The sequence below is a fragment of the Elephas maximus genome, chromosome 17, assembly GCF_024166365.1.
Source record: "Elephas maximus indicus isolate mEleMax1 chromosome 17, mEleMax1 primary haplotype, whole genome shotgun sequence".
Lineage (NCBI taxonomy): Eukaryota > Metazoa > Chordata > Mammalia > Proboscidea > Elephantidae > Elephas > Elephas maximus.
The window spans coordinates 21,447,538-21,519,626 of NC_064835.1; the positions used below are offsets into that span (position 1 = coordinate 21,447,538).

General features: G+C 37.4%; 3 pseudogenes; all 3 read left to right on the forward strand.

The window, feature by feature from the left end:
* The first annotated feature begins 2,345 nt into the window (after positions 1–2,345).
* On the forward strand, positions 2,346–3,317 carry LOC126060650 (olfactory receptor 150-like; annotated as a pseudogene).
* Positions 3,318–25,535: 22,218 nt separating this feature from the next.
* LOC126061055 (olfactory receptor 150-like) lies at positions 25,536–26,486 on the forward strand (annotated as a pseudogene).
* Positions 26,487–67,115: 40,629 nt separating this feature from the next.
* On the forward strand, positions 67,116–68,039 carry LOC126061056 (putative olfactory receptor 8G3; annotated as a pseudogene).
* Positions 68,040–72,089: the final 4,050 nt, after the last annotated feature.

Sequence of the window (72,089 nt, forward strand, 5' to 3'; positions counted from 1 at the left end):
AGTGCAAAATACACTAAGAAAACATGCCTAAGACACGCAAAGACAACATGGTCTAAATACCATGCAAGATTTTCATTCTCCAGCCCTGCTCCTCCAGAACAAAAGCCCCAAGATCATGGACCATGTCAAGTTTTGCAATGGTATGTAGCACACAGTGTTTTGGGAGTGAATGAGTCTTACATTTAGTCATGTTTTTGTTGTTGTTAGGTGCCATCGAGTTGGTTCCGACTCAGCAACCCTATGCACAACAGAACAAAACACTGCCCAGTCCTGAGCCATCCTTACAATCGTTGTTATGCTTGAGCTCATTGTTGCAGCCACTGTGTCAATCCACCTCGTTGAGGGTCTTTCTCTTTTCCGCTGACCCTGTACTCTGCCAAGCATGATGTCCTTCTCCAGACACTGATCTCTCCTGACAACATGTCCAAAGTATGTAAGACTCAGTCTCGCCATCTTTGCCTCTAGGGAGCATTCTGGCTGTACTTCTTCCAAGACAGATTTGTTTGTTCTTTTGGCAGTCCATAGTATAATTCAATATTCTTCACCAACACCACAATTCAAAGGCGTCAATTCTCCTGTCTTTCTTATTCATTGTCCAACTTTCACATGCACATGATGGAATTGAAAATACCATGGCTTGGGTCAGGCACACCTTAGTCTTCAAGGTGATATCTTTGCCCTTCAACACTTTAAAGAGGTCCTTTGTTGCAGATTTACCCAGTGTAATGCACCTTTTGATTTCTTGACTGCTGCTTCCATGAGTGTTGATTGTGGATACAAGTAAAATGAAATCCTTGACAACTTCAGTCTTTTCTCCATTTATCATGATGTTGCTCATTGGTGCAGTTGTGAGGATTTTTGTTTTCTTTATGTTGAGGTGCAATCCATACTGAAGGCTGTGGTCTTTGATCTTCATTAGTAAGTGCTTCAGGTCCTCTTCACTTTCAGCAAGCAAGGTTGTCACAGCCAACATATAACATTCTGATATAATAAAAAAGGCAAAGAGGTAGAGCTGAGTCATGCATTCAGGGTAGGAAATGGTGTTCTTCTCTGTCACAAAGTTCACCAGCATTTTCGGGATAATGACAGTGGAATAGCAGAGATCAATGAAGGACAAAGTGCTGAGGAAATAGTATATGGGCGTGTGCAGGTGAGAACTGAGTGCAACGAGTGTGATCATGCCCAGATTCTCCTCAGTATAAAATGCACTTTTCTAGAATGTGGGGCTCAATTTGAGTGGTATATTTAATGTTAGCCATTCAGTTACATTCCAGAGTCACTATTTCTATACTTTTGAGTTGTTGCCAGTAAACAAGGTTCTCTCTAAAGGGAAACCAGCCTACATGAGTGGTCAGTACATTATTTTTTACTTTAAATTAATATTTTCCTTATATTAATTGAAGTGAATGATTTCTCTGATATGACAAAAAGATAAGACAGGAGAGCAGACATGAGAAGCTAAAAGAAGAAACAGAAGGTGAAAAGGGGATGGACCCAGGTAGAGACAGATAGGCCTTCTCTCATACACAATCACTTGTTTATAATATGCTTAACTATGGGCATTATTTAACCACTATGAGACTGATATATAAAATCAATATACTAACAATTGTTGTGGAATCCCTGGATAGTGAAAAAGGTTAATGTGCCTCAGAAGCAAGTCCTGCTGACCTATTTCCAGAAAATCCGCCACTGAAAATCCTGTGGAGCACAGTTCTATTCTGACACACATGGGGTCGAAATTAGTCAAAATCATCTTGATGGTAACCAGTCTGTGTTTTCTGGTAGGATTTGTTCTGCAGAAGAGTTGAGAGAATTGCAAATAAGGCATGGAAAGTGCTTTGTTGTTGTCCCTGCTGTTAGGTGCCAATGAGTAAATTTTCAACTTGTATCAATCCCATGTGACAGAATAGAATAGGCCATATGGTCTTCTAGGCTGTAATCTTTACAGAATCAGACTTTCAGGTCTTTCGCCAGTGGAGTCACTGGGTGGGTTTGCACTGACAACCTTCTGGTTAGTAGCCCAGTGCTAAACGACTGTACCACCAGGGATCAGAACAGTCAATATTCTAAGTTACCAGAATAGTTCTTTGAATGTTCAGAGGCTGGTCAGTACTATGACTCACTCTTAGAGCACAGAAATAAAAGAAGATATAATTCCATCTGATGTTTATTTGCTTGATCCATAATACTTGAACCCCAGGGTCCTTAACTTCCAACACAAAGCAGGGACAGAAGAGAGAATTGGAGATACCTGAATAAGACTTGCGTCTTTTTCATGCTGCTTAAACAAACATCTACCTCAAATTTCTTCTTCTCTTCCCCCAGAAACTGCCCAGAGGAAAATGGCAGCAGGAAATTACTCCACAGTGACTGAGTTTATCCTCGCTGGGCTGACCGAAAAGCCAGAGCTCCAGCTGCCCCTCTTTCTTTTCTTCCTAGGAGTCTTTGTGGTCACAGTCGTGGGGAACCTGGGCATAATCACAGTGATTGGGCTCAGTCCTTACCTGTACACCCCCATGTAATATTTCCTCAGCAGTTTGTACTTCCCTGATCTCTGCTATTCCACTGTCATTACCCCCAAAATGCTGGTGAACTTTGTGACAGAGAACACCATCTCCTACCGTGAATGCATGACTCAGCTCTACCTCTTTGCGTTTTTCATTATATCAGGTTATATGTTGGCTGTGATGGCATATGATCGCTATGTTGCCATCTGTAATCCATTGCTTTACAATGTCACCATGTCTTATCAGGTCTGCTCCTGGCTGGTAGTTGAGGTATATATGATGGGCTTGATTCCTGCCACAGATCATACAGTTTGCATGCTTTTCTGCAAGGATAAAATAATCAACCATTACTTCTGTGATCTTTTTCCACTACTGGAGCTCTCCTGCTCCAGTACTTATATCAATGAAGTGGTAATTTTGTGCTTCAGTGCATTTAATATTCTTGCACCAACCTTGACCATCCTTGCCTCCTATGTCTCCATCATTGCCAGCATTCTGTGAATCTGCTCCCCTGTGGGCAGGTCCAAAGCCTTCAACACATGCAGCTCCCACATCTCAGCTGTTACAATCGTCTACGGTTCTGCAGCATTCATGTACCTGCAGCCATCAAGTGTTAGCTCCATAGACCAAGGCAAAGTGTCTTCTGTGTTTTATACCATTATTGTGCCAGTGCTGAATCCGCTGATCTACAGCCTGAGGAATAAGGATGTCAGAGTTGCTCTAAATAAAATCATTGAGAAAAGACTGTTTTGCAATGGCAAAGACCTCTAATTCTTGGAGAAGATTTAGTAAGGAAGAATTGTAGAGATAGCAACATATATACAGAAGTAGTGAGATTATTGCATTACTTATTTGGAAGAAATATCCAAAGGATAAGACTGGATTCATAGGGTCACATGGAGGACAGTGTCAATTCTAGGAAGTCCCAGATGTCACTCATAGTAACCCATATTACCGCTAATCATTTTTTTTTTTTTTGAAAAATCTACAAAGGACTTCAGGTGGGGATATTATAATTTATATACATGGGATTTAGCACTTTGTTTAAAAAAGATTTATTTATCTCAGTTCATAGAACGATCTGTTTGGGTTGTATCTTTTGATCTTCTTAACAATTTGTGTATTTGACCTTTATTACTAATAAGTGTACAAATAAACTCTTCTGGAAAAAAGTGATCTCTAAATAATTTTTAATCATTTGAAATCTACAAAATTCAACCCCTACTAGCTACTAGGTACGGAGAACTGTATTAAGGAATATGGGGCAGATGGTGAATTATAAGGCATAATTACTCCCCATAAGAGGATAACAATATGGTGGAAGAGACTGGTAGAATAATCATGGCTGAATACATTATATGTATTTTTACTTATTTCTTTATGCAACATTTATTTTACTGTGCTTTAAGTGAAAGTTTACAATTCAAGTCAGTTTTTCATACAAAAATTTATACACACATTGTTATGTGTCCTTAGTGGCTCTCTCCATAATGTGACAGCACAGTCCTTCTCTCCACCTCATATTTCCCATGTCCTTTCAACCATCTCCTGTCCCTTTCTACCTTCTCATCTCACCTCTGGACAGGAGCTGCCCACATAGTCTCATGTGTCTACTTGAGCTAAGAAGCACACTCCTCATCAGTATCATTTTATGTCTTATGCTACAGTTCAATCTTTGTCTGAAGAGTTGACTTCAGGAATGGTTTTAGTTTTGGGCTAACAGAGCCTGGGGCCCCTTTCCTCTGGGGTCCTTACATCTCAGTAGACCATTAAGTATGGCATTTTTACTGGCACTTGAGATCTGCATACTACTTTTTTCCTACTCCATCAGGTATTCTCTGTTGTGTTCCCCTGACAGGGTAGTCAGAGGTAGCCAGGCACCATCTAGTTCTTCTGATCTCAAGCTGATGGAGTCTCTAGTTAATGTGGCCCTTTCTGTCTCTTCGGCTTACATTTTCCTTGTGTCTTTGGTGTTCTTCATTCTCCTTTGCTCCAGGTGGGTTGAGACCAATTGATGCGTCTTAGATGGCCACTTGATAGCTTTTAAGACCCAAAATACCACTTACCAAAGTGGGATGCGGAATGTTTTCTTAATATACTTTGCTATGCCAGTTGACATAGATGTCCCCTGAAACCATGGTCCCCAGACCCCCACCCCAGTTACTCTGTCCCTTGAAGTGTTTGGTTGTATTCAGGAAACTTCTTAGCTTTTGGTTTAGTCCAGTTGTGCTGACTTCCCCTGTATTGTGTTTTGTCCTTCCCATCACCTAAAATAATTCTTGCCTGCTATCTAGTTTTTCTTTTTTTTATCTAGTTAGTGAATACCCCTCTCCCTCCCTTCTACCTTTGTAACAATCATAGAATGTTTTCTTCCATGTTTAAACTTTTTCTTGAGTTCTTATAATAGTGTTCTCATAGAATATTTTTCCTTTTCAACCAATTTCACTCAGCATAATGCCTTCCAGATTCATCCACGTTATGAGATGTTTCAAGGATTCATTGTTCTTTTTCATTGCTTAGTATTCCATTGTGTGAATATACCATAACTTGTTTATCCATTCATTCTTTGATGGGCACCTTGGTTGTTTCCATCTTTTTGCTGTTGTAAACAGTGCTGCAAAGAACAAGGGTGTGCATATATGTTCATGTAAAGACTGTCACTTCTCTAGGACATATTCCAAGGAGTGTGATTGCTGGATTGTATGGTAGTTCTATCTCTAGCTTTTTAAGGAAGCGCCAAATCGATTTCCAAAGTGATTGTACTATTTTACATTCCCACCAGCAGCGTATAAGCGTTCAGTCTCTCCACAACCTCTCCAATATTTATTATTCTGTGTTATTTTGCATTAATGCTAGCCTTGTTGTTTTTTTTTTGTTGGGGTGAGATGGTACCTCACTGTAGTTTTGATTTGCATTTCTTTAAAGGCTAATGATCGAGAACATTTCCTCATGTATCTGTTAGCTGCCTGAATGCCTCTTTGGTGAAGTGCCTGATCATATCTTCTGCCCATTTTTCAGTTGGGTTATGCAATATTCTTTTTTTCGCAGTTTTAGTACTGTGCTGTCACCACCATTTCCCTGTGAATCCTATATTCATTTTCAACTATTTCTATAGGTTTTTCTTTGCACCCATATTAGTGTATCACAGATGTAGAAGTGACATTCTTTGACTATGCATTGAACTCAGATGGATTACTTATTCACATGTGAAAGTTAAATTGAAAAAATTGTTTTCTAATTACTTTTGCCCTTTCTCCCCCAAAACTAAATATTTTTTCAGGAAAACAAATTTGGTAGAATTGTTTTGTAGACATTCAATAATTGTTGAGGCTTCAAGTAAAAATTTGGTAATCTTCTTACTTGTCAAAGAAGGACTGTAAAATAAAAAAATGTGACTCAGATGATATGTTGCAAAGACTTCTAATCAATAAATTGACTCCTCTTCCTTTTTCCCAAATAAGCTCCCATTGGTCTTTTAGAATAGGAACTAGAAAACTCTTTTTCATCCTCTTGAGAGGCAATAAACCAAAAACAAACAAAAATAAACCCATTACCATGGTCTTGTTCCTATTAATAACTCTCAGCAGCTTTTGTTGCCTCAGTTACCACCACCTCCTCTGGCCAGTTGCTGAGCTCCCACATCTTCTCTTGCTGGTGGTAGAGCATCTGGATATATTTCCCCATCTGTCCCTAGAATGTTTCTTCAGACTCTTAAAGACCAGATATTTCACTTTATTTTTAGAGCCACTTCTAGATAAGAGCTTTTGGTGTATTCTTTCTAATGCTTCTAAGATTCAAAGTTTCCAAAACAATTGCATTAAGGAGAAACAAGCATGGACATCTCCAAAAAACATCATGCTCTTGACTGCTCATCTCTATAAAGCTGTGCCCAGAGGCAGAGCACAGGGCTACTGGGTCTTATTGGACCAAGCATGAACATTTACATCTGGTTAATGTGTGTTTTTAAAATCATCTGCCTGGACTGGTGTGCCTAAAATTGTGCTTCCTTTATCATCAACTTACCATCAAATAGGAAATATTAGTACACTGATGTGATATCACCCCTTATGCCACCACATAAAATCACAAGTTGTAATGAGAGAGGTGAGGCTATTTCCCTTTTTGGAAACTAAAAAGAAACTTCTTTCTTGGCCTTCTATGTACTTACTAATCAGTCCTTATCTACATATCTCATGTCTTAATTCTGCAAAAAAACCTGTATGTATATGTCCATATGTATGTGATTCCACATATTTGTATATATTTCTGTGTATGTGAATTATATTCATATATGTATACTGCTTGGATATGTTTCACAAGGGCTATGTTATATGTAATTTTGATTGTATTAATCCAGGCACTGAACAAACAACACCCACTGTGAAACTTTTTTTTGCCCTGATGAGTGATAGTTTGAAATAACTGTGTATAAGAATTGTTCGTATTTAAGGGGATTTATTTATATATATATATTTTTTATTTATATATTAAAAGTTCTTAATGGTGTTAATGAGATAAAGTGTCTGAGCCATCTCTAGTTATTCTGAAGACTGGTAGACAACATGTTATTAAAATATTAGGATAGATATTAGACAGATGCCAAAATGGAAATAAAGCTCTACCACAACACAGAAGGAGAGAGAGAAAAAAATGTTTACACATTAGAAAAGTAAAAAATGCATAGGGCTTGTCAAGTACCATTACTAAACCAAAACTAAACCTGTTGCCACCTAGTCAATTTTGATTCATAGCGACCGTACAGAACAGAGTAGAACTGCCCCATAGGGTTTCCAAGGAGCAGCTGGTAGATTTGACTGCCAACCTTTTGGTTAGCAGCCAAGCTCTTAACCAGTGCACAACCACAGCTCCAAGTACCATTACAGAAGGGTACATATAATCAAAAGTTTTAATAATAAGAAAAAACATGATATATTAAGTATATTCCAACACGAAGCCCTATGGTGGACTTGGATAATGTTCTCATACTGAGTTTGTCTCTCATTCCTTCTGACACAAGTATATTTTAATGTGTAAAAGAAAACAATTCCTCATTAATAATTAGCATTTTCATGGACCATCGGTGTGTTACAGGTACAGAGTTGACTTTTACCTTCTGTATTCGTTACGATTGGAACCCTGGTGGCACAGTGGTTAAGAATCAGAGGTAAGGGAGCCTGAGAAATGCCATGATTATTCTATATGGCCATGTGCCAAACTAAGATCCAGGGCTTTGATTATTGAGGAAGAAAGTATAATGAATACAAACAATAACTAGCAGTTACAGCTACGCCTTACAAAATTTGTGTTTAGTCACAGAAAACTCTATGGTGATCTCTCAAGAGTTTAATATTTGGATTAGGCATTGTGTCTAAGAAGAATAATAGTGTGATTAAAATAAAATGCGTAATGCATAAATAAAATGTACTGATATTTTAATAGCTCTTAAGTTATGCTAGAAAGGTATAAAATATGCTGGGTGGTGTAGCTCATAGAAATCTCAACAAAGCTCATTTCTAAAGCCTTGGTTTCATTCATGTTGCTTCTCTATCCTGAAATGGCCTCTTGATTCCATCCTGCCTTTGTGAATTTTACACACCTTTCAATGAAAAAGTCAAGTGTCTATTTCTCCATGTATTTTTGACCACTCCAGGATATCATTAGGCACTTTTCTAGTTCATCACACATTCTATGGTAATAACGTCCTTTCTGGTATTGTTTACTATTAACGAATGCTTGTGGATATCTCTATGAAGATTATCAAATTCTTGAGAACAGAAAACTATGTTTTACATTATTTCAGATTTCTTGGTCTATAGTTATATAATGGTTGTTGAGTGTGCCATATAGTTGATTCTGACTCATAGTGACCCTACAAGACAGAGTAGAACTCTAGCCCCATGGAGTTCCCTAGGCTGTAAACTTTATGGAAACCGATTGAGAAGTCTTTTCTCCTTTGTAGTGGCTGGTGGATTCGAACTGCTGACCTTTCAGTTAGCAGCCTAACACTTTACCCAATTTGCCACCAAGGTTTCTTATATAATTATTGATAAGCAAAATTCTCCACAGGGTTTATGGATCATTCTGCTACTAAGTTGGTGCCTTTCTCACTCCAAATTGCAAAAAAAAAAAAAAAAAAAAAGACTTAAAAATAAACAGATTAAAGCCCCAAACCTATCAGTTATTAAAACATTTAAGGCAGGGCCAAGAGAGTGGGGTCCCCTGGTTAGAGAAATGACAACATCAAGAAACAATTTAAGACTAGGGCACAGGACAGATGAGCCAGTTATCAACCAAGATGGGGAATTCACAAAATCAAATTGAAGCTAAAAGACTGTAAAGAGGCAACCAGAGACATCAGTATGTAATCAATGACAATGTCAAAATAAAAGAGGGGGAATAAACAGCGTAGTCACAGAACTTCTATATGGAGAGGAAGTTAAGGCAATATTAAGAAATAAAAGACTGATTTAAACTTAAAAAAATAAAAAAAGATAAACTTCAAGGTAACCACAAAGGAAGCTAACAAACCTATCCATCAAAATAAAAAAGAAGAAAAACATAAAGACTCGGCAAACACAAAATTAACAATAATGAAAGAGATGAAAAGAAAATACATAAACAAAAAGAATTCAACACAGAAAATTAAGCAGGACAAAAAAACTGTCAACACCAAAGAAAAATCCATCAAAATGACAGCAGTAAACTGATACCTATCAATGATTACACTAAATATAAATACCCTAGATGCACCAGTAAGGGAACAGAGAGTGGCAGAATGTATGTATATGTTAAAAACAAAACAAAACACTGTCTCTATGCTGGCTACAGGAGACACAGTTTAGACACAAGACACAAACTAAAACTCAAAGGATCTAAAAAATATGTATGAAGCAAGCAACAACCAAAAAAGCACAGCAGTGGCAATATTAATCTCTGATAAAATGGACTTTAAAGCAAAATCTGCCATAAAGCTAAAGAAGGACACTATATAATTATTAAAGGGTTTTTACACCAGGAGGATGTGACCATAATAAATATATATGCACCCAATCACAGTGCTCCAAAATACATAAAATAAACTCTAACATCACTTACAAAAGAAATAACAGTTCCATAATAGCAGTAGGAGACTTCAACACACCGCTTTCAGTGAAGGACAGAACATCTGGAAAGAAACTCAATAAAAATACGGAAGATCTAAATGCCACAATCAACCAAATTGACCTCATAGACGTATACAGAACTGCCTACTCAACAGCAGCAATTTATACATTTTTTTTTTTTCAACTCACATGGAACATTCTCCAGGATAGACCCCATTTTAGAGGAAATAGGCAAATTTCTAGAATCACACTATCAACCTAAACTAACACAAACTGAGGCAGAAAAACTAAACAAACCTATAAGAAGGGATTAAAGAAAAAAAAAATTCCAAAACAACAAAAAAATCTTGGCCCAGACAGTTTCACTGGAGAATTCTAGCAAACTTTCAGAGAAGAGCAAACACCAAGACTACTATGTAGAGGACAGAAAAGGAAGGAAGACTCCCGAACTCATTTTCTGAAGCCAGTATAACCCTGATACCAAAGCCAGGCAAAGACACTTCAAAAAAAAAAAAAAAATTATAGAGTAATATACCTCATGAACATAAATGCAAAAACTCTCAACAAAATTCTAGAAAATAGAATTGAACAGCATATCAAAAAAAAAAAAATCATACATTATGACCAAATAGAATTCATACCAGGTATGCAGGGATTGTTCAACATTAGAAAATCAATCAACATAATCACCCACATAAATAAAACAAAAGAACCACATGATCTTATTAATTGACGCAGAAATGGCCTGTGACGAAGACCAACACCGACTCCCGATAAAAACTCTCAGCAAAATTGGAATGGAAGGGAAATTCCTCAACAAAATAAAGGACATTTGTATAAAGCCAAAGCCAATATCTCTGTAAGTGGAGAGAGACTGAAGACAGTCCCCTTGAGAATGGGAACCAGATAAGGATGGCCTTTGTCACTACTCTTATTCGATATTGTGCTGGAGGTCCTAGCTAGAGCAATAAATCAAGAAAAAGAAATAAAGGGCATCCAAATTGGTAAGGAAGAGGTAAAAATACTCCCATTTGACGATGATAGGATCTTATACACAGAAAACCCCAAGAATCTACAAGAAAGCTACTGCAACAAATAGAAGATTTGAGAAAAAAGCAGGATACAAGAGAAAAGGAAATCTCCAAAGCAATAGAGTTACAAAAGCCCCCAAGAAAGTAAAGTACTTAGGGGTAATTTCAACCAAGTACATAAAAATCCTATACAAAGTACAAAACACTACTGAAAGAAATCAAAATAAACCTACACAAGTGGAAAAACATATCATGTTCATGGATAGGAAGACCCGACATTGTGAAAATGACAGTTCTGCTCAAAGCTATCTACAGATACAATGCAATCCAGATTCCAAATTCCAATAGTACTTTTTAAGGAGATAGAGAAACAAATCACAGACTTCATATGGAAAGGGAAGAGGTCTCTGATAAGTAAACCATTACTGAAGAAGAAGAACAAAGTGGGAGACCTCACACTACCTAATTTTACAACCTGTGATGCAATGATGGTAGTCAAAACAGCTTGATACTGTTACAATAGCAGACACATAGACCAGTGGAACAGAATTGAGAACCCAGACATAAATCCATCCGTCTGTGAGCAGCTGATATTTGACATAGGGCTGATGTCTGTTACATGGGGGAAAAGACAGTCTCTTTAACAAATGGTTCTGGCATAACTGGATATACATCTACAAAAAAATGAAGCAGGACCCATACTTCACACTGTACACAAAAACTAACTCAAAATGGATCAAAGATCTAAATATAAAAACTGAAACAATAAAGATCATGGAAGAAAAAATGGAGACAAAGCTAGGGGCTCCAATACAAGGTATAAATAGTACACAAACCATAACTAAAAATGTACAAACACCAGAAGAGAAACTAGATAACTGGGAGCTTCTAAAAATCAAACACGCTTATCAAAAATAGTCACCAAAAGAGTAAAATGAAAACCTACACAGGGAATAATTTTTTGGCTATAACATATCTGACAAGGGTCTAATCTCTAAAATCTACATGATACTGCAACACCTCAACAACAAAAAGACAAATCTGACTAAAAATTGGGCAGACAATATGAACAGGCACTTCACCAAGGAAGACATTCTGGTGTATAACAGATACATGAGGAATTGCTTGCAATTGTTAGCAATTATAAAAATCCAAGTCAAAACTATATTGAAATACCAACTCACCCCAACAATATTGACACTAATCCAAAAAACATAAAATAACAAATGTTGGAAATGTTGTGGGGTGATTGGAAGTCTTATGCACTGCTGGTGCGAAAGTAAAATGGTACAGCCACTTTGGAAAACGATCTGGTACTTCCTTAAAAAGCTAAAAGCAGAAATACCAAACAATCCAGCTATACCATTCCTAGGAATACCTCCCAGAGATATAAGAGCTGTCACACAAATAGACGTATTCACACCGATGTTCACTGGAACACTATTCATAATATCAGCAATATGGAAAAACCTAAATGCCCATCAACATATGAATGGATAAAAAATTACGGTATGTACACACAAAGGAATACTATGCAAGGATAAAGAACAATGATGAATCTGTGAAACATCTCAACATAGATGAATCCGGAAGGCAATACACTGAGTGAAATAAGTCTGTCACAAAAGGACAAATATTGTATGAGACCACTATTCTAAGGACTCAAGAAAAGGCTTACACACAGAAAAAAGCATTCCTTGATGGTTAGAAGCATGGAGAGGGAAGGAGACGGGAAATCACTAACTAGATTTATTAGACATGTAAATTTTGGTAAAGTGAAGGACAATACACGATACAGGACAAGCCAGCACAACTGGACCAAAGCAAAAGGATAGAAGTTCCCTAGACACATTTAAACACTTTGAGGGACTGAGTAGCTGGGGCTTGGGCCTGGGGACAATAGTCTCATTGGACACCGAGGTCAATTGACATAACACAGTTTATAAAGAAAATGTTCTACATCCTACTTCAGTGAGTAGCATCCGGGTTCTTAAAAGCTCATGGGGACCATCTAAGATACTCTACTGGTGCCACCCAGCCTGGAGCAAGGGAGAATGAAGAAAACCAAAGACACGAAGGAAAGATTAGGCCAAAGGACTAATGAACCACAACTAACACAGCCTGCACCGGACTGAGTCTAGCAAATCTAGGGTACCACCACTGACTGCTTTGACAGGAATCACAATAAAGGATCTTGGACAGAGCTGGAGAAAGATGTAGAATAAAGTTCAAAATCACACACACACGAAAAACAGACTTACTCGTCTAACAGGGACAGGAGAAACCCTGAGAGTATGGCCCCTAGAAACCATCTTAACTGAGTACTGAAGTCACTCCTGCAGTTCACCCTTCAGCCAAAGATTACCAAAACCAAAAACTAAACTCTTTGTGATCCAGTTGATTTGGAATCATAGTGACCCTACAGGACAGAACTGCCCTATAGGGCTTCCACTGAGTGGCCAATGGATTTGAACTGCCGATTTTGGTTAACAGCCTGAGCTCTTAGCCACTGTGCCACCAGGGTTCCATCAGCCAAAGAGCAGACAGGCCCATAAAACAAACAGTAATACAGATAGCTCAACCATTCATACAAGACTCAGTGGGTCCATCAGCCAGGGATAAAGATGAGAAAGCAAAAAGGGACAGGAAAGCTGGACAAATGGGAATGGAGAACTCAAGGTGGTGAAGGGGAGAGTGTTGATAGGTCTCTGGGATCGCAACCAAGGTTACAAAACAATATGTGCATTAACCATTTGATGAGAAACTAATTTGCTCTAAAAACCTTCATGTAAAGCACAATTAAAAAAAAAAAAAGAATTTCTAAGTTCTATCACTTGAGTGATGTCCTCTAGCTATGCTTGGATGCTTGAAGCCAAAAATGGTAGGGTCTCATTCCAAAATGAACCTGTCTTCCCCACTGTTACAATTTTATGTTAAACTGATTATTTCATCATTTCTCTCTCTTTCACTAGACTAGCAATGGTAATGTTCTCACTGCATTTCCCAATACAGTAGCCACTGGTCATGTGTGGCTATTGAGCACCTGAAATTGTGCTAGTGTGACTGTGAGAGTAAATACTTAGCCTAATTTAGTTTAGTTAAATTTTAAATAGCCACAGTAGTTAGTGGTTGCCATATTGGAGGGCTCACTGTACTGGACAAATATTGTATTTAGTTTTTTTGCCATTATAACTTTAGCACCTATCACAAAGCTTTGTGCATAACAGGAAAATAAATAATTTTAATGGGGAAATGAATGATTTCATGAGTGTTTAGCCATAACATAAATTCATTTTTTTTTTTCCTAAATAAAACCCGTTGCTGTTGAGTCGATTCCAATTCATAGCGACCCTATAAGATAGAGTAGAACTGCCCCACAGGGCTTCCAAGGAGCACCTGGTGGAGTAGGACTACTGACATTTTGGTTGGCAACTGAACTCTTAAACCCTAAGCCACCAAGGTTTCCTTTCTCTAAATAGGTAACCATGTATCTCAGCTTATTATGCACAATTTTGGTTTATACCTGTTGCCTTAAAATAATGATTGATAGTGCCTGCATACTCAAAATTTGATTAACCTTTTTGTGCCTCAGTTTCCTCATTCATGAAAGAGGGTAGATAAACATGTGAGGACTAAAGCTGTAGAGTACTTCAAACATTATTGAATGTATAAAACCAACATAACCAAACTCACTACTATCAAGTAGATCTGACTCATAGTTCTTTCATGGCCCTAATCTCTAAGGAAGCAGACTGTCACATCTATCTCCCTTGGAAACTGGTGGTTTAGAACTACTGACCTTTTGGTTAGCGGTTGCTTGCTTTAGCCACTGCACCACCAGGGTAAGTGCTATGTATCTGTTTACCAAATATGTATTAAGCTCAGCTGAAGACAAATTTGTTTAAAAATATAATTTTGTATTCTAAGTGTATATTCTAACACACCGAGCCCTGGTGGCATAGGGGTTAAGAGCTCGGCTGCTAACCAAAAGTTTGGCAGTCTGAATCCGCCAGCTGTTCCTTTGAAACCATATGGGGCAGTTCTACTCTGTCCTATAGGGTCGCTATGAGTTGTCATCAACTCGACGGCAACTGGTTTTTGATATTCTAACATGCAAAATGATGTTTTGCCCATTTGTTAAATGAATGAATGCTTTAAAACTGTGGCATACTAAATGTAATCATTTTATGGGAAAGCTGAAGTTCATCTGACTATCTGGGTAAGTGTATGCAAGTTACCTTTCTGTGCCTCAGTTCCATTGTTTTTTAAATGGGCATAATATATGAAGTGAAATCATATGAAATTGCTACTTGATTCAATATAATATTATCTTCCACATTGGGCTGTGTGAGGATTAAATGTGTTACTAAATGTAACAAGTTTAGAATTGTGTGTGTGGTGCATGGTAAGTGTTCAGTATATCCTGGGTATTATAAACAAGAGTTTATGCACAAAAAGATAGTCTTCAAAACTACAGAGAGCAACACCAACAAATCCAATGAACATTTCTCTGAACCTTAAATAAATAGAAAAAGAATTAAAACTATGGTTTCAAATAGTTCAGAAATTATATTCATTTTGGAAGCTGTTGTCATAAGGACCTCCTAGAACAATGTCTGCCAGACCTTAATTTTGAGTCAATAATGTACCGACTGTCTACTATTTCAACACCAAGAGAGAATATTATACACTAGGGAGCTAATGAGAGCCTCATAGGAAAGATAATAAAATTTTAATTGCTCCTTTTTCCCAGTAGCTCATCCCTGGTGAACAGAAATCTTGGGAGACCTTCTATCTGTATGTTTTTGATGAGACCTCTTGTATATTGAAACCCTAGATAAAAACATGCCACTTTGGCAAGTGTCTCAGGTAGCACTATGAGGGAATTACACTAGGGAATCACAACTTTGATTCATAATATTTACATGAGAAACTCAGAAACTGACATTTGCGTTCTGAGCCCTGGGTAAAAGAGAACCAAGGGGTCTCTGTTTTGAACCGCCACCACCATTACTAAGAGCTGTTTCCTTCAGAGGGCACTTGATCTAAAGCATACGAGTGCCCACCTAAGCATTCCACACAGGAAAAGGTGAGTATCTGAATCCCATGTGTCCTTGAACCTTTTAATCTTCATGAAGTCTCAGCCTTCTTACAACCATACTGGAATTTCATAAAGATACCTGTCAAATGGTTACTCATTTTTTCCTGTAATGCATTCAAAGGCAGAAAACTACCTTTTTTTTTTGTATTTCAACTATTTTGCTAAGGATTCATTGATCTCTAGGTGAGTAAGAGTAGTGACGCAGGACAGGTGATTTTGTGAATCCTCCACAAATAGCAGTCACAGGGCATTCAAACAGACAGGTGGTGAAAAACGGCAGCAGAACAGAAAGCAACAGAAATTGAAAGCATGTGCCACGATCAGTTTTCAAGTGGTCTGGCCATAAAATGTACCATATTTTTACACAAATAACTTGTGCCTTTTATGTTTGCTTGCCAACCACTGTCTTTCCCTGAGGTATTTTCATAAGTGCTTCTATGTCAATTTTTAACATAATTCTGTAAAAATTTGCATAATGTAGTTTCCAAAATACCTCCAGTTGGGGAGGGTATGGGTGGCAAAAAAATGTAAAAGGTGCCTGTTATTATGTAAAAATACGATAATAGATCACAGCCCCACATCTGCAGTGAGAGTTACGAAGACTGCACAACAGATACCGGGGCTTCTCTGGTGAGGGCTGTTATTAGTGGGTCAGCCTTGTGAGGCAAAGAATACAGGAAAGACAGTCGACTGGCCAAAGAATTAGAGTCAGGGAAATGGGAGGATACTGCAGCTCTGCTCCTTTAATAGAGGTCAAATAAAGGAACTGATTTAAAAAAAGAAAATTAAAAAATTGAGATTTTATAAAGGGTAACTAGTAAGTCATAATTTGGGGGGTTAAAAGAGCCACAGCAAGTTTGGCTTGATCATGAATGGACAGTTTTATGCTGTAAACCTGTTGCCCTCAATTTGATTGTGATTTGTGGTCACCCCTTGTGTTACAGACTAGAACTGAGGTACATAGACTTTTTTGGCTCTAATCTTTATGGACACAGATTGCCAAGCATTTCTTCCATGGTACCACTCAATGGGTTTAAATCACCAGCCTTTCAGTTCATAACCAAATACAAACTGCTTGTCCTCTAAAAAAAAAAAAACATTTTTAAATTCCTCATAGGAAAGTATAGAATTGACCCAGAGCTTGGGAGTGTTGCTGTCTGCATATGGCAAACTATCTTGGAGTCAGAGGAAAGCCAATCTCAGGCTACACATTACTGGATACCTCACTTACATCTGCTGGGAGTTGGCAGTTTGAACCCACCAGCTGCCCAAGGGGAGAAAGATGCAGTAGTCTGCTCCTGTAAAGATTTACAGCCTTAGAAACCCTATGGGGCAGTTCTATGCTGTCCTGCAGCATCATTATGAGTTGGAACTGACTCGACGACAGTGTGTTTGGTTTGGTTTTAAGTAATGTTTATTTTATTTTTATATTTGCTCAATTTCCTTCTCTGATAAAAGATATAGGATGAAGTTTTAAATAGAATATATGCCTGCCTCATATAAGTAATTTATTGATAATTCATGATTAATAAAATAAAACCAAACCATTGCCATGGAGTTGATTCTGACTCTTCTTGACCCTTTAGGGCATAGCAATGTATGACAATTCCAATTTCTTCTCATCCTTGTCAGACCTTGTTACTGCCTGTCTTTTGAATTATAGTCATCCTAGTGGGTGTGAAGAGGTGTCTTGTCGTGGTTTTGATTTCCATTCTTCTATTGACATGATGTTGTGTATCCTTTCATGTGTTTACAGGCCATTTATATACTTTCTTTAGGCAAATGCCTGTTCAAGTCTCTTGCTCATATTTTTATTGTGTGTTTGTCTTTTTGTTGTTCACTTGTAAGAATTCTTAACATATTCTAGATGTTGTTGTGGTTAGGTGCCATCTAGTCCAGTCATTACTGTTCGATGCATCAAATCTATTCTTGAGGCACTCCCTAAATTCAGGTGAGATATAGTCAAGGTCATCCTTTGGCTCTCATGAACTTATTTTAATTTTCTTCAGCTTCAATTTGCACTTGCATACGAGCAATTGATGGTCTGTTCTGGAGGTGACCCCTGGCCTTTTTCTGACTGATGATATTGAGCTTCTCTATCATCTCTTTCCACAGATGTAGAGGATTTCATTGCTCTGCATTCCATCTTTTGAGGTCCATTTGTTTAGTCACCGTTTATGTTGTTGTTAAAAGGTATTTCCAGTGAATAAGTTGTTAGTCTTGTAAAATTATATCATGGGATCTCCCATGTGGTTTCTAATACCAAGGCCATATTTTCTAACTAACAACCCTTCATCTTTGTTTCCAACTTTTGCATTCCAATCACCAGTAATTATTAATGCATCTTGATTGTACGTTTGATCATTTCAGGCTTCAGAAGTTAGTTAAAAATCTTCATTTTTTTTTTTTTTATCTTTGGTATTAGTAGTTGGTTTATAAATTTGAATAATAGTGTATTAACTGGTCTTCCTTGTAAGGATAAGGATAATATCACTGACATCATTCTATTTCAGCATAGATCTTGAGATGTTCTTCTTGAAGACAAATACAACACCAGTCCTCTTCAATTTGTCATTTCCTTCAAGATGTTCTTCTTGAAGACAAATACAACACCAGTCCTCTTCAATTTGTATATGATAGTTCAATTCAAAATGGCCAATACTAGAAATCAAACTAAATATTGCATTGGGCAAATCTGCTCCAAAAGACCTCTTTAAGGTGCTAAAAAGTAAAAAATGTTACCTTGAGGCCCTGGTGGCACAGTGGTTAAGAGCTAGGCTGCTAATCATAGAGGTTGGCAGTTTGAACCCACCAGCTGCTCCGTGGATACCCTATGGGGAAGTTTTACTCTGTCCTATAGGATCAGTATGAGTTGGGATCAACTAGAAGGCAGCAGATTTTCTGGTATGAACCCAAGCCATTGTCTTTTCATTTGCCTCATACGCATGTGAAAGCTGGACAATGAATAAGGAAGACCAAAGAAGAATTGTGGTATTTGAATTACGGCTTTGTTGAAGAATATTTAATATACCATGGATTGACAGAAGAACAAACAAATCTGTCTTGCAAGAGGTACAGCCAGAATGCTCCTGAGAAGGATGAATGGCAAGACTTCATCTCAGATACTTTGGATATGTTATCATGTGGGACCAGTGCCTACAGAAGGACATTACGCTTGGTAAGGTAGAGGATCAGCAAAAAAAGAGGAAGACCCTCAGTGAGATGGAGTCACACAGTAGCTGCAACAATGGGCTCAAACATAACAACAATTGTGAGGATGGCACAGGAGAAGGCAGTGTTTTGTTTTGTCATACATAGGGTTGCTATGAATTGGAACCGACTACACTGCACATAACAACATTATTAATATATAGAAATGCAATTGAATTTTTCATGTTGATTGTTAAGCTGGAACTTTGCTGAAATTTTAAATTAGCTCCAATACGTTTTTTATGGATTTTCCATACACAAATTTATATAATCTTTTAATAGTTTTGTCTCTTCCTTTCCAACATGGTTACCTATTATTTCATTTTCTGACTAATTGCTCTTCCCTGAATCTCCACTATAATATTTAATAGAAATGGCTAGAGAGAACATTGTTCTCTTGTTCTTGATATTTGGAGGAAAGTATTCATTCTTTCAGCATTATGTATGATGTTAGCTGTGGGTTTTTGTTTTTATGAAAAAAAAGATTTTTCAGCATGGCACGTACTCATCATATTGTATCATCAACTTCTAATGTCTTACATCCAGCTGACACTTAGTATCATTTAAATTTGAGGAATCTTGTCAAAAATACATTAAGAAAAGGGAATTTTGCAGTATGTTAAGAAAAGGGAAATTTGGAGTTGCCATTTGTCCCTTCAAGGAAGAGTTGGTTCCCAAAAGAATTACAAGAAAGGTGCCTTAGTCATCTGGTGTTGCTTTAACAGAAATACCACAAGTGGATAGCTTTAATGAAGAGAAATTTATTCTCTCACTGTCTAGTGGGCTACAAGCCCAAATTCAGAGGATCAGCTCCAGGGGAAGGCTTTCTCACTCTGTCAGTTCTGGAGGAAGGTCCTTGTCATCAATCTTGCCTTGGTCTGGGAACATCTCAGCACAGGAACCTCAGATCCAAAGGACGCACTCTGCTTGTGGCACTGCTTTCTGGGTGGTATGAGGTCCCCTTGTCTCTCTGCTAGCTTCTCTCTTTTATATCTCAAAGAGATTGGCTTAAGACAGTATCTAATCTTGTAGATCTCATCAATATAACTACTGCTAATCTATTTTATTACATCTTAGTGATAGGATTTACAGCACTTAGGGAAATCACATCAGATGATAAAGTGATAGACAATCATAAAATCATACAAGGAAATCACGACCTAGCCAAGTTGATAGATATTTTGGGGGGACACAATTCAATCCATGACAAAGGGTCTAGCAAGGAGTGACAAACTAGAATGCCTTATGGATCAAGGAGGTAATAGAGATATATAAAGGGATAAGACAGAGATTAGTAGTTTGAAAAATGCACATTTTTTGAAAGGCTCTAAATTCAAATATATTTCTCAAGCACTGTGTTACCAAAAAATGCATATCTACTGGACTACTCCTTCCCAAGTTCAGCGATTTACAATCATTGATGTAGAAAGATAAGAGAGCATGGCAGCTAAACTCAGGCTGCTGAGCGACAGTGATAGTAATACATTCCTCATGGCCATGGCTTTCTAACATTCAATTTGCAGTTGCATTCTGCCTATGGTATAATAACTTTTTATACTTGAACCTTTAATAAAATTGTGTTATATTCATCAGTTATGTGTTAATGGGGCCTTAAAAAAACAAAGGATAGCAGAAGCAGTCCTATCAGTTCCAGGAAATAATGAGTAGCCAAGGTGCGAAAGAACCAACAGAGCTATTATCCAAGATAGGTGCCAGGTAACAGCAGAGAAGCAGGCTGTAGTGTGAAATGACCCAGGAGAGGATATAAGATAAGCACCCTTTCTTCAGTTTTAAGAATAATGGCCCAGGTGGAAGGGAGCATAGGAGAAACATGATGCTAATATGTGTGATTGTACTTGACTCATCTCATTTGAATGTCTTTCTTAATGGTTCCCAGGTTATTACCTGCTCTGGAAACATGTGAGTTATATTATCATACTGAATATATCTGAAAATCATTTTGAAATTTATTTATGATACAATGTGGCTAAAGAACTCAGCTAGTTACCAAAAGGTCAGTAGTTCAAATCCACCAGATGCTCCTTGGAAATAATATGGGGCAGTTCTGCTCTGTTCCTATAGAGTCATTATGAGTCAGAATTGATCTGTCAGTGAAGAGTTTGACTTCCTTTTTTTACCTGATACATGGACCCCCTGGGTGGTGCAAATGATTAAACAATTCAGCTGCTAATCAAAAGATTTGAGGTTTAAATCCACTCAGAGATGACTCAGGGTAAAGGCCTGGTGATATATTCCCAAAAAGTCACCCACTGAAAACCTTGTGGAGCACTGTTCTACTCTGACACACATTGGGTTGCCATGAGTCAGAGTAAACTTGACGGTGACTGTTTATTTATTAGTTTACGGCGTTTGAGTCAAAATTGACTCAACAGTAGTAGGTTTAGTTTTTTGGTTTTATATTGTACACACATTTTTTGTTAAAAATTCAAGCTCTGCTCCACTCAGATTTATTTAGCACATATTTTTCCTAATTTTTAAGGTTATTTTTCCTTGATTTTGGAACTTTCTATTTCTTAGCTATAAGAGTTTTTTAAACTCTTTTTGAAAACAAAATGGAGTTCTGAAATATCTAAGATGTATTAACTTGTGAAAAATGATTCAAGTGATTTAAGACTTTGCAAAAAAAAAATAACCTACAAAAGACATTATTTTAACTTCAGATGGTTTTTATACGGTAGGTATTTAATACACAAGACAGACACTAAAGTTTTACTACAGGGTGTAGAATGACAAAAAAACAAAACAAGACACTAAATCTTTAATATTGCTTGGTATGTTTGTATCTTATGTTGTACCAGCACCATCTCATGTATATGGTTTTGAAATGAAATTAACATTAATTTTCTTTGGAAATTTTATGTACTATACTTCATTACCACTATCTTAAGCATGCATTTGGCAATGTGATAGCTAACAATTTTTAAGTCTCAAGTGGCTTTGAGATGGTCTCAGGGAACATCTAGCTCAATCAGCATAACACACTTTATAAAGAAAATGTTCTACATTCTACTTTGGTGAGTAACATCTGGGATCTTAAAAGCTGGTGAGCAGCCATCTAAGATACTCCATTGGTATCACCCTTTCAGGAGCAAGGGAGAATGAAGAAAACTAAAGACACAAGTGAAAGATTGGTCCAAAGGACTAATAGACCACACCTACCAGAGCCTCCACCAGACTGAGTCCAGTTCAACTAGATGGTGCCCAGCTACCACCACTGACTTCTCTGACAGGAATCATAATAGAGAGTCCCAGACAGAGCTGGAGAAAAATATAGAACAAAATTCTAATTCACAAAAAAAGACCAGACTTGCTGGCCTGACATAGACTGGGGAAACCCAAGAGTATGGCCCCCAGACACCCTTTTAGCTCAGTAATGAAGCCACTCCTGAGGTTCCCACTCACCAAAGATTAGACAGGCCCATAAAACAAAATGAGACCTAAGGGGCACAACAGCCCAGGGGCAAGGACTAGAAGGCAAGAGGGGACAGGAAAGCTGGTAATAGAGAACCCAAGGTCTAGAAGGGAGAGTGGTGACATGTCATGGGGTGGTTAACCAATGTCATAAAACAATATCTGCACTAATTATTTAACGAAAAGCTAGTTCTGTAAACCTTCATCTAAGATACAAATTTAAAAAAGAGAGAAAAAAAATATAGTGGCTTTGAGAATTTTGTAGTCCATAAAGCAGTTTATTTTTTCAGTCCTAAAAACCTTATTATTTGATGTTAGATTTATTATACTGTTTAAGGTATGACATATCTAAGGACAACTTAGGAGTTATAAATAATGATATATTCATCATATCAATGCCTTCATTGTATCAAAGAGAAGCTCTGCAGTGATACAACTCCATAAAAGACATTTACCAATCCCTAAGACATTTTAATTGGAGAATTAACATAATTTTTTACTGTTTGCAGAAGCACATCTAATCAACTACCAACATTTTTAATGATTTCAATTCTGACTTTATTTTTCAAAACAACTCAAATAATTGTGTTCCTGAGAAGGTGACCATTTTTTCTTGGTACTATTACTAAACTCTAGACAAATCTCTTTGAAATAATAATTTTGCAGTGTTCTGATGTTATCTAAAGACTAACATTCACTCTAGAAAGATTGCCTCACACTCATGGATAAACTCTACTCCTGTAGATAAGAAGCTTTGACAACAAGAGAAAAATATATCAACAAACAAAAAAATCCTTCAAAATGTATGTATTTAAAATTTTAGAGGACTTCAGTTTTAACAATAATCCACAAAGTAGTAAAAACCGCCGTAAGCATTTGAAAATTAAAGATTGAGATTATAATAACCTTAGCCATTAGTGTTGTACTTGAATAATCTTGGAACATGAAAGCAGAGGAGTCTGTAGAAGGTACAATGTTGGCTTTATATTTACTTGTTTTCAGGTATCACTTGCACAGTGTAACTAAAAATACCTTCAGCAAACATTTATTGGCAAATTGATGATTTGGGAGAGGTAATGGTTTTTTGATTAATTACAAGTTTTGAACTCAATTATGTCCCTTTATCCATCAGCCATTCATTGAGCAATCTGAGCATGGGTAAACGACAAGTGTAAGATTCACCACTGTGGGATTCAGTCTACATGCTGGTCTAATTAGAATCACACAAGAATGTTAATTATTAATATCACAGTTTTTCCAGTTCTTACGTCCTTTTAATGTAGCATGTACTTTACACATGCTTTGCCTTTAGCCAAATGGTGTTTCCAGGAGATTTAAGTATTAGTGCAAGTCTTTTACTATTACTTTTGTTTCACATAGTTATATCAAATTTATCTGTACTATTAGGACAACACCATCCAAAACTATACTGAAAATCCACTGTCACCGAGAATAACTCACTTAAGTCTCTCAAGTTTCAGTTTTTTCATCTATGATATGGGAATAATAAGCTCATACTACATAGGGTTGCTAGGGAGAATATATTAAATAATATTTATGAAATGCCTGGACAGTTCTAATCTCATGGTAAGCCCTGAACACCACCCTATAACAAAAAACAACATCATCCTCACATAGAACCATAAAACAGTCATCACAGTATTCCATGCCAGGAACTCATCAACTTCCTTCAAAACTTACATCTCAGAGATACAGACATTATTTCTGCTTTGGTTTTTAATGCCACTGAGGGAGTGATAAAAAATCTGATTTGAAGGTGAGTGTGAAATACAACAAGACAATATGCATATGACATGCAAAGACAACATGGTCAAAATACCATGTAAGTTTTCCATCCTGTAGCCATGGTCCCCTGGAACAAAAGCTCCAAGGGTCATGGACCACACCAGGTTATACAAGAGTTAAGTAGCACACGGTATTTTGGGAATGAATGAGATTTACATTCAGTCATAGGAACTTCTGACTTCTCATTAGAAAATGTGCTTCCTTCCTGGATGTGGGGCTCAATTTGATATACTTAATGCTAGCCATTCAGTTACTTCCCAGAGCCACTATTTCTATATTTTTAAATTGTTACCAGTAGACAAGGTACTCTTTAAAGGGAAGCCAGCCTATATCAGTGATCAATACATTATTTTTATACTTTAATATTCTCCTCACATTAATTTCAGTAAATAGTTTCTCTGAAATGATAAAGAGGTAAGACAGGAGAGCAGACATGACTAGCTAGAAGAGGAAACTGAAGCTGAAATGGTGATGGATCCATATAGAGCCAGAGAGGTCTTCTCTCGTATGGTGATCACTTGTTTATACTATGCCTAACTATAGGCAAATATTTAACCACTATTTTTTTTTATGAGCCTAATATATAAAATAAGTATACGAATAATTGTTGTGGAATTTTTGGATAGTGCAAATGGTTAATGAGCCTCAGAAGTAAGTCCTGCTGATCTACTTCCAAAAAATCAGTCTTTGAAAACCTTGTGGAGCATAGATCTCCTCTGACACATACGAGGTCCATGTGAGTCAGAATCAACTTCATGGTAACAGGTACATGTTTCCTGGTAGTATTTGTTCTGCAGAAGAGTTGAGAGGATTGCAAATAAGGCATCGAAGGTGCTTTATTGTTGTAACTGTTGTTAGGTGCCACTGAGTCATTTTTCAACTCATATCGATCCCACGTGACAAAGTAGAACTAGTCCATATGGTCTTCTAGGCTGTAACCTTTACATAAGCAGATTTTCAGGTCTTTCACCAGCAGAGCTACTAGGTGGGTTTGAACTGCCAACCTTACAGTTAGGAGCCCAGTGCTAAACCATTGTACCACCTGGGTCAGAACACTCAATATTCTAAGTTATCAGAACAGACAGATCTTTGGGTGTTCAGAGACTGTTTAGTACAAAGACTCACTCTTAAAACACAGAAATAAAAACAAACAAAAAGATATAATTCTATCTGGTGTTTATTTGCATGACCCATAATCCCAGAGTATTTAACTTCCAACACAGAGACAGGAGAAGAGAATTAGAGATACCTGAACAAAAGACTTGCATTTGTTTCACACTGCATAAATAAATACCTACCTCAAATTTCTTCTTCTCTTCCTCCATAAAATTCCCAGAAGAAAATGGCAACAGGAAATTACTCCATAGTCACTGAGTTCATCCTTGTTGGGCTAACAGAAAAGCCAGAGCTCCAGCTGCCCCTCTTTCTTTTCTTCCTAGGAGTCTATGTGGTCAGTGTGGTGGGGAACCTGGGCATGATCACACTCATTGGGCTCAGTTCTCACCTGCACACTCCCGTGTACTAGTTCCTCAGCAGTTTGTCCTTCATTGATCTCTGTCAGTCCACTGTCATTACCCCCAAAATGCTGGTGAACTTCGTGACAGAGAAGAACAACATCTCCTACCCTGAATGCATGACTCAGCTCTACTTCTTCATTTTCTTTATTGTGTCAGAAGGTCATATGCTGGCTGTGATGGCTTATGATCGTTATGTTGCCATCTGTAATCCATTGCTTTACAATGTCACCGTGTCTTATCAGGTCTGCTCCCGGTTGGTAGTTGAGGTATATATGATGGGCTTGATTGGTGCCACAGCTCATACAGGTTGCATGCTAAGAGTGGTTTTCTGCAAGGCCAGAATAGTCAGCAATTACTTTTGTGATGTTTTCCCACTACTGGAGCTCTCCTGCTCCAGCACTTAAATAAATGTAGTGGTAGTTTTGTGCTTCAGTGCATTTAATGTTCTTGCACCAACATAGACCATCCTTGGCTCTTATGTCTCCATCATTGCCAGCATTATACAGATTCACTCCACTGAGAGCAGGTCCAAAGCCTTCAGCACATGCAGCTCCCACATTTTGGCTGTTGCAATCTTCTATGGTTCTGCAGCGTTCATATACCTGCAGCCATCAAATGTCAGCTCCATGGACCAAAGCAAAGTGTCGTCTCTGTTTTACACCATTATTGTGCCAATGCTGAACCCCCTGATCTACAGCCTGAGGAATAAGGATGTCAAAGTTGCTCTCAATAAAATCATTGAGAAAAGACTATTTTGCATTAACAAAGATTTATAAATCTTGGTGAAGCTGCAGTATGAAAGGAGTCCAGACACTGCAACATATGTACAGAACTAGTGACATTATTGCCAACACTTGATTATTTGGAAGACAGGTCCCAAGGATAATACTGGATTCATAATGTCACACGGAGGGCTGTCACATGGCTGGCAATGTCAATTCTAGAAAGTCCCAGAAGTCACCCTTAGGAACCCATATTACAGCTAATCTTTTTTTTTTTTTTTTTTTAATCTTCAAGGGCCTTCATGTGGGGAGGTTATAATTTAAACACATGGGATTTGGCACTTTGTTAGATAAGACTTAGCTGTCATAATTCATCAAATGATCTGTTTGGTGTGTATGCTTTGATCTTCTGAATAGTTTGTGTATTGGCCCTTGTTTCTAATAAGTGTACAAATTTTTCAGGAAAAAAAATTGATCTCTAAAGTAAATAATTTTTAACCATTTGAAACCTACAAAGGTCAATCCTACCTAGTGACTAAGTACAGAGAACTGTATTAAGAAATATGGGGGCAAATGATGGATGGTAAGACATAATTCCTGCCCACAAGATGGTAACTCTGTGGTGGAAGAGGTCGATAGACCGATCATGGCTGAATATATTATGTGTATTTTTACTTATGTTTTTATACAACATGCTTTTCTTCATAGTTTTAGTATTGTACTGCCACCTCCATTTCCAGGAGAATCCTATATTCATTTTCCCTTATTTCTAAAATATTTTTCTTTTTGCCCATATTATAGAATCACAGATGTAGAAGTGACATTTTTTGACTATGCATTGAAATCATATCAATGAGTTATTCATGTCTGGTGGGTTCAAACCGTTGACCTTTCAGTTAGTGGCCTGGTGCTTTACCCATTGTGCCACCAAGGCTTCTTATATAATTATTAAGAAGCACAATTTTGCACAGGTTTTATGGATTATTTTGTTACTACATTTGTGCCCTTCTCACTCTAATTTTCAAAAATGGCTTCAAAATAAATAGATTAAAGGCCACATCAGTCATTAATTAAAACATTTAAGGTAAACTCAATTAAGCAAATTATTGCAATTACTCTATTTACTATTGTAATTTTTGTATGATAATAAGATAACATTTAATAAATATTTTAATCAATATTTAAAAATATAAATTTTATACCTAATAATGTAATTCAGTCTTCATAGAGAATTTAAATAATCTCTATAACGCATATGTTTCCAGTCTTTTAAAACCATTCTCTTTTACTTTTAAAAGAAAAAAAGTTATTAACTCTCCATGGTAGGCATGTTAGGAACTCGAAGCAATATCTGCAAGATGCTTTCATTCAGCCTCCAAATTAAAATATTCCAAGCTTAATTGTTTGGATCATTGGGGGGGAGGGGAAGCCCTTTTAAGTATTATGTCTTAGGTTGTTTTATTTTCCCTGTGGAAAATCACTTTAGAAAATATATTTCATCTGTATCTTCAATATTTTCTGAAATTTTGAACATTTAAAAACTTAAATAGCTTAGCATGAAGCCTACTGGATCTCTAACAATATCTATCACATCTTTGTTTGAGATCCATAATGAAACAAGAGCAATAAATTACACTTATGTGAGAATATTAAATACTTGAGACCCAGTGGTGAAAAAGGGAAATTCTAATTGTTTCTTTTCCCAAGAGTTGATACTTGTGAGATATGAATCTAGCGAGAGGTCATTATAATTGTTTGTTTCTAGTCAGACCCATAGCATCTATACCCAAAGAATAAATTCTTTATGTCATATCAACCAACCGATGCAAAGGGCCTTGGGCATCAGTATTATAAGAGATCAAGACCAGTGACTTATAACAATTGCCAAAGGAGACTTTGAGGTTATGCCTCATTCAACATCAAAGAGTACTGCGACATTAGTATTCAGAGCTATCCACCAGGATCATCAGAATAATTTTCCCGTCCAGAACAAAGGAGAAAAATGTACAGAGCTGAACTCTTTAGGAAGAAGGATATTTATGTTTGAATCCCAGTCTTTGACTTTTAAAATCTTAGAGTCTTCTGCTCTAGCCTCCCTCCGAATGTACTTAATGATGAACGTAACTAGTTATATGTCTCCACTTGTTCTCTGTCTTAGTTATGCAGTGCTGCTGTAACAGAAATACCACAAGTGGTTGGCTTTAACAAGCAGAAATTTATTTTCTCACGGTTTCGGAGGCTAAAAGTCTAAATTCAGGCTGACAGCCCTAGGGAAAAGCTTTCTCTCTCTGTTGGCTGTGGAGGAAGGTTCTTGTGTTTCCTGAGCTTCTGCTCATGGGTGATCTTCTTGTGACTTGGCATCTCTCTTCTGCTATCTCTGCTCCTCTCTCTTGCTTAATCTCTTTTATATCTCAAAAGATACTGACTCAACATACACCCTACTCTAATCCTATCTCATTAACATAACAAAGGCAACCCATCTCCAACTAGGATTATAACCACAGGCAAAGATGTTAGAATTTATACCACATATTTTGGGGGGATATAATTCAATCCATGGCATCCTCACTCTAATATGCATACACACAGGTTTCCTTATCATCTCCATGTCCTCTACATTATAAAATTATGGCACACATTTTTTGTTTACTCATTTCACTTCAGTCATAGAGATAGCTTTGTTCATTTTAATATTTAGTCTATGTTAACTTATGTCTAACCTTCTTTCAGAGATTTCATTTAGCATGTTTTTATTGAGACTCATTATGTGCAAGTCACTTAGCTAGGTCCTTTTTTTAGTTGACAGTCTAGGGAAGAAGAAAAACCAGTACATAAATCATGATAAGTAATACAGAATTAAATGGTTAAGTGCTAACTATAAACATAAACAAATTCATGGATATATAGAAAATGGTCTTATTAACTTGGTCCTTCAGCGATGCCTTAAATATTGTAATGGATTTCATAGAGAGAGGAGTTGGAAGAAGAAGAAAGTTGAGGAACTGTGATGAGTCAAAACCAAGAGCCTACCAAACACCCTTTTGTGGAATAGCCAAAGTATGCAATGTTTGTTGGGAAGTAAAAGAAAAAATTTATAGTAAAAGTAATTTGTTGTTAGATGATACAAATCTTTGGGTGGCATGAAAATTGGTCTGAACATTATAAATCATGGAGAATATTGATGACTTTTAAGAGTTTAATATTCAGTGAAACAATTGTGAACCTCTGTATTATGTCTGTTAATGTAAAAAGGACAAACAGGAAAGACATGCTAAGAAAATAAATCTTGGCCATAATTATGGAAATGAAAATGTTGGGTAAATGAAAGATATTTTAGAGAGAAACTCAATAGGTTGTGATTGAAGCAACACTAACATTGATGAAGTTCTTGCCAACAGCTAATTACTGTACTAAATACCTTCCAGGTGTTGCTTTATTTAGTTTTCACACCACATCCAGGACATAGATATTATCGTCTTTGGTTTTTTTTTTTCCAGAGGCTTAGAGAGTGATCATACTTTGCCCAAGGTTACACAGCAAGTATATGTTGAGTTGAGATTTGAATGCAGGGCTGTCTAACAATAACCCGCTGCTGTCGACTTAGTTCCAACTCGTAGCGACCATATAGCACAGAGCAGAACTGCTCCATAGGGTTTCCAAAGATTGGGATTGGACTGGATTCAAACTGTCAACCTTTTGGTTAGCAGCTGAGCTCTTAACCATTGTGTGTCTGATTAAATTTATAAAATCATGAAATACAGGAATTGAAAGAGGTATTGAAGATGATATATCCAGTGTTCCATTGAGTGCTTTTGTCCTTGAACAATATAAATGCTAAGTGATAATTCAGGCTATGCTTGAGTAGTTCTAATTGTGAGTACATGGCTGCACACTAAGGCAACTGATTTCATTTCTGGATGTGTCTGACTGCTAGAATGTGAAACAAAACTTATCTCTCCATGGTTTCCAGCAGTTAGTTTCACTTCAATCTTTTGAAGACATGTAAAAAAAAAGTCCAAAAAAAACAAAAAATCAATTGTTGTAGAGTTGATTTTCACAACTAGTGACACTATATGACACAGTAGAAATGCCCCATAGGGTTTCCAAAGCTGTAAGCTGTACAGAGTCGACTGCCACATTCAAAAGTCTGGAACCAACAAAGACAAGAATGGAATGGGGGCAGTGTTGTATGTAGCAAGTAGAAATGGATCAAGAAAGTTTAGCATAAATAGGATTAAATACTTACTGCTTGGCTTGCAATGTCATTTGGTGGGCATTCAGACTTAAAGGGTGAATGGTGTTATATTCACATTTCTTTATTCAATAGAAAAGTAAAAGGACATTAAATATGCAAAAATATCAGTAACTAAGAAATTGGAATAATGTATCAGAATATAGAAAATACACACATTTGTATAATATTAAGGGAACTGAATGATTCACAATTAATTGAATTTATTTTTATGGAAAAATTGACATTATTCTGAAAGGATATTTGAAAGAGTTTTACTGTAGTGATGGAAAAAGAGTAGGTTTTTTTTTCCCTTTCTTTATATTTTCAAAAAATATAGTTTTTGTTTTATTGGTTTATCAAGAAGTCCTGGTGGCACAAATGTTTAAGGGCTTGGCTTCTAAACTGCTAAACCCATCCAGCGGCTTCACAGGAGAAAGACTTGGTGATAGGCAACTGTAAAGACTACAGCCAAGAAAATCCTATGGGGTTGTTCTACTCTATCACATGGGGCTGATATGAGTTGAAATCAGCTTGTGGGCACCTGAAAATAACATTAAAAACACTGGCTTATCAGTTATAACCTTGTTTTTATTTTTGGTCGTTGGTAAAGGTTTTTTCACTTTAACTTAGCCTATCTTCAAAAAATATCATACCATCATGTACAATATAGGAAATTTATAGTAGACTTCCACTTCCCTCCTCCTATGATCTGTACTACTGTTGTTATTCAATTTTACGTCTACATATGTTATAAAACCCATAATACATTGTTATAATTGTTCATTTGTATTTACCTTTTAAAGAAATTTCAGGTTGACAGAAATGTCTTTTATATTTCCGTGTATAATTGCCATTCTTTATTACTTTGTGTAGATAGAAATATCCATTCAGTGTATTTTCCTTTTGTGAGAAGATGTCCTTTAACATTTCCTGAAGTTTGTGCCTAATGGAGACAACTATAATTATTACTATTGTTGTTATTATTGCATTTATTCATCTGTCTGATACCATGCCAGAAGTTGAGCCCCTCAGGTTGGAAGGCACTCTAAAGACAACCAGAGAAGAGCTGTCTTCTCGAAGTAGAGTCGACCTTAATGAAGTGATGGAGTCAAGATGGAGTCAAAATGAGACGAAACAACTGCAAACATCCATTAATAACTAGAACATGGAATGTCTGACATATGAATCTAGGAAAATGAGAAATCATCAAAAATGAAATAGAAAGGATAAACATCAGTATCCTAGGCATTAGTGAGCTGAAATGGACTGGTATTGGCCATTTTGAATTGGACAATCATACAGTCTACTACTCTGGGAATGACAAACTGAAGAACTATGACGTTGCATTCATTGTCTAAAAGAACATTTCAAGATCTATCCTAAAGAACAATGCTGTCAGTGACAGAATAATATCCGTACGCCTACAAGGAAAATCAGTTAATGCAATTATTATTCAAATATACACACCAATCCCTAAGGCCAAAGGTGAGGAAGTGAAGATTTTTACCAACTTCTGCAGTCTGAAATTGATTGACCTTGCAATCAGGATTCATTGATAAATACTGGAGATTGGAATATGAAAGCTGGAAACAAGAAGGATCAGTAGTTGAAAAATATGGCCTTCATGACAGAAATGATGCCCAAGATCACATGATAGAGTTTTGTAAGACCAATGAGTCCCTCATTGCAAATACCTTTTTCATCAACATCAAGTACAACTCTACATGTGGACTTGGCTGGATGGGATACAAAGGAAGCTAATCAACTACATCTGTGGAAAAAGAAGAGGAAAATCTCAAAATCATTTGTCAGAACAAGTCCAAGGGCTGACTGCAGAAGAGACCATCAATTGAAGAAATCCAAGATGCGCTGGAGACATTGGCAGACAACAAGTTTCCAGGAATTGATGAAATACTAATTCAGAGATTTCAAAAAATGGATGAGGCTCTGGAAGTGCTCATTCATCTATGCCAAGAAATTTGGAAGACAGCTACCTGGCCAACCAACAGGAGGAGATCCATATTTATGCCTATTCCAAAGAAAGGTGATCCAAACAAATACAGAAATTATTGAATGATATCATTAATATCACATGAAAATAAAATTTGCTGAAAATCATCCAAAAGCAGCTACAGCAGTACGTCAACAGAGAACTACCAGAAATTCAGCCCAAATTCATTACAGAACGTGGAACTAGGGATATCATAGCTGATATCAGATGAATCCTGGCTGACAGCACAGAATACCAAAAAGATGTTTACCTGCATTTTATTGATTATGAAAAGGCATTTGACGGTGTGGGTCATAACAAATTATGGGTTACATTTTGAAGAATGGGAATTTCAGAAAGTTTAATTGTGCTCATGAGGAACCTGTTCACAAATCAAGATGCAGTCATTCAAACAGAAAATGTGGGTACTGCGTACTATAAAATCAGGAAATGTGTGCATCAGTGTGGTACCTTTGACCATACTTATTCAATCTGTTTGCTGAGCAAATAACCCAAGAAGCTGGCCTATATGAACAATAACACAGTACCAGGATTAGAGGAAGAATCATTAACAACCTGTGATATCGAATGACATGCCCTTGCTCTCTGAAAGTGAAGGATATTGAAGCACTTACTGGTAAAGATCAAAGACCATAGCCTTCAGTTTGGATTGTACGTCAACATAAGGAAAATAAAAATTCCCACAACAGGAGCAATAAGCAAAATCATAATAAACCGAGATAAGGTTGAAGTTGTCAAGAATTTCATTTTATTTGGATCCACAATCAACATCCAGGGAAGCAGCAATCAATCCGATGACTTACTGCAGTGGGCAAATTTGCTGCAAAAGACCTCTTTAAAGAGTTTAAAAACGATGTCACCTGGAGGACTAAGATGCCACTGAACCAAGCCTTGGTATTTTCAATTGCCTCATATGCATGGGAAAGCTGGACAATAAATACGGAAGACTGAAGAAGAATTGATGCCTTTGAATTATGGGGTTGGGGGAAGAATAGTGAATATTCCACTGAATGCCCCGAGAACAAAAAATCTGTCTCAGAAGAAGTACAACCAGAATGCTCCTTTGAAGCCAGGATGGCAAGATGGCAAGACTTTTTCTCACATACTTTGGGCATGTTATCATGAGGGACCAGTCCCTGAAGAAGGATATCATGCTTCGTAAAGTAGATGGTCAGCAAAAGAGGAAGACCCTCAACCAGATGGATTGACACAGTTACTGCAACAATGGGCTCAAATATAACAAAGATTGTGAGGATGGCACAGGACCAGGCAGTTTTTCATCCTGTTGTAAGTAGGGTACCTACGAGTCAGAATCGACTTGACGGTATGTAATAGCAACAACAATATTTCCCTTTCATACTTGACTTTTCCACAAGTCAACCCAAACTACTTTATAATTTTCCAATATAACTGAACAATATAGATTAGATTCTCTAGGAAATTCCTAACTTAAAATATTCTGTACTGTATTAGTCCATGCTTGGCACATTATGCTTGATCCGAGACCCTGGTGACTCTGGGTCTTGGTATTGTTCCTACCTGATAGCTGATGCAATATTCATGGCATCCTAAATATAACTGCTTATCACAGTTTGTAGTGTACCTCAAACCCTTCTTACAATTTGGTGAAACTCAATATCATATATACTGCTATAGAGCCATTCTGGTCTTATTTTATATGAACTTCTTGATATTAAGTAGAAGTTGACCCCATTGTATCAGGTAGGAACAATACCAAGACCCAGAGTCGCCAGGGTCTTGGATCAAGCATAATGTGCCAAGCATGGACTAACATAGAAACAGAATATTTTAAGTTAGGAATTTCCTGGAGAATCCAATCTATATTGTTAAATTATATTGGAAAATTATAAAGTAGTTTGAGTTGACTTGTATAAAAATTACTAGTTACTGGTAACCCCGGTGGCGTAGTGGTTAAGTGCTACAGCTGCTAACCAAGAGGCCGGTAGTTTGAATCTGCTAGGTGCTCCTTGGAAACTCTATGGGGCAGTTCTACTCTGTCCTATAGGGTTGCTATGAGTTGGAATCGACTCGACGGCAGTGGGTTTGGTTTGGTTTGGGTATTAGTTACTGAATGATAGTGTTCATGACAATTATGGAACCAATGGTCACCACTGGAAAATGCTTCTGTCCAGTGTGGCTAAACTGAATGCCTCATTTTAGAGAACAGAAAACCTTCATGTTTCCTTGAAGTTCTATTTACAATAGTACTTAGGTAAAAGGGAAGTAACAAATACAGAATATCTTAGATTTTAGATAGTACACTTTAAGTTTATATTGAAACTGAGATAGATTTATGCTCATCTTCAAGCTGCGGTCACAAAACATTTTCTTATGTTTTGATTCTTAGCAGCCCTCGGAGCTGGAGAATTTGGAACTTCCCGTGGACAGATATGTCAGTCATAGGATCTAATCTCTCTTTAGAGTCTCAGGTTTCTGTAATGTGAGAAAAACGATGGGCTGCATGTAGATAAACCTTTTTTTTTTTTTTTTTTATCACAACAGGAGAATTCAAAATAGGAAGGATATATGCCTGGATGGTCCCAGTGACCCCACTTGTGACCTACCCCACCAAACTGAAAGTAAATCAGTGTGTGCAGTCCCCATTGCAAGCCCTGAGCTGACTGAAGAGTGGAAGAAGGGCTGATCAAGAATGTGGAACTCACTTTTACCTTCTTGCTTTCTAGGCTTGTACTTTAAAAGAATGAGGCATACAGATGTCTCTTCAAATCTTCCCTGTCCCTTCTGATTTGTTTCCCTTCACTAAGATGGCCAGTATGGTCACCTTCTTTCCTCCTTAGCCTATATTACTTCTACAGATAGTGAAGATTCAGGCAGCATGTGGGATCTGTGATACAGTCTAATATGTCAGTAACTAATGAAAATAAAGTTCTCCTTCCAAGCATCTGTGCTCTGCAAACAGTGCTGTGTCCCCCCGGTGGAAGTAAAACCATCTCCAATCTTAGCACATGGGAGTAAGGATTCTCCCTGGCTTTAAGGATCATGACGGTGCTAGTGTTTGGATGGGTGGGGATGGGGAAGTAAATTTGTTTGCAAGGTACTTGAGAATTTGGAAGACATGCCAGTATCTGCATAAATATTTATGTACACAGGTGTTTTTTTACTATGTTACTGATAAGATTTGGAAAATTGGAAATAATAGAAATATTGAAAAATGATGTTAAAAAAAAGAAACCCACACTGCCCTCTAGTGAATTCCGAATCCTAGCCACCCTATAAGACAGAGTAGAAATGCCCTAGATGGTTTACAACCCTGTTTTTAAGCCTCTGTGAAAGTGGACTGCCACATCTTTCTCCCGAAGAGCAGCTGGTGGGTTCGAATGATTGACCTTTCGGTTATCAGCTGAGCACTTTAGCCACTATGCCACCAGGGCCATATATCAAAAATAGTTATATCTAATTAGCTGGATTGTGAGCATTTGTTTTAGTGTGCATTTTTTAATGAATTCCTTATAATTAATACATGTGATTATTTTTGTAATCTCATAAAATTGATCTTAAGTAGTAAAACTACTGAATAAAGTTAAATATTTTAAAAATAAGTTTTACTATTTATTTGATAGTAAATATGATCTTACTTCCTTGCTGTAAAATCTGTCACTGTCTTCCTGTTAACTTTAGAGTAGAATCTAAATTCTAATATATATACAATGATTTTTATAATCTGATTGTATCTAAATGACAACCTTATTTTCTATCTATTTTCACTTTCATCCTTACACTCTCAAATTACCAATTTATTTTTCATTCCTCCAGTACATAACCTATCACGTTTGGTGTCTTTGGATATGCTGCCCCCATCCTCTGGAATGCAATACATTCCTTTTTCATATGTCAAAATTCCTCTGCAGAAAGTCTGTCTGCCCTGATTCCCACAAGATACACAGGCTGTGTTTCCTTTATGCTCTGACTGTAGATGGTGAATACCATGCTATTGCTCATGGTACATTATATTGTGCTTTCTGAGCCCCGTGAGGGTCAAGAGTGTGTTTCTGATTTCTGTATGTTACTCTTCACATGTGCTGGGTTCACAGAAGGAACTCAAAAATCGGAGGAAGATGAATTACGTATTATCAAATATTCAATTAGCGAAATAATACTAAACAATCAAAATACACATTAGCCAGGCTATAGAAACCCTGCAAAATTTAAAAATCATGGAAGCATTTCTTTATTCATTCACTCATTCAACGTGTATTTATTGAGTAGCTATTCTTTGTTTTAAACAGCAATAGAAACTGTGATTACAAATTGAATAAGATATTGGCCATGGCCTCAAGGAGATTATTGCAATGTTATGTGAATGGATGTATTTCACGAGAGCGCCGAAGAGTGCTATGTACTTCAATTTAGTGAATATATCAGGGAAAAAAATTCCAATGAGAAGACTAAACCTTAAATTAATATTAAATGAAGAATAAGGGAGGAAGAAAGTAAGCAAGCTTAACGAAAGCACAAAGGAATAAAGTGGAATGATTCACTCAAGGTTTTAAAATATATTGGTGCATAGTTTAGAAAAATAGTTTTAAAAAAGAATCAAGAAAAATATGTTCATGCACTTTGACTCAATGAGTTTTGTGTTGGAAAATTATGATTCTAGGATATTCCAATGGACAAAACATAACGCCAGCTCATTTCTAAAACAACAGGAAAAGGAAACAGCTTAAATAGCCAGAGATGGATAACTTACTAGGTAAATTATAGCATATTGAATTAATACAATATTATAAGGTTCTCAGTACTATTGACTATTAAAATTATGTAGCAGCATGGGAAAAGTTTATAAAATGAGGTAAGGGAAAAAGAGCCAACCACAACATTTATGTTATCAGGTTGTGAATACGGTTTTTTTCTAGAATCTTTATAGCTCATTTTTTATAATGCTTGTATCTATGATCCACTTCAAATTAATTTTTGTTTAGCATCTGGGATCAAAGTTGGGGTTCATTTTGTCTCCATACGGCTATTGAGTTGTTTTGGCACAATTTGTTGAAGAATTTTCTTTTCCTACTGAATTGTTATGAGGTTTTGGTGAAAAATCAATTGACTATATGTGAGTGGGCCTATTTTGGATGTTCTCTTCTATTTCATTGATCTAGTTGACTCTCCTTATGCCACTTTCAGACTGCATTGTTTACGGCTGCTTCACAGAGAATCTTTAGTCAGGCAGCCTGTCTTTCAACATTGTTCTTCTTTAACATTATTTTGTCTGTTCTAGATCCTTTTACAGTATCAATTTCAAAGTCTGCACCAATTTCTCTTCAGAAATGAAACAGCTACTAGGATGATAATTGAGATTGCTTAAAATATATAGATGAATTTGGAAAAATAAGCATCTTAATTTATTGAACCTTCAAACCCATGAATATGCTATAGCTCTGTCTGCCATTATTCAGGTTTCCTTTAATTATTCTCAACAGTGTTCTATAGTCTTCAGTGTTAAAGTCTTGCATTTCTTTTCTTATATTTACTGTTAGGTTTTGATGTTATTATAAAGAGAATTCATATGTTACTGTTTCTCATTGTTTGATGTTGGTATATAGAAATATATTTGATATTTGCATAATGACATTGTATCTTGTAGTTTCGTTAAATTTATCTGTTTACTTTGTAGGTGCATTGTAAATGTCTTAGAATTTTCTATGGAGAAAATCACGTCACCTGCAAAAGCAAAGTTCTACTTATTCCTTTCCAATTTTATACCCCTCCCCTTTTTATCGCCTTACTGCACTTGCAAGGAGCCCTGGTTGCACGGTGGTTAATGGCTAAGCTGCTAACCAAAGAGCTGGCAGTTTGAACCCAACAGCTGCTCCATGGGAGAAAAATGTGGCAGTCCGTTTCTGTAAAAATTTACAGCCTTAGACACCCTATGGGGCAGTTCTACCCTGTCCTATAGGGTCAATATGAGTCAGAATTGACTCCATGGCAGCTGGAAATGGGGTTACATTTGCAAGGCTCTCTGGTACAATTCTGAATAAAACTAGCAATAGAAAAAAACAAAACAAAACATTATTAATCTTAAGGGAACATCAATCTATTTCACCAGCAAATATTATGCTATTTTCCTGCATCTATTGAGATGATTACTTGTGTTTTTTTTTTCTCCTTATTCTGTTACAGTGTTAATTTGCTTTCACTAATTTTCAAGCGGTAACCAAACTGCATTAGTGGGATAAATCCCACTTTGTCATGTTGTATTGGTCTTTTTGTGTATTACAGGATTCTAGTTGCTAATATTTTGTTAAAGACACAGTGTCTTAATTTTTATTCCTTGTGATATCTTTGTCAGGTTCTGGAATCAGAATTATACTCCTCTCATAAAATGAACGGCTATGTGTTCCTTCCTGCTCTATTTTGTAAAAGAATGCTTATGCTTGACCTTATTTATTCTGAAAATTCTTATAAAACCTTCTTGGCCTTGAGTCTCCTTTATAGGTACTTTTTGATTACATATTCGATTTATTTTATGGTCAGAGGACTAATGTGATTTTTCTTTTGCAACTTTTGTCAGTTTTAGAAATTTATGCTTTTTAAGGAATTTGTATATTTTATCTAAAATGTTGAATTTATTGGAAAAGAAAAATTAAACTTTATATAAGTTAAACATTTCTGCTCATTAAAAACATTAAAAAGACCTGGTTCTGGATAGGATGGAGAAAGTGCACTCTACCTGGTTCCTCATGCTGAATGCATGAAGCTGCTACCTGAAGACTCTGAAAGGTAAATAGTAGCAGGGAGATTGGAAAGAAAAAAAAAAAAAAAAAAACAGATTCAAATTAAGGACAATCCAGCAGTGAATGTCCTGTTTTTGTTTGTTTGTTTTCTTTTTTTAAATTCCAGTGTCCTCTGCCCTGAACTCAAAGGCAGCTTGAAATGCAAAATTGTACACTTTTTGCACACAGAGATATCTCTAATAGAAGCCCTCTCTTTCTCATCTACAGAGTTTAAAAAGGGGGTACAAAGTCAGAGTTATTGTTGGTATTATGTGTTGTCAAGTTATTTGCTACTCACTAGTGACTTCTATGTACAACAAGAGAAAACACTGCCTGGCCCTGCACCATAGTCACAATCGTTGTTACATTTGAGCCCATTGTTTCAGCCTCTGTGTAAATCCATCTCATTGAGGGTCTTCCTCTTTTTCACTTATCATCTCCCTTACCAAGCACGATGATTTTTAGTGTCTTCCAACCTGAGGGGCTCATCTTCCACCAACTATATCAGACAATGTTCTGCTGATACCCATAACGTTTTCACTGGCCAATTTTTTTCAGAAGTAGAACACTAGATCCTTCTTCCTAGTCTGTCTTAGTCTGGAAGCTCAGCTGAAATACCAGTGGCATAGTTACCAGCATCACAGCATCATAGCAATACGCAAGCCCCCATAGTATGGCAAACTGACAGACGTGTAACGGAAGGGTCAGAGAAAGTGAGCGAAATCCTCAGTTCTTGTGTGTTTGTCCATTTCCCGCCCCCTTCCTCTCACCAGGTAATACTGAGAGAGCAGTGATTGTGGTGATGGCAGTGAGGACAATGATAGCTAGGCAAGTGCCTGCAACCATGTTTTCAAGGAAGTGAGAAGAAGCCCTGTTGCATTTTCTCTGTTTACCCCCTGCTTGCCTTTTTGTCCTTAAAGGCAGATGCTATCACAGAAATGTGAAGCTGAGTGAGAAAACTGAAGTTCCAACTTTCCAGCTAGAAGGTGAGTGAAGGGAGCTAAAATTGGAGCTCTCTAGAAGTTGAGAGGTAAAAATCTGTGATCCCATAAAGTTTGTTTATGAACTCCTGGGCACATTCCCAAGGTGTACATTCATGGATCTGACCATTAAAAAAAAAAAAAAAAACTAAGAGATTTGATAATATGGGATATAGCACTGCCACAGTCCCAGATTTGCCCTGAGGTGGTCCACGTGTGGGAAAAATACAAACAGGATGGCAGATGTTCCAAAACTGACCTGACATTAAGTCTGAATTTGTGATAAACTATATAAATGAAAACCAATTTCTTGCAAGCCAAAAATTATCAAGGTTTATCCTAAAAGACATGGAAATCTGGATAGCCGTATATCTATTTAAAAAAAATTGAATTTGTACAAAAAACCTTCTAAAAATTGTACCTACAAGCCCAGATGATTTCACTGGTCAATTTTTTCAAACATTTAAAGAAGAAATAGCATCAATTCCACACAATCTTTCCCAGAAAATACAAGAGATTGGACCACATTCCAACTCATTTAATGAGACTAGCATATACTGATACCAAAAACAGAAAGGACAGAAGAAGTAAAAATAATCCAAAACAAACCAAAGAACAAAACACACAAACACTCAAAATCACAAAATAAGACCCTAAAGAACTATATTACTTAAAAACATAGGTAAGCTTATCATCATAGATACTTAGGACTCATCATTCGGAAATGCTTCTCTTTCCAAGTCAATTCATTCCTGATTTCCAACAATGCAGATTTTAATATCACGTCTAGAAAATAAAGTGGAAACAACTAATTATGGTTACATTTATTCTTCATAGTTCTTCAAAGAAGGAATTAATTTTAGAGAAATTCTGCGTTCAAATATAGAGTTAGGGGAGAGTAAACCGAGGACCAAGGAGGGAACAACAAAGATAGAATTAGAAAAATAAGTGAATGCCTCCTTCCTTCCTTGTAGAGTAAACATCTTGACAATACAATCCATGCCTATCTCATTTTTGTGTCTCTCACGACACCCAGCTTATTGTCTGACACATAATAAGAATTTGATGTTTACCAGAAGATGAAAATTAATTAATTAATTAATTTCATGTCAAAGCTACTCCATATGGCTTTCAAAGCTCTATCTACCAGATGCCACCCACTTCATCTGTTATTATTCTACAGGAAAAAAAAAAAAAGCTCTTTCTCCTCAGAACAGCCTGCATGTTCCACAAGCACACTGCTTCATCCACATCCTGTTTATAATCACTTTACTCCATTTATTTAAAATTATGATTTCTATATCCTGTTTAACTTTTATTTCTTTGTCTTCAAAACTGAATTGATACTTTCTCCTTGCTGCCTTCTCTGACTTCTAAAAGCACGTGGTGAATGACCTGACATTCAATTTGTGATTCAAGTTTACACTTGAGTCTTCCATTGTTTGCTGTTTGGTGACATGTTTTAGTCTAGCCTTCTAACTGAACTTCTAACTAGCCTCTGTATGCCTTCAAGTCAAATCTTATTTTAGTTGCTTAGTCAGTATTTCTGTGACTGAATATGATTCTTATAAGTATAGCTGCATAAAGAAAGGATAGAAGAAGAAAAACTTGCTCTTGACTCGATTCCTGCTCATAGCAACGCTATAGGACAGAGTAAAACTGCCCCATGGGGCTTCCAAGGAGCAGCTGGTGGTACGGTCTGTTGACCTTTTTCATTAGCAGCCAAAATCTCAACCACTACGTCACCAGGGCTCTAAAGCAAGGATAGCCAGAGTGAAAGGATAACTTTAGTTTATGTTAAGTGCTCCACATATTCATAGTGCAATGTCTATTTCAATGAATAAATCCAATCCTTTTCAGAGCTCTGGTTCCAACCATCATGTTGGAGTATTTACAATTTTGTTCTTACACATAAGGAAATGAATGTTTTGGATTACAATTAGCAAGATGATTCTGATAAAGCAGTCCCTGTAGCAGACAGTATGAGGTTATTCTGAGAGCAATAGGCTGTCATCAGCCTCATCCTCCATAGCTCAGGCTATTGATTTGTCAGCTTCGTGGACAATACTGGACAGTACTATTTGTGAGCATCATGGTCAAGGCACTGGAGAGTAGCTGTGATTCTTAGACACTCTTCAGATGCAAAAACGAACAAACAAAAAAATGAAATCCAGAGAAGTGTAGAGCTGAAACATTGTCATGTAAAGAAAGGGGACTTGATAGAAAATGAAGAAGTTCCTCTTAGAAAATTTACTGTGGCTACAGAAAATTATTAAAGATATGTCTAGAATAATTTTTCTGGAAATACCATTGAATTCATGTTAGGAAAAGTGCTAATAGTAACTAATATTTCCTACATAATTAGAATATTTCAGACATACACGTTAAATTATTTAATTCTTACAATAAACTCATGACATAAGTACTGTTATTAGTGTCATTTTGAAGATAAGGAAACTGACTTTTACATAGATTAAGTCACTTTTTCTGTGTCATGCAGTCAGTAAAGGGCAGGACAAAGACCTGAGCTACAATTCATGTGGCTCCAAAGTTCGTGTTCTTAACTAGTATTATCTCCCAAAAGAAAGAAACATATTTCTAGACAAAATCTTGTGTATGACATACATGACCAAAGATTATCAAGTCAGGGAAGGCCTGAAGGTATCAACTGGCAGGTTAAACGTGAAGCTGTAGTCAGATTACATGTTACATTTTGATAATTTCTGGATAATACCTTTTGAAAGGGAAATTGACAAACTAACAGGACCCACATAAGTGGCCAGAATGTTGAGGGCTTGAGAAAGATTACAGGAAATGTGACATGAGAAGTATTGGCCAGAAGGAGATACTTTAGTGCCGTGGAGACGAGAAATTATCCACACCTCTTCCACTTTGCAGTCAAGATGGATATAACATAACCCTGGAGCAGAACTTCTGGGTTGTATCATTTTAGTGACTTCCACTAGTTATGCAAATGCTTGGATGCTTGAGGCTAAAGTGGCAAGGTTTCATTGCAAAAATGGACCTGTCCTCCACAGTAAGTGTCATTGTTCTGATTTTATGGTTAACTGATTATTTAATCATTTCTCCCTCTTCCACTAGACTAACATCGTCCAATAGAACTTCCAGCAATAATGGTGATGTTCTCATTGCATTCCCCAATACAGTAGTAACTGGTCACCTGTGGCTATTGAACACTTGAAATGTGCTACTGTGACTGTGAAAGTAAATACTTAACCTAGTTAAATTTAATTAGATTTTAAGTAGCCACATGTGGCTAGTGGCTACCATATTGGAGAGCACAGCACAGTACTAGACAGTCATGTCCCTGAGAAAAGATACTATACTTTGTTCACTATTATAATTTTAGCACCCAGCACAAAGCTTTGTGCATAATAGGAAATAAATAATTTAATGGACAATTGAATGAATGATTTTAAGAGTCTTTAGCCACAGCATAAACTCAGTTTTTTTTTGTTTTGCTTTCATAATAGGTAACCACTTATTTCAGCCTTCCATGCACAATTATGGTTTATAATTGTTGTGTTTGTGTAATTATTGATAGTGATTAACCTTTCTGTGCTTCAATTTCCTCATCCATAAAAGAGGATAATGCATATAGATAAAGATGGGAGGACTATAGCTGCAGAGTGCTTCAGACATTATTTGATGCATAAAACCAAAATAACCAAACTCACTATTGTCGAGTAGATTCTGATTCACAGTGTTTCCATGTCCCTAAATCTCTAAGGAAGCAGACTGTCACATCTTTCTCCTTTGGAGACCCGGGTGATTCAGAACCACTGACATTTTGGTTAGCAGTTGATCACTGTAACCACAGCATCACCAGGGTAAGTGCTTTGTAACTGTTTACAAAATACGTGTTAAGCTCAGCTGAAGACAAATTTGTTTAAAAATACAGTTTTGTATTTTTAAGAGTATATTCTAATATGCTGAGCCCTGGTAACACAGTGGTTAAGAGCTTGGCTACTAACCAAAAGTTTGGCAGTTCAAATCCACCAGCCTTTCCTTGGAAACCGTATGGGGCCGTTCTACTCTGTCCTACAGGGTCGCTATGAGTCGGCATCTACTCGATGGTGATTGGTTTTTGATATTGTAACACACAAAATAATGTTTTGCCCATTTATTAAATGAATAAATAAATGAGCACTTTAAAAATGTAGCATACTAAATGTAATCATTTTATGGGGAAACTAAAGTTCGTCTTACTATCTGGGTAAGTGTAGGCAAATTACATTTCTTCAGCTCAGCTCCATTATTTTTTAAATGGGCATAATATATGATGTTAAATCATATGAAATTGCTACTTGATTCAATCTAATATTATCTTCCACACTGAGCTGTGTGAGAATTAAATGTGTTAACAAATGTAACAAGTTTAGAATTGTGTGTGGCACATAGCAAGTGTTCAGTAAATCCTGAGTATTATAATTATGAACAAAAGTTTATGCGCGAAAAGAGTCTTCAAAACCACAGAGAGCAACACCAAAAAATCCAATGAACTATTTTTCTGAACCTTAAATAAATAGCAAAAAGATTAAAAAACTATGGGTTCAAATAGTTCAGAAATTATATTCATGGTGGAAACTGTTGTTGTGAGGACCTCCTAGAGCAATGCCTGCCAGACCTTAATTTCTAGTAAATAATGTAATGACTGTCTACTATTCAACACAGTGAGAGAATATTATACACAAAGGAGCTAATGAGAACATCATAAGAAGGACAAGAAAGAAAATTTTAATTGCTCCTTTTTCCCACTAGCTCATCCATGGTGAACAGAAATCTTGAGGGACCTTCTATCTGTAAGCTTTCGAGGAGACATCTTGTATATCCAATCCCTGGATAAAAACCTGCCACTTCAGCAAGCATCTCAGGTAGCACTATGAGGGAGCTAGTCTAGGGAACCATGACTTTTGATTCACGTTATTTACATGAGCAACTCAGAAACTGAGGCCTGCATTCTGAGGCCTCAGTAAAAGAGAACCAAGGGGTCTCTATTTTGAACTGCCACCATCACCATTACTAAGAGCTAGTTCCTTTAGAGGGCACTTGGTCTAAAGCATACAGAGTGCCCGGCTAAGCATTCCAGGCCAGAAAAGGTGAGTATCTGAATCCCATCTGTCCTGGAACCTTTTGATCTTCATGAAATCTTAGCCTCCTTGCAATAATATAGGAATTTCCTAAAGCTACCTGTCAAGTGGTTACCCATTTTTTCCTGTAATGCATTCAAAGAGAGAAAATTATCTTTTTTTCATATTTGACCTAACCTACTTTCAGACACATTTATCGTTAGAAAGATTCTGATGTTGAAATATTATACATAGCTCTGCCATCTGAGGTGACATACAATAAGTGGTATTAGTCATGTGGATATTTGCTATAAATCACCTGGATCCAAATCATTGATTTTCCTGGATAACTATAATTTGTAAAGGATCACCCTAAAATCCAGCACCTAGAGCTACACACCGTTCACCAGATGCAGTCGATCTTGTGTGGCTATCATGTCTGTTATTCTGCATACTATCTTCCTTTTAATGAATCCTTTGGAATTCATTGCATTTTTAGATGCTTTTTTTCTCTTGATGCAGATCTTTTGAACATGAATTTCTGTTAGTTCAGTGCTTCTCAATTTTGAATATTATGCAAGCTTGGCTTACTGGTACTTATCCTTCTAGATTCAGGTTTCCTGTGGAAGCCTTCATTCCAGGGCTTAGGAATGGTAGTGGGCACACAGGGGCAATCTCTAAGTTGCCCCACACACACAATTTCAAGATGAATAGACGTTGATAGTAGTGATATGTCTGCAGAAATCCCCCGCCCCAGGCCCTTGTCAGGCTGCCTCAGCCAGGTGCCTTTCATAAACATGGTGCCTCTCAATGTCATTCTGCCTCTTGTCTGGTGCCCCCTTGGACTTGTTCATGTAGATATTATGGACTTGCCTCTCTGTGACCCACCCCGCTGCTACACCTCTGCAATGACCTCCCCCCTTTTGCGTTAGTACCATGTTCACTGTGTTCTTGTAGGACCTGTGCAATCCTAACATTTATTACAGTTTCTAGTCTTCCCGTATCTCTTTCTAGACTGTGAGGTTCTGAACAGCAGCGAATCCTATTCTATTCACCTCTCCACTCTGAGTGCCCTAAATAATTTCTGACTCATAATAAGTGCTCAAATGTCCATGAAATGTATGCATTCATATTTCATAGAAAAGTATGTTTATCACTGTTAAATTTATTCTTTTAAATATCAGTCCATATTTGCAGCCTAACAAAATTTTCTTGAATCATTATCATCATTTAACTATTCAGTATTCTTTTCTATGTAGGTGCCATCTATAAATTTTATAATAATTTCTTCCATGGCTTCATCCGATTATTCCTAAGATGATTTTTCAAGACAAGACTATGAATAAAGTCATATGGAATAATAATTCAAGGTTACTCACTTATATTTATTGAGTTTTGAGATGCTCTTTGAGTTCATGTAATTATGAGATATTTTTCTGCATCTTTCTCCACTACGCACAGCCACATCATGTAGATAAGAATATTATGAGACGTTTAGTAAATACTTCGCTAAAATCAAGATAACCTAAGACTATAACGTTCTTTTATTCTACCAAACCAGTAAAACTCAAAAGAAAAAATCTTGGCATACCTTAGCAATCTTATGCTGGCCTTAAATCATCACTGCTTTCTTTTATAAAAGCTCACTATATATATATATATATACACACATATATACATATTTTTTTTTTCCTTAAACTATTTGCTCAGGATTCATTGATCTCTAAGGTGAGTCAGTCAACATAGACTAAGACCACTGACACAGGGCAGGTGATTTTGTGAATCCTGCACAAATAGCAGTCACAGGGCATTCAAACAGACAGGTGGTGTAAAACAGGGTGGCAGAACACAAAGCAATAGGAATTTAAAGCGTGTGTTAGAGTCAGTTTTCAGGTGGGCTGATCACATGTCCCGTATTTTTACACAAATAACACAGGCCTCATACATTTTTTTCCCAACCACTCCCTTTCTCTAAGGTATTTTCAGAAGTGTCTCTATGCCAATTTTTAACATAATTCTGCAAAAAAAAAAAAAAAAAATTAGCACAGCACACTTACTAAAAAACCACAAGGGAGGGGGGAGGGAGTGGGTGGTAAACAAATGTAGAAGGTGAGTGTTATTTATGTAAAAATACCGTAATGGATCACAGCCCCACAATCCCCACATCTGCAGTGAGAGTTACAAAAACTGCACAATAGACACTAGGGCTTCTCTGGTGGGGGCTGTTATGAATGGGTCAGCCGTGTGAGGCAAAGAATACAGGAAAAACAGTCAACTGGCCAATGTAAAGAGTCAGGAGGTTACAGCAGCTCAGCTCCTTGAAGAGAGGTCAAATAAATAGACTGATTTAAAAACATAACTAAGATTTTATAAAAGGTAACTGGTAAATCACAATTTCTGGGGTTGTAAGAGTAGCAGCAGGTTTGGCTTGATCATGAATTGACAGTTTTATACTCTAAACATGTTGCCTTCAATTTGATTCTGATTCATGGGGACATCCTGTGTTACAGAACAGAATTGAGGCCCATAGAGTTTTTTAGGTATAAACTTTATGGACACAGATTGCCAAGTATTTCTTTCATGGCACTGCTGGGTAAGTTCAAACCACCAACCTCTCAGTTTGTACCAAGTGCAAATCGCTTGTGCTCTAAAAAAAAAAAAAAAAAACCAAACCCAGTACCGCCAAGTCGATTCTGACTCATAGCGACCCTATAGGATAGAGTAGAACCACCCCATAGAGCTTCCAAGGAGCACCTGGTGGATTCGAACTGCCATCCCTTTGGTTGGCAGCTGTAGCACTTAACCACTACGCCACCAGGGCCTGTGCTTTAAAAAAAAAAAAAAAACTTTTTTAAATTCATCATAGTAAAGTACAGAACTGACCCAGAGCTGGGGAGGGTTGTGGTCTGCAGATGGCAGGCGAACTGAGTATCTAGGAGTCACAGGGAAGCTGATGTCAGGTAACACATTACTGGATACTTCACTTAAATCTGCTGGGCACTTACTGACAATCTATGCAGCTATATTATGATTTCAGACCTTCTAAGCTATGTTTAGGAACACTTGTGATGCAGTGGTGAAAGCACTCAGCTGCTAACTAAAAGGCGGTGGTTCAAGGCTGGTTTAATATTAGAAAAAACATTAATGTAATCCACCATATAAATAAAACAAAAGACAAAAACCACATGATCTTATCAATGGATGCAGAAAAGGTGTTCGACAAAGTTCAACACTCATTCATGATAAAAACTCTCAGCAAAATAGGAATAGAAGGAAAATTCCACAACACCATAAAGGGCATTTATACAAAGCCAACAGCCAACATCATCCCAAATGGAGAGAGCCTGAAAGCATTCCCCCTTGAGATCGGGAACCAGACAAGGATGCCCTTTATCACCACTCTTATTCAACATTTTGCTGGAGGTCCTAGACGGAGCAATTAGGCTAGACAAAGAAATAAAGGGCATCCAGACTGGTAAGGAAGAAGTAAAAGAATCTCTATTTGCAGATGACACCTATGCTCATCCAAAGACTTCGCCAAAAGAGTAAAAAGATTACCTACAGACTGGGAAAAAGTTTTTAGCTATCACATTTCCGATGAGGGTCTGACCTCTAAAATCTACATGATACTGCAAAAACTCAACTACAAAAAGTCAAACCAATTAAAAAATGGGCAAAGGGTATGAACAGGCACTTCTCTAAAGAAGACATTCAGGCAGTTAGCAGATACATGAGGAAATGCTCGAGATCATCAGCCATTGTTATTGTTGTTAGGTCCTGTCCAGTCAGTTCAAACTCATAACGACCCTATGCACAACAGAACAAAATACTGCCCAGTCCTGAGCCATCCCTACAATCATTGTTATGCTTGAGCTCATTGTTGCAGCCACTGTGTCAGTCCACCTCATTGAGGGTCTTTCTCTTTTCTGCTCACCCTGTACTCTGCCAAGCATGATGTCCTTCTCCAGGGACTGATCCCTCCTGACAACATGTCCAAAGTATGTAAGACACAGTCTCACCATTCTTGCTTCTAAGGAGCATTCTGGTTGTACTTCTTCTAAGATAGATTTGTTCATTCTTTTGGCAGTCCATGGTATATTCAATATTCTTCACCAACATCACAATTCAAAGGCGTCAACTCTTCTTCAGTCTTCCTTATTCATTGACCAGCTTTCACATGCTTATGATGTGATTGAAGATACCATGGCTTGGGCCAGGTGCACCTTAGTCTTCAGGGTGACATCTTTGCTCTTCAACAGTTTTGAGAGGCCCTTTGCAGCAGATTTACCCAGTGCAATGTGTCTTTTGATCTCTTGACTGCTGCTTCCATGGCTGTTGATTATGGATCCAAGTAAAATGAAATCCTTGACAACTTCAATCTTTTCTCCATTTATCATGAAGTTGCTCATTGGTCCAGTTGTGAGGATTTTTGTTTTCTTTATGCAGAGGTGCAATCAATACTGAAGGCTGTTGTGGTCTTTGATCTTCATTAGTAAGTGCTTCAAGTCCTCTTCACTCTCAGCAAGCAAGGTTGTGTCATCTGCATAATGCAGGTGGTTAATGAGTCTTCCTCCAATCCTGATGCTCCGTTCTTCTTCATATAGTCCAGCTTCTCAGATTATTTGCTCAGTATACAGATTGAATAGGTATGGTGAAAGAATACAGCCCTGACACACACCTTTCCTGACTTTAAACCAATTATTATCCCCTTGTTCTGCCCGAACAACTGCCTCTTGATCTATGTAAAGGTTCCTGATGAGCACAATTAAGTGTTCTGGAATTCCCATTCATCTCAATGTTATCTATAATTTCTAATGATATACACAGTCGAATGTCTTTGCATAGTCAATAAAACACAGGTGAACATCCTTCTGGTATTCTCTTCTTTCAGCCAGGATCCATCTTACATCAATAATGATATCCCTGGTTCCACGTCCTCTTCTGAAACCAGCCTGAATTTCTGGCAGTTCCCTGTCAATATATTGCTGCAGCCATTTTTGAATGATCTTCAGCAAAATTTTGCTTGCTTGTGATATTAATGATATTGTTCTATAATTTCCACATTCGGTTGGATCACCTTTCTTGGGAATAGGCATAAATATGGATCTCTTCCAGTCAGTTGGCCAGGAAGCTGTCTTCCATATTTCTTGGCATAGACGAGTGAGCACCTCCAGTGCTGCATCTGTTTGTTGAAACATCTCAGTTGATATTCCATCAATTCCTGGAGCCTTATTTTTTGCCAATGCCTTCAGAGCAGCTTAGACTTCTTCCTTCAGTACCACTGGTTCCTGATCATATGCCACCTCTTGAAAGTGTTGAACATCAACTAATTCTTTTTGGTATAATGACTCTGTGTATTCCTTCCATCTTCTTTTGATGCTTCCTGCTTTGTTTAATATTTTCCCCATGGAATCCTTCACTATTGCTACTCGAGGCTTGAATTTTTCTTCAGTTCTTTCAGCTTGAGAAACGCCGAGCATGTTCTTCCCTTTTGGTTTTCCATCTCCAGCTCTTTGCCCATGTCATTATAATACTTTACTTTGTTTTCTCGAGATGCCCTTTGAAATCTTCTGTTCAGGTCTTTTACTTCACCAATTCTTCCTTTTGTTTAGCTGCTTGATGTTCGAGAGCAAGTTTCAGAGTCTCCTCTGACATCCATCTTGGTCTTTTCTTTCTTTCCTGTCTTTTCAATGGCCTCTTGCTTTCTTCACGTATGATGTCCTTGATGTCATTCCACAACTCGCCTGGTCTTTCGTCAGTAGTGTTCAATGCGTCAAATCCATTCTTCAGATGATCTCTAAATTCAGGTGGGATATACCCAAGATCATATTTTGGCTATCGTGGACTTGCTCTGATTTTCTTCAGTTTCAGCTTGAACTGGCATATGAGCAGTTGATGGCCTGTTCCACATTGGGCCCCTGGCCTTGTTCTGAATGATGATATTGAGCTTTTCCATTGTCTCTTTCCACAGATGTAGTCAATTTGATTTCTGTGTGTTCCGTCTGGCGAGGCCCATGTGTATAGTCGTCATTTATGTTGGTGAAAGAAGGTATTTGAATGAAGAAGTCGTTGGTCTTGCAAAATTCTATCATTCAACCTCCAGGATTGTTTCTATCACCAAGGACATATTTTCCAACTACTGATCCTTTTTCTTTGTTTCCAGCTTTTGCATTGAAATCGCCAGTAATTATCAATACATCTTGATTGCATATTCAATCAATTTCAGACTGCAGCAGCTGATAAAAATCTTTCATTTCTTCATCTTTGGCTCTAGTGGTTAGTGCGTAAATTTGAATAATAGTCGTATTAACTGGTCTTCCTTGTGGGTATATGGATATTATACTATCATTGACAGCATTGTACTTCAGAATAGATCTTGAAACTTTCTTTGTGATGATGAATGCAACACCATTCCTCTTCAAGTTGTTATTCCCAGCATAGTAGACTATATGATTGTCTGATTCAAAATGGCCAATACCAGTCTGTTTCAGCTCACTAATGCCTAGGATATTGATGTTTATGTGTTCCATTTCATTTTTGATGATTTCCAATTTTCCTGGATTCATACTTCATACATTCCATGTTCCAACTATTAATGGATGTTTGCAGCTATTTCTTTCATTTTGAGTCATGCCACATCTGTGAATGAAGGTCCCAAAAGCTTTACTCCATCCACATCATTAAGGTCGACTCTACTTGGATGAGGCAGCCCTTTCCCAGTCATCTTTTGAGTGCCTTCCAACCTGGGGGGCTTATCTTCCCGCACTATATCAGACAATGTTCCACTGCTATTCATAAGGTTTTCACTGGCTAATGCTTTTCAGAAATAGACTGCCGGATCCTTCTTCCTAGTGTCTTAGTCTGGAAGCTCAGCTGAAACCTGTCCTCCATGGGTGACCCTGCTAGCATCTGAATACTGGTGGCATAGCTTCCAGCATCACAGCAACAAGCAAGCCCCCACAGTATGACAAACTGACAAACATGTGACAGCCATTAGAAAAACGCAAATCAAAACTACAATGAGATTCCATCTCACTCCAACAAGGCTGGCATTAATCCAAAAAACACAAAATATTAAATGTTGGAGAGGTTATGGAGAGAATGAAACACTTATACACAGCTGGTGGGAATGTGAAATGGTACAACCGCTTTGGAAATCAATTTGATGCTTCCTTAAAATCTAGAAATAGAACTACCATATGATCCAGCAATCCCACTCCTTGGAATATATCCTAGAGAAATAAGAGCCTTTACACAAAAAGATATGTGCACACCCATGTTCATTGCAGCTTTGTTTACAATAGCAAAAAGATGGAAGCGACCAACGTGCCCATGGAAAAATAAAATGTGGCATATTCACGCAATGGAATATGCATCAATGAAGAACAATAATGAATCTGTGAAACATTTCATAACATGGAGGAATCTGGAAGGCATTATGCTGAGTGATATTAGTTGCAAAAGGACAAATATTGTTTAAGACCACTATTATAAAACCAAACCCAGTGCCGTCGAGACGGTTCCGACTCAAGACCACTATTATAAGAACTCAAAAAACAGTTTAAACAGGGAAGAAAATATTCTTTGATATTTATGAGAGTGGGGAGGGAGGGAGGGAAAGTGGTGTTCACTAATTAGATAGTAGATAAGAACTATCTTAGGTGACAGGAAAGACAACACACAATACGGGAGAGGTCAGCACAACTGGACTAAACCAAAAACAAACAAGTTTCCTGCATAAACTGAATGCTTTGACGGCCAAAGTAGCAGGGGCATGGGTTTGGGGACCATGGTTTCAGGGAACATCTAAGACAATTGGCATAATAAAACCTATTAAGAAAACATTCTGCATCCCACTTTAGAGAGTGGCTTCCGCGGCCTTAAAGTCTAGCAAGCGGCCATCTAAGATGCATCCATTGTTCGCAATCCACCTGGAGCAAAGGAGGATGAAGAAGACCAAAGATACAGGGTAAGTATGAGCCCAAGAGACTGAAAGGGCCACATAAACCAGAGACTGCATCATCCTGAGACCAGAAGAAGTAGATGATGCCTGGCTACAGCCAATGACTGCCCTAACAGGGCACACAACAGAGAACCTCTGAGGGAGCAGAGCAGGGGGATGCAGATCTCAAATTCTCATAAAAAGACCAGACTTAATGATCTGATTGAGACTAGGAGGACCTGGGAGATAATGGTCCCCAGACCTTCTGTTAGCCGAAGACAGGAACAATTCCCAAAGCCAACTTTTCAGACAGGGATTGGACTGGACTATGGGATAGCAAATGATACTGGTGAAGAGTGAGCTTCTTGGATCACTAGACACATGAGACTATGTGGGCAGCTCCTGTCTAGAGAGGAGATGAGAGGGCAGAGGGGGTCAGAAGCTGGCCAAATGGATATGAAAATAGAGAGTATACTGTCTCATTAGAGGCAGTGCAACTAGGAATATATAGCAAGGTGCTTATAAGTTCTTGATTGAGAGGGAGACTGACTTGGTTTGTAAACTTTCACTTAAAGCACAATAAAGATAAAAAATAAACTGAACTAGCTTAGCATGAAGCCCACTGGAGCTCTAACAATATCTGTCACACCTTTGAAATCCATAATGAAATGAGCAATAAATTACACGTAGGTGAGAATATTAAATGCTTGAGAGACAAAGGGAAAAGGGGAAATTCTAATTGTTTCTTTCCCAAGAGTTGATACCTGTGAGATGTGAATCTAGTGAGAGGTCATTATGATTGTTTCTAATCAGACCCTTAGCATCTATACCCAGAGAATAAATTCTTTCTGTCACATCAACCAACCAATGCAAATGGCCTGATGGTCTTGGGCATCAGTGTCTGAAGAGAACAAGACCAGTGACTCATAACAATTGCCAAAGGAGACTTTGAGGTTATGCCTCACTCATCATCAAAGAATACTGCAAGGTTAGTATTCAGAAGTATCCACCAGGTTCATCAGAATGATTTTCCCCTTCAGAACAATGGAAGAAAAAAATGTACACTTCTGAACTCCTTAGGGAGAAGGAAGTTTATGTTTGAATCCCATCTTGGATTCTTAGTATCTTAGTGTCCTCTAGTACTTAATGATGAACATAACCAATTATATATCTCTACTTGACCTCTGTCTTAGTTACCTAGTGCTGCTATAACAAAAATACCACAAGTGGATGGCTTTAACAAACAGAAATTTATTTTCTCACAGTTTGTTGTTCTTGTAGGTACAATCTAGTCAGTTCTGACTTACAGCAACCCTATGTACAACCGAATGGAAAACTGCCCCATTCTGCATCATCCTCACATCCTTGCTATGCTTGAGCCCATTGTTACAGCCATTGTGCCAATCCATCTTCCTGAGGGTCTTCCTCTTTTTCACTGACCCTCTCACTTTACCAAGAATGATGTCCTCCTCCAGGGACTGATCCCTCCTGATAACATGTCCAAAGTATATGAGGCGTAGTCTCACCATCCTTGCTTCTAAGGAGCATTCTGTTTTTTACTTCATCGAAGACAGATTTGTTTGTTCTTTTGGCAGTCCATGGTATATTCAATATTCTTGGCCAACGCCATGGTTCAAAGGAGTCAATTCTTCTTCAGTTTTCCTTGTTCATCATCCAGCTTTCAAGTGCATATGAGGCGATTGAAAACTCCATTGCTTGAGTCAGGAGGACCTTAGCCCAGGTGACATCCTGACTTTTTAATACTTTGAAGAAGTCTTTTGCAGCAAATTTGCCAAATGCAATGTGTGTTTTGATTTCTTGACTGCTACTTCCATGGGTGCTGATTGTGAATCCAAGTAAAATGAAAGCCTTGACAACTTCAATATTTTCTCAGTTTACCATTTTGTTGCTTATTGGTACAGTTATGATTTTTTTTTTCTTTTATGTTGGGGCATATTCCATACTGAAGGCTGTGGTCTTTGATCTTCATCAGTAAGTGCTTTAAGTCCTCTTCACTTTCAGCAAGCAGTATTGTGTCATCTGCATAACGCAGGTTGCTAATGAGTCTTCCTCCAATCCTGATGCCCCTTCCTTCTTCATACAGTCCAGCTTCTCAGATTATTTGCTCAGTATACAGATTAAGTATGGTGAAAGGATACAACCCTGATGCACATCTTTCCTGACTTTAAACCACTCAGTATAACCTTATTCTGTTTGAAGGACTGCCTCTTGATCTATGTTCAGGTTCCTTGTGAGCACAATTATGTGTTCTGGAATTCCCTTTCTTCGAAATGTTATCCATAATTTGTTACGATCCACACGGTGGAATGCCTTTGCATAGTCAATAAAACACTGGTAAACATCCTTCTGGTATTCTCTGCTTTCAGCCAGGATCCATCTGACATCAGCAATGATATCCCTGGTTCCATGTCCTCTTCTGAAACCACTTGAATTTCTGATCGTTCCCTGTGGTACTGCTGTAGCCACTTCTGAATGATCTTCAGCAAAATTTTACTTGCTTGTGAAATTAATAATATCGTTCCATAATTTCCGCATTCTGTTGGATGACGTTTTTTTAGAATAGGCACACATATACATCTCTTCCAGTTGGTAGTTCAGGTAGCTGTCTCCCAGGTTTCTGGGCAAACACTTCTTTGTTTACTTATTTCAATTCAGGCATAGAAATATCTTTGTTCAATAATATTTAAAATTTTTTTTTTAATTTTATCTATGTTAAATTATCTAACATTTCAACAATTTCATTTAGCACATTTTTATTGAGACTAGCTATATGTGAGGCATGGTACCAGGCACTTTTTTGAGTTTATGGTCTAGGGATGAATAAAAACTAGTAAGTAAATCATGATAAGTAATACAGAATTAAATGATTAAGTGCTAAATGTAAACATAAACAAATTCATGAACTTATTGAAAGTGGTCCTATTTACTTGAGTTTTCAGCTATGCCTTAAACAGTATATTAGATTTTATAGGGAGAGGAGTTGGAAGATGAAGAAAGTTGGGGAATTATGTTTAATCAAAACCAAGGGCCTACCAGATGTCCTTTTCTGGAATAGCCAAAGTATGTGATACTTGATGAGAAAAAAAAAATTTTAATAAAATGAATTTGTTGTTAGATGATACCAACCTTTAAGTGGCATGAAAATTGGTCTGAATTTTATTTATAGACTATGGAGAATATTGATGAATTTTAAGAGTTTAATATTCAGTAAAATAATTGTGAAACTGCATTTTTATGTCTTTTAATGTAAAAAGAAATCCCTGGTAGCCTAGTGGTTAAGAGCTATGGGTGCTAACCAAAAAGTCAGTAGGTCAAATCCTGGCACTACTTTCTTGGTGGTATATAAGGTCTTCCATGTCTCTCTGCTCCATTCCCTTTTACATCTTGAAAGAGATTGGTTTAAGACACAACCTAATCTTGTAGGTTGAGTCCTGTCTCATTAATATAACTGTCTCTAATCGGGTTTTGCTGGGTAATCCTCATTAGCATCATAGAGGTAGGATTTAAAACACATAGGAAAATTACATCAGATGACAAAACGGTGGACAATCACACAATACTAGGAATCATGGCCTGGACAAGTTGACATTTGGGGGACATATTTCAATCCATGACAAACACTAACATTTATGAAGTTCTTGCCAACAGCCAATAACTATACTAAGCACCTTCCACGTGTCCTTTTACTTAGTTTTCACACAACCACCAAGAGATAGTTATTAGCATTTTCATGCCCATAATGATGGCCGTCATACATTTTCTTAGCATATCTTTCCTGTTGGTCCTTTTTACATTAACAAAAAAACCCCAGCAGCCTCCTAGTCAATTCCAACTCATAATGACCCTATAATAGAGTAAAACTGCCCCATAGGGTTTCCAAGGAGCACCTGGTAGATTTGAACTGCTGACATTTTGGTTAGCCCCAAGCTTTTAACCACTGTGTGTCTAACAATAGTCCAATTAAATTTATAAAATCATGAAATGGTGGGATTCAAAGAGGTATTGAAGATGATATACGCAATGTTCCATCCAGGGCTTTTGTCCTTGAACAATATAAATGCTAAGTGATCATTCAGGCTATGCTTAAACAGTTCTAATTGTGAGTACTTGGCTGCATACTAAGGCAGCTGATTTCATTTCTGGATTTGTCTGACTGACAGAATATTCTTCTTTTTATATGTATATAATTTTTACTGTGCTTTAAGTGAAAGTTTACAAATCAAGTCAGTCTCTCATATAAAAAACTTACATACACCTTGCTACATACTCCCAATTACTCTCCCCATAATGAGACAGCCCGCTCCCTCCCTCCACTCTCTTTTTTCCTGTCCATTTCCCCAGCTTCTAACCCCCTCTACCCTCTCATCTCCCCTCCAGGCAGGAGATGCCAACATAGTCTCAAGTGTGCACCTGATCCAAGAAGCTCATTCCTCACCAGCATCCCTCTCCAACAAATTGTCCAGTCCAATCCCTGTCTGAAGAGTTGGCTTTGGGAATGGTTCCTGTCCTGGGCCAACAGAAGGTCTGGGGGCCATGACCACCAGGGTCCTTCTAGTCTCAGTCAGACCATTAAGTCTGGTCTTCTTATGAGAATTAGGGGTCTGCATCCCACTGCTCTCCTTCTCCCCCAGGGGTTCTCTGTTGTGTTCCCTGTCAGGGCAGTCATCGGTTCTAGCCGGGCATCTAGTTCTTTTGGTCTCAGGGTGATGTAGTCTCTGATTCATGTGGCCCTTTCTGTCACTTGGGCTCGTAATTACCTTGTGTCCTTGGTGTTCTTCATTTTCCTTTGATCCAGGTGGGTTGAGACTCATTGATGAATCATAGATGGCCACTTGTTAGCGATTAAGACCCCAGATGCCACTCTTCAAGGTGGGATGCAGAATGTTTTCCTAATGGATTTTATTATGCCAATTGACTTAGATGTTCTCTGAAACCATGGTCCCCAAACCCCTGCCCCTGCTATGCTGGCCTTCAAAGCATTCAGTTTATTCAGGAAACTTGTTTGCTTTTGGTTTAGTTCAGTTGTGCTGACCTCCGCTGTATTGTGTGTTGTCTTTCCCTTCACCTAAAGTTGTTATTATCTACTATCTAATTAGTGAATACCCCTCTTCCACCCTTCCTCCTTCCGCCTTCTCAAAACCACAAAAGAATGTTTTCTTCTCAGTTTAAACTATTTCTCAAGTTCCTATAATAGTGGTCTTATACAATATTTGTCCTTTCGCAACTGACTAATTTCTCTCAGCATAGTGCCTTCCAGGTTCCTCCATGTTATGAAATGTTTCACAGATTCCTCATTGTTCTTTATTGATGCGTAGTCTTTCATTGTGTGAATATACCATAATTTATCCATTCATCTGTTGATGGGCACCTTGGTTGCTTCCATGTGTTTGCTATTGTAAACAGTGCTGCAATAAACATGTGTGTGCATATACCTGTTAGTGTAAAGGCTCTTATTTCTCTAGGATATATTCTGAGGAGTGGGATTGCTGGATCGTATCGTAATTCTGCTTCTAGCTTTTTAAGGAAGTGCTAAATCAATTTCCAAAGTGGTTGTATCATTTTACATTCCTACTAGCAGTGTATAAGTGTTCTAATCTCTCGACAGCCTCTCCAACATTTATTATTTTGTGTTTTTTGGATTAATGCCAGCTTTGTTGGAGTGAGATGAAATCTCATTCTAGTTTTGATTTGCATTTCTCTAATGGCTAATGGCTAATGATCATGAGCATTTCCTCATGTATCTGTTACCTACCTGCATGTCTTCTTTAGTGAAGTGTCTGTTCATATATTTTGCCCATTTTTTAATTGGATTATTTGTCTTTTTGTAGTTGAGTTTTTGCAGTATCATGTAGATTTTAGAGATCAAGCGCTGTCATAGGTAAAAACTTCTTCCCAGTCTGTAGGTAGTCTTTTTACTCTTTTGGTGAAGTCTTTTGGTGAGCATAGGTGTTTGATTTTTAGGAGCTACCAGTTATCTAGCTTCTCTTCTGCACTGTTAGTAATGTTTTGTATACTTTTTATGCCGTGTATTAGGGATCTTAACATTGTCCCTATTTTTTCTTCCATGATCTTTATCATTCCAGATCTTGTATTTAGGTCTTTGATCCATTTTGAGCTCATTTTTGTGCATGGTGTGAGGTATGGGTATTGTGTCTTTTTTTTTTTTTGCAGATGGATATCCAGTTATGCCAGCACCATTTGTTAAAAAGACTGTACTTTCCCCATTTAACTGTTTTGGGTCCTTTGTCAAATATCAACTGCTCATACGTGGATGGACTGATGTCTGGATTCTCAATTCTGTTCCATTTTCTATGTATCTGTTGTTGTGCCAGCACCAGGCTGTTTTGACTACTGTGGCAGAATAATAGATTCTAAAATCAGGTAGAGTAAGGCCTCCCACTTTGTTTTTCTTTTTCAGTAATGCTTTACTTATCCAGGGCCTCTTTCCCTTCCCTATGAAGTTGGTGATTTGTTTCTCCATCTCATTAAAAAATGTCATAGGAAATTGGATCAGAATTGCATTAAATGTATAGATCACTTTTGGTAGAATAGACATTTTTGTAATGTTAAGTCTTCTTATCCATGAGCAAGGTATGTTTTTCCACTTATGTAGGTCTCTTTTGGTTTCTTGCAGAACTGTATTGTAGTTTTCTTTGTGTAAGTCTTTTACCTCCCTGGGAACATTTATTCCTAAGTATTTTATCTTCTCGGGGGCTACTGTAAATGGTATTGATTTGGTGATTTCCTCTTCGGTGTTCTTTTTTTTTTGGTGTAGAGGAATCCAACTGATTTTTGTAAGTTTATCCTGTATCCCGATACTCTGTTGAACTCTTCTATTAGTTTCAGTAGTTTCCTTGAGGATTCTGTAGGGTTCTCTGTGTATAAGATCATGTCGTCTGCAAATAGAGATAATTTTACTTCTTCCTTGCCAATCTGAATGCCCTTTATTTTTTTGCCTAGTCTATTTGCTCTGGCAAAGACCTCCAGCACAACGTTGAATAAGTACGGTGATAAAGGGCATCCTTGTCTGGCTCCTGTTCTCAAGGGAAATGCTTTTAGGCTCTCTCTACTTAGCATGATGTTGGCCTTTGGCCTTGTATAAATGCCCTTTATTATGTTGAGGAATTTTCCTTCTATTCCTATTTTGCTGAGAGTTTTTATCATGAATGGGTGTTGAACTTTTTCAAAAGCCTTTTCTGCATCATTTGAAAAAATCATGTGATTCTTGTCTTTTGTTTTATTTATGTGATGGATTTCATTAATTGTTTTTCTAATGTTGAACCATCCCTGCATACCTGGTATGAATCCCACTTGGTCACAGTATATTATTTGTTTGATATGTTGAATTCTTATGGTTAGAATTTTGTTGAGGAGTTTTGCATCTGTGTTTATGAGGGATACAAAGGTCAGTAATTTAATTTTTTTGTGGTGTCTTTACCTGGTTTTGGTAACAGGGATATGCTAACTTCATAGGATGAGTTGGGGAGTATTCCGTCCTTTTCTATGCTTTGAAATACCTTTAGTAGTAGCGGTGTTAACTTTTCTCTGAATGTTTGGTAGAACTCTGCAGTGAAGCAGTCTGGGCCAGGGCTTTTTTTTGTTGGGAGTTTTTTAATTAGCTTCTCAATCTCTTCTTTTGTTACGGGTCTATTTAGTTGTTCTAACTCTGTTTGTGTTAGTTTAGGTAGAAAGTGTGTTTCTAGGAATTCATTTCTTCTAGGTTTTCAAATTGGTTAGAGTGCAATTTTTCATAGTAATCTGATAGGGTTCTTTTAATTTCAGTTTAGTCTGTTGTAATATCGCTCATCTCATTTCTTATTTGGGTTATTTGCTTCCTCTCCTGTTTTTCTTTTGTGAGTTTGCACAATGGCTTATCAATTGTGTTGACTTTTTCAAAGAATCAGCTTTTGGTCTTGTTAATTCTTTCAATTATTTTTCTGTTTTCTATTTCATTTGTTCTGCTCTAATTTTTATTATTTGTTTTCTTCTGGTGCCTGAGGATTTCCTTTGTTTTTGTCTTTCTATTTGTTCAAGTTGTAGGGATAATTCCTTGATTTTGGCCCTGTCTTCTGTTTGTATGTGTACATTTATTGATATAAATTGACCTCTGAGCACTGCTTTTGCTGAGTCCCAAAGGTTCTAATAGGAAGTGTTTTCATTCTCATTGGATTCTATGAATTTCTTTATTCTATTCTTAATGTTTTCTATAATCCAGTCTTTTTTGAGCAGGCTATTTTTCAGTTTCCAAATGTTTCATTTCTTTTCCCTGCTTATTCTGTTATTGATTTCCACTTTTATGGCCTTATGGTCAGAGAAGATGCTTTTTTATATTTCAATGTTTTGGATTCTGCTAAGGCTCGATGGCCCTGGGACTGGGTAAGGCTTGCTTTATGACGTAATATGTGGTCTGTTCTCGAGAATGTTCCATGTGTGCTAGAAAAGAAAGTATGCTTGGTTGTTGTTGGGTGGAGTGTTCTGTATATGTCTATGAGGTCAAGTTGGTTGACTGTGGCATTTAGATCTTCCATGTCTTTATTGAGCTTGTTTCTGGATGTCCTATCCTTCACCGAAAGTGGTGTGTTGAAGTCTTCTACTATTATTGTGGAGCTGTCTATCTCACTTTTCAATGCTGATAGAGTTTTTTATGTATCTTGCAGCCCTGTCATTGGGTGCATAAATATTTAATATGGTTGTATCTTCTTGGTATATTGTCCTTTTAATCCTTATAGGAAACCCTGGTGGCGTGGTGGTGAAGTACTATGGCTGCTAACCAAAGGGTCTGCAGTTCGAATCTGCCAGGTTCTCCTTGGAAACTCTATGAGGGAGTTCTACTCTGTCCTGTAGGGTCGCTATGAGTCAGAATTTACTCGACAGCACTGGGTACTGGGGTACTCATTATATAGTGTCCTCCTTTATCCTTTATGATGGATTTAACTTTAAAGTCTATTTTGTCAGAAATTAGTATTGCTACTCCTGCTGTTTTTTGATTGTTGTTTGCTTGATATATTTTTTTTTTCCATCATTTGAGTTTTAGTTTGTACCTCTAAGTCTAAGGTGTGTCTCTTGTAGGCAGCATATAGATGGATCATGTTTTTTAATCCATTCTGTCCCTCTCTGTCTCTTTATTGGTGCATTTAATCCATTTACATTCAGGATAATTATGGATAGGTATGAACTTAGTGCTATCATTTTGATGTCCTTTTTTGTGTATTGTTGACAGTTTCTTTTTCCCACTTAATTTTATGAGCTGAGTAGATTATCTTTATATATTGTCCTTTCCTCATATTTGTTGTTGTTGATTTTCTTTCTGCTGAGTCTCTATTGTTTTCTTGTATTTTATTTTGTTGAGTAGGATAGTTTGTCTCCTTTGTGGTTACCGTATTATTTACCTCTATTTTCTAAATTTAAACCCAACTGTTATTTCTTTGTATCGCCGTGTCTTCCTCTCCATATGCAAGATCTTTGATTACATTTCTTCATCCCTCTTTATTGTGTTAATGTGGTCTTCTTTTATACAATGACATCACTGTTACCCTGTTTTGGGCTTTTTTTTATAATCTTGCTTTGTTTTTTGATTTCCCTGTCTGGGTTAACTTCTAATTACTTTACCCAGTGTTCTAGTCTTGGGTCGATACCTGATATTGTTGATTTTCTAACCAAAGAACTCCCTTTATTAGTTCTTGTAGTTTTGGTTTGGTTTTTAAGAATTCCCTAAACTTCTGTTTATCTGGAAATGTCCTAATTTCACCTTCATATTTAAGAGACAGTTTTGCTGGGTATATCATTCTTGGCTGGCAATTTTTTTAAATATGTCATCCCATTGCCTTCTTGCCTGCATGGTTTTCTGCCGAGTAATCTGAGGTTATTCTTCTTGGCTCTACTTTGTAGGTGACTTTTCGTTTATCCCTAGCTGCTCTTAAACTTCTGTCTTTATCTTTGGTTTTGGCAATTTTGATTATAATATGTCTTGGTGCCTTTCTTTTAACAGCTACTTTATGTGGAGTTTGATGAGCATATTGGATAGATAACATCTCGTCTTTCGCGACATCAGGGACTTTTTTGCCAACAAATCTTCAACAATTCTGTCTGTATTTTCTGTTATCCCTCCCTATTCTGGTACTCCAATCACTCGTAGGTTATTTCTCTTGATAGAGTCCCACAAGATTCTTACGTTTTCTTCATTTTTTAAAATTCTTTCATCTGATTTTTCTTCAAATATATTAGTGCCAAGTGATTTATCTTCAAATTCAGAAATTCTGTCCTGTACTTGCTCATTTCTTCTCCTCTAACTTTCTATTTTTTTTTTTAACTTTCTATAGCATTGTCTACTTCTGTAATCTTACTGTTAATCTTCTGAATTTCTGATTGCTGTCTGTCTAGGGATTTTTCCAGCTTATTAAATTTTTCATTTTGTTCCTGAATAATCTTTCTAATTTCTTCAGTTGCCTTAGCTGTGTGTTCCTTGGCTTGTTCTATATATTGCCTCACCTCCTTCTTGATGCTTGAAGGGTTCTGTATATTAATCTATTGTATTCTGCCTCTGGTAATTCCAGGAATGCACTTGCATCTAGAAGATCCCTGGATTGTTTGTTTTGAGAGCTTGTTGAGGCGATCATGGTCTGTTTCTTTATGCGACTTGATATTGACTGTTGTCCTCAAGCCATCTGTTAGTTATTGTATTAGCTTATGCTTGCTTACTGTATCTAGCTTTTTGCTTTGTTTTGTTTTAATATACCCGTATGGGTTGCTTAAGTGAGCTAGTTTATTTTTGCCTTTGTGGCTCTGACGTCCTGTCCCCAGATGGCTAGACCTGTTATCAGGTATATGAGTCTAGGAGTCCATTCAGTTTTCTTGTATGAATTCAGCTCAGGTTTCCAGGTAGCTGATCATCAAGTGTGTGTTACAGGCTCTGTCCTACAGCCTTTGAGAGGCAGAGGTGATTGGTATACGTAATGGTATCTGATTACAGCAGGGAGTCATGCTCTGAACAAAGAAGGGGGCTGAGAACTGACACCTGCATGTCTCTGAGGAAAGCGTGTCCCTGTTCCCTGGAGCATGCAGGTGGATGGGTTGTGTGGACAGACCATGGACACCCAAAGTTTTTGGCTGTAAGGACTGGGAGGTATCAGCTATCCTTGGACCCTTGTCACGGGTGACTGGGTGACCTGAGTGAAGCTACCAGTCCTTAGGTCCCTGATGCAGGTAGGTGAGGACCTTGTTTAATAGGCAAAACAATGTCAAACATCCGACACCCACCTCTCCATCACACAGCTGAAATGGTTGGAGTCTGCCAACAAGGGCCTATTCTCCTCAAATAGGCCCATACAGGTCCATGCAGAAGGGGAAGGTACTCAAAGTCCACAGACTGTTTATGCCTGGACTGGGGCCGCTTCTGTCCTGAGCTCCCCTGGTTAGTGGAGCTGGCAAATTTTATTTTCCCCCAGTTGCAAATTTGTTCCTTCTTCAAGGCCAGGAGGATGGCTCTAGGTGCTCAACAGGGCCTATCTCAGGCCCAGGGAATTCAGCTGCTGAAGCCAGCTTAGGAGTGGGGTAGCGGAGTAAAGTATACGTAAGTACTTAGGTTTTGCCAAAAGCACCGTTCTTCTCGGGTTCCGAAGGTGTGAATAGGCTGTGTGGCTGGCTGCTCCTCTTGAGGAAACTGTGGCTGAATGCTAGTACCAGCACACCACTGCTGCCACTCCGGGAATGGTGCCTGAAGGCTCCCCGCGATTCGGGTCCAGTAACTCCTCTCCACTTCTGAATGGTCTCTTCCTCCCCCTGCCCCTCAGTTCATTTTCTAAGCTTGCCTTTGAATCTCGGGGCTCTCCCAGCTTGTCACAAATATCCTTGTTTCCCTTGTGTTTTTGGGTCTTTGTTGTAAAGAGTTCTCACCAGAAGCATCTGTCTATTGTGCCATCTTGGCTCCGCCTCTTAGAATATTCTTAGATGTTGTGAAACAAAATATATCTCTTCATGGTTTCTATACTTAGTTTTACTTTAATCTCTTGAAGACGTATAAAAGTAGTCAAGAAAACCAAAAATCCCATTGTTGTCTAGTCAATTCCAACTCCTAGCTACCCTATGGACACAGAAATACTGCCCCATGGGGTTTCCAAGGCTGTAATATATACTGAGCTGACAGCCATATCTTTCTCCTGTGAAGCAGCTGGTGGGTTCAAACCACCAACCTTTCAATTAGTAGCTGAGCTCTTAACCACTGTGCCACCCGTGCTTCTTTAAAAATATTCTAACACCTCTTAAACACAGCAACATTTTAAACATTTGATGATAGCTACTTTAACTTGCTATATGTGTTTTTTTAAATTTTTTGCTAGGTTTGTATTCCCTGTTCTTTCAGCTATTCTTCAAAATACAAGATTTCTATATATGTTTCCTGAAATTGTACAGTTTATATCCCACTTATTGTATAAAAAAAAACCAGGTAAAAAAAAAACTAAGTAGAACACATTAATCCAGTTTTTACTTGAGCATTAAATAGGACTATGAATTTCCGTTTTGTATAATCTGTTTGTTTTCTTTGCAAATGTAGGCTAAAAATACATGTCTTTGTAAAATTCTGTATCACACTGGTGACCAGCATTGTACTTAGACTATTACCTGTAATCGTATGTTTATGTCCTCTACTAATCCACATCTCCACAATCCTTAACTTCTGTAGTAAACACCGGTAATATATGATGATAAACTCGAACCAGCATAGAGGACATGTTATATTTGTCTTCCAAAACCCTTCATATGTTTTAGTAATATGCATAGTCTTCTGACCACTACCACTTCAGCCATAAAGTGAAATTAAAGTAGTAGACCAATTATAGTCTACTGCTCCCCGGGCCACAGGGTTGGAACACATGACCTAAATTTAGGTCATTATATTACTCCTCAGGGATTGTTCAATTAAAAACAGCTGAAGAAAATCCCTCATTCTTGGTGAAGTTGATGAGATACAAGTGTGGGATCAGCCAGACCGTTATGTCCCTGACTTAGAGTTTGTGTGACGGAAGCTGAGACAAATAACCACAAAGTCTCAAGATGAAAGATCTGGGTAGCTATCCATTCCTTCAACTATTGCTACTTAGAATTCTTGAAAGAAAAACAACTTAGACTCATATAAGTAGTTTTCATAGATTTATGTACCCTGTGTTTATTAACTATAAAAAGCATTCATTACATTTCCTTATTCAGAGTTAAATGAAAATGTAAGTATTATGTCTTTTAATATGTATGACATTAATGTATACATATTGAATATGAGACTAAAAGAAAAAAGTCTTTAGAAAAAACCACTGGTAGCATTTCCTCTGGCTGACCCAAAAAACTCCAGGAATTGGTGTTTTCTTTAAAAATTTATAAAATATCTTAATTATAAGATCTTTGAAGTTGATAATTCCTCTTGTGTTCAACCATCACAAAATCACTGGATTTTTCAGAGCCTCAGGAGAGGCTCAAGAGATCTCTGGAATATTAATTTCTTCTGATGAGGGAAAAAATAAGGACTGCCACAGAATCACTTTCTCCCCTCCACACACATACATACACATATGCATACATTCACACACACACGCGCGCGCACACACACACACACAGTCAAACAGTAAACTTATTTTCTCTGTTTCAAAAACTGCTGAGAGGATAATGGACCATAGAAATCATTCCTCAGTAACTGAGTTCACCCTCTCTGGGCTAACAGAACATCCTGAACTCCAGCTGCATCTCTTCCTCCTCCTCCTAAGAGTCTATGTGGTCACAGTAGTGGGAAACCTGGGCATGATCATGCTGACAGGGCTCGGTGTTCACCTGCACACCCCCAGGTACTATTTCCTCAGCACTTTCTCCTGCATTGATCTCTGCCATTCCACTGTCATTACCTCCAAAATCCTGGTGAACTTGTGACAGAGAAGAACACCATTTCCTATCCTGAATGCGTGACTCCGTTCTACTTCTTTCTTATTTTTGCTGTTGCAGAATGTCATAAGCTGGCTGCAATGGCACATGACTGCTGTGTTCCCATCTGTAATCCCTTGCTTTATAATGTTATCACATCTTATCACATCTGGCTCACAGCAGAATTTTATATTTTGGGTCCACAATTCATACAAGCTTTATGTTGAAACATCTTCTGCAAGGCCAATGTAGTTAACCATTATTTCTGTGATCTCTTTCCACTCCTGGAGTTATCCTGCTCCTGCATCTATATCAATGAATTATTGGTTTTGGGTTCGAGTGCATTTAGGTATTGACTCCTGCCTTAACCATCCTTGCCTCCTACATCTTCGTTATTAGCAGCATTTTCCATATTTGCTCCATTGAGGGCAGGTCCAAAGCTTTTAGCACTTCAGCTTCCACATCTTGGCTGTTAGTATCTTTTACTGTTCTGCAGAATTCATGTTCTTACAGCCATCAAATGTCAGCACCGTGGACCAAGGCAAAGTGCCCTCTGTGTTTTATACTATTTTTGTGCCCATGCTGAACCCCATGATCTACAGTCTGAGGAATAAAGATGTCAAATTTTCCCTGAAGGAAATTCTAGAAAGTAGGGCATACACAAGAATAGAATAAATGCTATAATGTCCTAACAGAAACAGCTCTGTGGTTTGCTGATATATGTAATTTGTTCAGCTAACCCTTGAAATTTGTGGATTCATTGACACTTCTTTTCCTTATATAATACGTGTCCAAAATTCCCCTTCAGGCCACCTATTCCTTCAAGCCTACAGTATATTGACTATATATAGAGAAATACAGAGAATAACATCAAAGTCTGTTCAGAATTTCAGGAACCATAGTTTCACTTTTTAATAAAATACAAACGAAAAAGAATGATGATGATAATGGGGTTCTACAAAATGCCAAACCCTGTACCAAACACCATAAGCACATCACTTTATTTAATATTTACAATATTTTCCCAAGGCACATATTAGTAGTATTCCCTTTCAAAGATGAAGAAAGATGTGCCAGTCTGCTTACAGCCTTGGAAACCTCATGGGGCTGCTCTACCCTGTCCTGATGGGTCGCTATGAGTTGAAATTGACTCAGTGGCAGTGGGTTTGGTTTTTGGGGGTTTGGATGATATAAAGAATGTATCTTGGGCACAGGGAGATATTATCAACAGCACAATTTATCTTTAGGAGATAATTTGGAATTTTCTCTTTGCAATATTCTGTAAGTACATTCATGTCACAAAAAATTAGATTTCAAGTTTTTACCTAAATGCTTTCAAGTAGGAGTCAAGTATTTCCTACTCTGTTCTCTTTAACAGGAGAGTCATTTTCAGGGCCATTTCTCTCACAAACAGTAATTATACAAAGGCACAGGCACTTGCACCTTAAAACTCATAATAGCATTCACAACAAAATCAGAGATACGTATAGAGTATATGAATTAAAGAAGGAATTTCTTACCCCAAGAGGATACCAGTCTTCCTGATACTGTGCTTCTCTGAAACCTTGGTTTTCTATTCTCTTCCCTATATTGAAATTAATTTTTGCTACTATATCGTTAAGGACCTCTGGTGGTGCAGTGTTTAAGGAGCTTCGTTGCTAATCAAAAGGTTCGCAGTTGGAACTTGCCAACTGTTCCTTGGAAGAAAGGTCTGGCAGTCTGCTTCTGTAAGGATTTAGAGCTTTGGAAATCCTATGGGGCAGCTCTACTCTGTCCTATAGGGTTGCTATAAGTAGGAATCTCCTCCACAGCAACCTATTTTTTTGATCTTCATAGTTACTGTTAGTTGCCTTAAATCAATTCTGACTCATAGTGACCCCACGTGTGCAGAATAGAATTGCTCCATAGGGTTTTCAAGGCTGTGGACTTCCATAAACAGATCACCAGGACTGTCTCTGAAAAGCCACCGGATGGATTGGAACTGCCAACCTTTTGGCTAGTAGTCAAGCACCTAACGATTTGTACCACCTAGTTATTAATGATCCTAAATAAAATAAAAAGTTATTAGAATTATATTTTATCTGGAGAGTCATTTTTTTCCATATTGAATTTCATTAATAAAATAAATTCGGGGGCATAGAAGCATTTCAACTTTTCCACAGATTTAAGTTATCTCAATTCTAGTCTCCAAAATTAGGGACAGAGTAAATATTATTTTTATCATTATTTTATATAATTATGGAGTGGGTCTAGTCCATAAGTGTATCAAAACTCTCAATGAGAGTTTTCAAATGAGATGAGTTGGGGATGTACCTGCTCTCTACTGTAGTCATTAGTGGTCATAAATAAAAATGAAAAAGATTAAAATTAAAGCCAGTTAGTAGAATCCTTGGGCCTCATTCTAAATTCCTTTGTTAAAAGAAATTTGGAGCTAAGTCTGAAGTATTCAAAACTTTCCACTGATCAAAATTACTGCAACTCTAGCCTCCAGAATAAAAGCAAAGTAGACATTGTTTTGTGTTATGTATTTAAAAAATTGCATACTGTGTTGATACCATTGGTAGGGCAAGGTTCTTAATGAGAGATCTCACAATGAAATATGTGGGTATTTATTTGCTAGGAATGGTGATAGTTTTTGAGGGAAATGGGCAATGTATCTAAGAATAACAACATTTATTCATCTGGAAATACATTTATTTTCCAACCGTCACTTTTGAAGTATATTCACAGTGAATATAGAATTTTTGGTTAGTTGTTATTTTGTTCAGCACTTTAAAAATGTTTTCTCATTGTCTTCTGACTTATTGTTTAAGAATTGAAATATCAAAGTGTTCCTTTAAAGGTAACATCATTTCCTTACTGCATTAATGATTTTCTCTTAGTTTTTAGTTTTTTAGTAGTTTCCCTCTGATATGCGTAAGTGTGGTTTGTCTTTCATCCTTCTCGGAATTTATAATGCTTTGTGAAGAGGACTTGCGGTACTTACTGATGAAGATCAAAGACCACATCCTTCAGTTATGGATTCCACCTCATAAAAAAAAAAAAAAAAAATACCCACAGCCAGACCAATAAGCAACATCATTATAAACGAAAAAAATATAGCAGTTGGCTAGGATTTCATTTTACTTGGATCCATAATCAATGCCCAAGGAAGCAGTAATCAAGAAATCAGATGACTAATTGCATTGGGCAAATCTGCTGTAAAAAACCTCTTTAAAGTGCTTAAAAAACAAAGATGTTATTTGGAGGACTAAGGTGCACCAAAACCAAGCCATGGTATTTTCAATTGACTCATATGCCTTTGAATTATGGTGTTCAAAAAGGATATTGAATATATCATGGATCGTCTGAAGAACCAACAAATCTGTCTTGCAAAAAAATACAGCCAGAAAGTTCCTTAGAAACAAGGATGCCAAGACTTGATCTCACATACTTTGGACATGTTATCAGGAGGGACCAGTACCTGGGGAAGGATATCATCCTTGTTCAAGTAAAGCAGAAGAGGAAGACCTTCAGTGAGATGGATTGACACAGTGACTGCAACAATGGGCTCTAATATAACAAAGATAGTGAGGATGGTGCAGGACAAGATGGTGTTTTGTTCTGGTTGCTATGAGTCAGAACCAACTCAATGACACCTAAAAACAGTAATAAGATTTCTCTTTCATACTTGACTTTTCCACGAGTCAACCCAACCTACTTAATAATTCTCCCAAATTATGTAACAATATAGCTTGGATTCTCCTTGTCAATCCAGACTTAAAATATTCGGTTGATATGTTAATCCATGTTTCACACATTGTGCTTGATCCAAGAACCTGGTGGCTTCGAGTCTTGGTATTGTCCCTACTTTATTCAATGACTCAAGTTCTACTAAGATCAAGAAGCTTGTATAAAAAAAGACCAAGTGGCCCTAACACCAGAATATATGATGTTCATTTTCAGCAAATTATAAGAAGTGTTTGAAGTATATTACAAACTCTGATAAGCAGTTGTATTTCGGAAGCCATGAAAACTGAAGGCATGTATTGGTAACTGACCCATAGTATTCATGACAATTACGGAACCAACTGTCACCACTGGAATGAACTTGTATTCAGTGTGGCTAAACTGAATGTCTCACTTTAAAGAACAGTAAGCCTTCATAAATTTTCCCAAAGTTCTATTTTTGATTGTGTACTTAGGTAAAAGAGAAGTAACCAAAACAGAATACAATAGACTTTAGATAGTACACTTTAAATTTGTATTGAATCTAAGATAGATTTATACTGATCTTGAAGATCTGGTGATAAAAATGTTTTCTTATGTTTTGATTATTAGCAACCATAGGAGCTGGAGAATTCAGAACTTCCCATAGAGAGGTGTGTCAGCCATAGAATCTAATCCCTCCACTTCAGTGTCTTAAAGGTTCCTGTGTCAGAAAAAGGATGGCTGCTTTGAGCTCCATTCCTCCAGGCTGCATATAGGTAAAATGAATGCCTGGATGATCACACTGAACTCACTTGTGACCTACGCCACCAAATCGAATGCAATTCAGTGCATGCCGTCACCACTGCAAATTCTGAGCTGACTGGAGAGTGGAAGGAGGACTGATAAAGAATGTGGAGCTCGCTTTTACCTTCTAGCTTTCTGAGCTTTACTTTAAAAGAATGAGGCATACAACATTTTTTTTTGGCTCTTCAAATCTTCCCTGTCCCTCTGCTCTCTTTTCCTGCACTGAGATGG